The sequence below is a fragment of the Coregonus lavaretus genome, assembly GCF_964263955.1.
Source record: "Coregonus lavaretus genome assembly, contig: HAP1_SCAFFOLD_227, whole genome shotgun sequence".
NCBI lineage: Eukaryota > Metazoa > Chordata > Actinopteri > Salmoniformes > Salmonidae > Coregonus > Coregonus lavaretus.
Window position 1 is genome coordinate 632827 of NW_028157256.1, and position 71812 is coordinate 704638.

The 71812-nt window shown below is 42.6% G+C and overlaps 5 protein-coding genes across 12 annotated transcripts in view; 3 read left to right on the forward strand and 2 right to left on the reverse strand.

The window, feature by feature from the left end:
• Positions 1–3605: 3605 nt before the first annotated feature.
• On the reverse strand, positions 3606–31472 carry LOC311125620 (tetratricopeptide repeat protein 17-like). Of its 2 annotated transcripts, none has more exons than XM_084199647.1 (24): positions 31282–31472; positions 30173–30262; positions 29705–29868; positions 28617–28728; positions 28401–28532; positions 17971–18080; positions 17577–17724; positions 16457–16596; positions 15583–15743; positions 15027–15286; positions 14782–14897; positions 14095–14248; positions 13704–13775; positions 13059–13283; positions 12157–12343; positions 9069–9218; positions 8573–8835; positions 8248–8404; positions 7830–7950; positions 7007–7166; positions 5813–5896; positions 5557–5676; positions 5274–5417; positions 3606–3776 (listed from the first exon to the last, which is right to left on the reverse strand). In XM_084199647.1, the coding sequence occupies exons 1-24, from the start codon at positions 31447–31449 to the stop codon at positions 3645–3647; spliced, it is 3570 nt and encodes a 1189-aa protein (XP_084055773.1). In that variant the 5' UTR covers positions 31450–31472; the 3' UTR covers positions 3606–3644. The 2 variants fall into 2 exon arrangements, with proteins under 2 accessions (XP_084055773.1, XP_084055772.1); XM_084199646.1 differs by having other exon boundaries at positions 29705–29874.
• A 38-nt stretch (positions 31473–31510) lies between these two features.
• LOC311125626 (uncharacterized protein) lies at positions 31511–36539 on the forward strand. The gene is made up of 10 exons (XM_084199658.1): positions 31511–31670; positions 32313–32511; positions 32677–32715; positions 33111–33227; positions 33326–33361; positions 33698–33757; positions 34060–34293; positions 35410–35513; positions 35719–35887; positions 36070–36539. The coding sequence occupies exons 1-10, from the start codon at positions 31588–31590 to the stop codon at positions 36295–36297; spliced, it is 1269 nt and encodes a 422-aa protein (XP_084055784.1). The 5' UTR covers positions 31511–31587; the 3' UTR covers positions 36298–36539.
• A 3107-nt stretch (positions 36540–39646) lies between these two features.
• On the forward strand, positions 39647–45213 carry LOC311125625 (uncharacterized protein). Of its 3 annotated transcripts, XM_084199655.1 has the most exons (11): positions 39647–39754; positions 41158–41362; positions 41530–41562; positions 42510–42562; positions 42678–42774; positions 43029–43064; positions 43317–43376; positions 43482–43715; positions 43912–44015; positions 44217–44385; positions 44564–45213. In XM_084199655.1, exons 1-11 carry the CDS (start codon positions 39663–39665, stop codon positions 44789–44791), a joined length of 1311 nt encoding a protein of 436 aa, XP_084055781.1. In that variant the 5' UTR covers positions 39647–39662; the 3' UTR covers positions 44792–45213. The 3 variants fall into 3 exon arrangements, with proteins under 3 accessions (XP_084055781.1, XP_084055783.1, XP_084055782.1); XM_084199657.1 differs by lacking the exon at positions 43317–43376; XM_084199656.1 differs by lacking the exon at positions 41530–41562 and having other exon boundaries at positions 39651–39754.
• Positions 45214–45306: 93 nt separating this feature from the next.
• LOC311125623 (TNF receptor-associated factor 6-like) lies at positions 45307–58540 on the forward strand. Of its 5 annotated transcripts, none has more exons than XM_084199650.1 (11): positions 45307–45460; positions 46176–46401; positions 46561–46593; positions 46738–47189; positions 48008–48321; positions 49643–49793; positions 49905–50063; positions 52572–52643; positions 53859–53936; positions 54208–54492; positions 54608–58540. In XM_084199650.1, exons 5-11 carry the CDS (start codon positions 48008–48010, stop codon positions 55202–55204), a joined length of 1656 nt encoding a protein of 551 aa, XP_084055776.1. In that variant the 5' UTR covers positions 45307–45460; positions 46176–46401; positions 46561–46593; positions 46738–47189; the 3' UTR covers positions 55205–58540. The 5 variants fall into 5 exon arrangements, with proteins under 5 accessions (XP_084055776.1, XP_084055777.1, XP_084055778.1 ...); XM_084199651.1 differs by having other exon boundaries at positions 46741–47189; XM_084199652.1 differs by having other exon boundaries at positions 47055–47189.
• Positions 58541–63274: 4734 nt separating this feature from the next.
• Positions 63275–71812, reverse strand: part of LOC311125636 (transient receptor potential cation channel subfamily M member 5-like) — a gene marked incomplete at its 5' end in the record, with an annotated part of 17167 nt that continues 8629 nt past the window's right edge. Inside the window, 6 exons of the mRNA XM_084199669.1 lie at positions 63275–63588; positions 66303–66393; positions 66614–66686; positions 66857–66989; positions 70200–70378; positions 71035–71203. Of these exons, the coding sequence (XP_084055795.1) occupies positions 63431–63588; positions 66303–66393; positions 66614–66686; positions 66857–66989; positions 70200–70378; positions 71035–71203 (803 nt within the window). The remainder of the gene's footprint in view (positions 63589–66302; positions 66394–66613; positions 66687–66856; positions 66990–70199; positions 70379–71034; positions 71204–71812) is intronic.

The following is a 71812-nucleotide window of genomic DNA, read 5'->3' on the forward strand; positions in this document are numbered from 1 at the left end:
GGGGCGGTTCTGAAGACAGTAATATAGAGGTACCAATAATAGGCTAACAGCCGTTAGCGATGCGGTCGCTCTCCAAGGCGCTGAACCACACAAAACATGCAACTGTGCAATTTTGCCTCCTCGTCTGTGTTTACTTAATATTTATATCCGTGCCTGTGTGCCAGCCTCTCTGCGACTGACACGTTCCCACACAGGCTGCTAAAAATAGCAGGCCGCAATGTGCCTGCACTATTTCCAGCACTTGCAGACAAAACACATGGTCTCTGCAGAATTGCCGCCCCAGCCCATGCAAGCCCCAGCCCATGTAGGCCAACGGGTCGTTGATGATGACTGAACAGTATATGAGTGGGTTAACAACACCTCAGTGTGTTAGTTCCCAACCTGATATAGTTACACCACCTTCTACCCTTGATATGGCAGTGCCTTCTGCTTTCCCATTTGGGTGATGCTTGAGGCTACCAATCCTGTCATTTCTGGTCCATAAGAATGAAAATGTATGTACTCACTAACTGTAAGTGGCTCTGGATAAGAGTGTCTGCTAAATGACTAAAATGTAAATATAAATAAGATCCATTGTATCAGGAAGGTAACTGTGGAGACTGTCCTGTAAGTAATCGTGTTAGTTCTGTGAACACACTCACTGTCACTGGCGCATTTGGTTTTTAGCAACATGTCCTGGTTGGGGGAAACACCTGGACAGCACCAATCTGCACCTACTATAGTACTAAAGAACCCCTATCAATTTCCTCAGGCCAAAAGCAGGGTGAAATACGCCATTCATTTGGAATATGATCATAGAGCCACAAGTGCAGCATTTAAAAAAAAAAGGCAATTATAGGAATATGACAAAAACAGGTGTAGTGTTACGCAAGTCTAACTGAGCTATGCAATACTTTGTCTCAGTGCATCAACAGTTATCAAGTATAACATGTTCAATGGAGTTGGGGTGAGTTCAAACCAGACGAAAATATGCGTTAAAAAACACAGCAACCCAATCGTTTTCAATGGGAGTAGTGGTTTGGGGTGCACCTAGGGTTGTGCTGTACTGTCCATGAGAGGAGTTGCAAAGACGGCTCCGTCAACCATTTACGGAATTATTTCTCCCCACCACACCACTGCCTCAGGCATAGGTTTCAGTTTAAATGCACTCTGAAGCAAAGATCCCAGAAAACTCAATCCAAAACCCACCTCCATTTAACTTAAGTCTCAAGGCATCAAAACATCTCTGCTTTTTATTTCCCAAAAGAGGTCTGAAGTTTGTACGAAGACAATGGATACATTCAAATGATGAGCCGATCAACTTATACATCACACTGCCTTAATACTGTACACAACCATTTAGAGTTTGAAAGATGGTCAAAAGCCAAGCGTTTTTAAAATCTCTGACAAATAATTTTCCATAAAAGAGCAAATGTAAACAGCACATTAAAGTTTGTTTTTTGTTGCTATGCATTAACTTTCCTTTCAGAAAAATACATTTTAATTTATTCATTGTAGGTCCCCACAGAAATAGGAATGATAAAAGACATGTGCGAAACAAGACAATCTATATTAATCTTTTTAAGCAGCCATAATTGTAAAACGTTTTGAGATGGGCCATTCCACAACACGGTACACTTGCGTTTAGTTAGCAAGTTACAAACCAGCAGCAATTTATGTCTCTTTACCAAACTATTTCTTAAATCGTAAGAAATTACTGTGTGATGACAACTGTTCACCCAATTAAAACCACAAATAAAAAAACGGCACCATCTATGGGATCATATCTGTCTTGTAAATCAACTACTGCATTGTCCTTCTCGATTGCTTCCTAACAAAATAAATTATTCCCTTTGTTGTGTTTCACCACCTCATATAAATGAAAGGACCCTCAGCCCTTGAAGAAAATAAGAAAACGTAGGGGCCCAGTTCCAACACATCAAATAAAATCATCTTTCCTTCCTCCAATACTCCCCCTCATGGAGATTTCACCTATCTGACTGAATTGGGCACAAGGTTTCCAGTTACACCGTATCGTTTCAATGCAGTTCAGTGAACACCTTCAGGAATGAAGGACAGAGGGAAGGATGTTTATGAATTCATGAAATAAAACAATGCCAAGTCTGTCCTCCCTAGTCAAACTCCACTGGAGAGAGAACAAAGAACAGTAGCCTATGTTGGGCTCTATATATTGTAGTCTATGGGCCAGGGAAGCTGCGTGATGGGATATATCCCCTATGTTGGGCTCTATATATTGTAGTCTACGGGCCAGGGAAGCTGAGTGATGGGATATATCCCCTATGTTGGGCTCTATATATTGTAGTCTATGGGCCAGGGAAGCTGAGTGATGGGATATATCCCCTATGCTGGGCTCTATATATTGTAGTCTATGGGCCAGGGAAGCTGAGTGATGGGATATATCCCCTATGCTGGGCTCTATATATTGTAGTCTATGGGCCAGGGAAGCTGAGTGATGGGATATATCCCCTATGCTGGGCTCTATATATTGTAGTCTACGGGCCAGGGAAGCTGAGTGATGGGATATATCCCCTATGCTGGGCTCTATATATTGTAGTCTATGGGCCAGGGAAGCTGAGTGATGGGATATATCCCCTATGCTGGGCTCTATATATTGTAGTCTACGGGCCAGGGAAGCTGAGTGATGGGATATATCCCCTATGCTGGGCTCTATATATTGTAGTCTACGGGCCAGGGAAGCTGAGTGATGTGATATATCCCCTATGCTGGGCTCTATATATTGTAGTCTACGGGCCAGGGAAGCTGAGTGATGGGATATATCCCCTATGCTGGGCTCTATATATTGTAGTCTACGGGCCAGGGAAGCTGAGTGATGGGATATATCCCCTATGCTGGGCTCTATATATTGTAGTCTATGGGCCAGGGAAGCTGCGTGATGGGATATATCCCCTATGCTGGGCTCTATATATTGTAGTCTACGGGCCAGGGAAGCTGAGTGATGGGATATATCCCCTATGCTGGGCTCTATATATTGTAGTCTACGGGCCAGGGAAGCTGAGTGATGGGATATATCCCCTATGCTGGGCTCTATATATTGTAGTCTACGGGCCAGGGAAGCTGAGTGATGGGATATATCCCCTATGCTGGGCTCTATATATTGTAGTCTACGGGCCAGGGAAGCTGAGTGATGGGATATATCCCCTATGTTGGGCTCTATATATTGTAGTCTATGGGCCAGGGAAGCTGAGTGATGGGATATATCCCCTATGCTGGGCTCTATATATTGTAGTCTACGGGCCAGGGAAGCTGAGTGATGGGATATATCCCCTATGCTGGGCTCTATATATTGTAGTCTACGGGCCAGGGAAGCTGAGTGATGGGATATATCCCAAAGCTCCCTCATGTAATAGAATTGAGAACTGTTCAGGTGGAGGGCTTCTTCAAAAGGTAACATGGGTCATTTAGTGAATGTTTAGGGAATGAGAGAGGTTGGTTTTACACTCTGCGACCAGAGTCTGAGGTCACAGCTAACAGAATCCCTCAACTCCTTAGGACATAAATGATATGGCATTGACTTTAAACAAAACATTCAACAAACGCTTTCTTGTGCGTGACTACTGTAAGTTCTGTTTTTGTATGTGTGTGTGGTGTGTGTGTGTTCCGAGGGCTTCTCATGTGGAGTCGTCTTAGGGCAGGTGGCGGTCCTTCTTGGTTAGCAGGTAACACTGGATGGTTCTCAGGCGGTCTTTGGCAGGGGCAAACTCTGGCTGCAGCCTCAGAGTGGACTCATACCAGCGCATGGCCTTCTCAAACTCCTCCTGTATAAGGGGACACACACACACACATCAGTGAACAAAGAACAATAAATACAACTGTTCAGTATTTACACAACTCACCACAATTCATACCCATTAGCACAGCATTAGCATTCTTCAACACACCCACCTGACACGCAACCAGCAGAAGATTCCACACAACACACACACACACACACACACACAACACCAACATAAATGACCCGCTTTACAACCACTGACACTTGAAGGGAATGAAGCATTTAAACTAGACTACAGATCTAAACCAGACTACAGATCTAATCCAGACTACAGATCTAATCCAGACTACAGATCTAAACCAGACTACAGATCTAATCCAGACTACAGATCTAAACCAGACTACAGATCTAAACCAGACTACAGATCTAAACCAGACTACAAAGATCTAATCCAGACTACAGATCTAATCCAGACTACAGATCTAAACCAGACTACAGATCTAAACCAGACTACAGATCTAAACCAGACTACAGATCTAATCCAGACTACAGATCTAATCCAGACTACAGATCTAAACCAGACTACAGATCTAATCCAGACTACAGATCTAATCCAGACTACAGATCTAAACCAGACTACAGATCTAATCCAGACTACAGATCTAATCCAGACTACAGATCTAAACCAGACTACAGATCTAATCCAGACTACAGATCTAAACCAGACTACAGAACTAAACCAGACTACAGAACTAAACCAGACTACAGATCTAAACCAGACTACAGATCTAATCCAGACTACAGATCTAATCCAGACTACAGAACTAAACCAGACTACAGAACTAAACCAGACTACAGATCTAAACCAGACTACAGATCTAATCCAGACTACAGAACTAAACCAGACTACAGATCTAAACCAGACTACAGATCTAATCCAGACTACAGATCTAATCCAGACTAAAGATCTAAACCAGACTACAGATCTAATCCAGACTACAGATCTAATCCAGACTACAGATCTAAACCAGACTACAGATCTAATCCAGACTACAGATCTAATCCAGACTACAGATCTAATCCAGACTACAGATCTAAACCAGACTACAGATCTAATCCAGACTACAGAACTAATCCAGACTACAGATCTAATCCAGACTACAGATCTAAACCAGACTACAGATCTAAACCAGACTACAGATCTAATCCAGACTACAGATCTAATCCAGACTACAGATCTAAACCAGACTACAGATCTAATCCAGACTACAGATCTAAACCAGACTACAGATCTAATCCAGACTACAGATCTAATCCAGACTACAGATCTAAACCAGACTACAGATCTAATCCAGACTACAGATCTAAACCAGACTACAGATCTAATCCAGACTACAGATCTAATCCAGACTACAGATCTAAACCAGACTACAGATCTAATCCAGACTACTGATCTAAACCAGACTACTGATCTAAACCAGACTACTCATGGCCAGGACATGACAACAATGTTGGTCCGTTCCCATGGTGGCGGGCTCACCATGGCGATGTAGACGTTGGCGAGGGTGAAATGGTTGACAACGAAGTGCGGGGCGATCTCCACGGCCATGCGGGCCACGGTCAGTGCGTCGTCCCACAGCCGTGCGTTCTGGAAGATGTTGGCCAGGCTGATCAGAGGTACGTCCTGAGAGGGAGAGAGATGCTGAATTATCACGCAGACTATAGCACAGGGTCATGTTCAGCAGTGCACGCTGTAGGAAAACGTTTTGCAACGGGAAAACAAACGTTTGTGTTATTATTGGGCAGGTCTCAGTCCGTTTTACCTTCATGTGGTGCGGGGCGTAGTGTAGGGCTTGACGCAGGCAGTCGATGGCCCTCTTGCCCTGGCCCTTCACCCTCCAGTAGAGAGCAGACATGCTAGACAACACCCAGGAGGTCTGGTTCTGCTCAGGAGAGGAGAGACTTTCATTTGTCTGCATTACTTTATTGAACTTTCTACTGCCGTGAGATGCTGTGATTTGAGTGATACAGGGTTGTAGAATACCCTGACAGGCAGGTACCACCTCTACCAATACGTACCTTCTCCAAGACCTTGGCAATGCGCGTGCCCACCTGCTCAAAGGACTGAGGGGAGAACTTATCTTTGCCCAGATTCTGTAGCACCTGAATGACAAACAGAAAGCCGGTTTGAGGCTCACGGCAGAACAGTAAAATTATGCAGACGGGTTAGATGTGTGATACTCTCTGTTCCCTACCCCTCTGAGTTGACTCTCTCTGTTGACTCTCTCTGTCCCCTACCCCTCTGAGTTGACTCTCTCTGTCCCCTACCCCTCTGAGTTGACTCTCTCTGTCCCCTACCTCTCGGAGTTGACTCTCTCTGTCCCCTACCCCTCTGAGTTGACTCTCTGTCCCCTACCCCTCTGAGTTGACTCTCTCTGTCCCCTACCCCTCTGAGTTGACTCTCTCTCCCCCCTACCCCTCTGAGTTGACTCTCTCTGTTGACTCTCTCTCTGTCCCCTACCCCTCTGAGTTGACTCTCTCTGTCCCCTACCCCTCTGAGTTGACTCTCTCTGTCCCCTACCCCTCTGAGTTGACTCTCTCTGTTGACTCTCTCTCTGTCTCCTACCCCTCTGAGTTGACTCTCTCTGTCCCCTACCCCTCTGAGTTGACTCTCTCTGTCCCCTACCCCTCTGAGTTGACTCTCTCTGTCCCCTATCCCTCTGAGTTGACTCTCTCTGTCCCCTACCTCTCTGAGTTGACTCTCTCTGTTCCCTACCCCTCTGAGTTGACTCTCTCTGTTGACTCTCTCTCTGTCCCCTACCCCTCTGAGTTGACTCTCTCTGTCCCCTACCTCTCGGAGTTGACTCTCTCTGTCCCCTACCCCTCTGAGTTGACTCTCTCTGTCCCCTACCTCTCGGAGTTGACTCTCTCCGTCTCCTACCTCTCTCTGTTTACTCTCTCTCCATCTCCTAACTCTCTGAGTTGACTCTCTCCGTCTCCTAACTCTCTGAGTTGACTCTCTCCATCTCCTAACTCTCTGAGTTGACTCTCTCAGTCCCCTACCTCTCGGAGTTGACTCTCTCTGTCCCCTACCTCTCGGAGTTGACTCTCTCTGTCCCCTACCTCTCGGAGTTGACTCTCTCCATCTCCTAACTCTCTGAGTTGACTCTCTCAGTCCCCTACCTCTCGGAGTTGACTCTCTCAGTCCCCTACCTCTCGGAGTTGACTCTCTCAGTCCCCTACCTCTCGGAGTTGACTCTCTCTGTCCCCTACCTCTCGGAGTTGACTCTCTCCAGTGTAGTGGATGGCGGCGCGGTTGGCCACGCCAGACAGGTGATCCAGGGTATGCATGCTGGTAGCCAGGTTGGCATTACACAACGGCTCCACCGCAGGCTCCTGGAGTGGAGTGGCAAAGTCTATGTGTTCAGTGATGCTGTGGAGGGGGGAGGAGGGGGGAGGAGATGAGAGAAGAGAGGGAGGGAGGGGGGAATAGAACATCATACATGTTTTAAATTCAAGTATGGCTTTGGGTGTTAAGAGGATAGTTCAACATTTATACTTCCCCAGAGTCAGATGAACTCATGGTTACCGTTTTTATGTCTATGTGCGCAGTTTGAAGGAAGTTGAAGGTAGTTTCATGCTAGCTGTTCCTGTAGACTTCCAGTCATTGCGCTAGCTAGTTAGCAATGGCTCCAGAAACGACCTTCCTTCATACGGAACACAGAGACATACTAATGGTATCCATGAGTTCATCTTAACTGGGTAAATATAAAAAAGGACTTAATTGCTAAAATCCAACTATCCCTTTAATCTCCAACTATCCCTTTAAGTCCTAATAAAGTGATTCCCAACTGAATCCAGTTGCAGTCAACATTTTGTTCTTGATTAATTAGTTGAATCAGCTGTGTCAGTGCAGGGTTAGAATAAAAATATGGACTGTGCGGTGGTTTCCCCAGGGGAGGGTTGGGACACACACACCAAATTATATATGTTTATCTATGAGATAGCCAGACAGAGGTCAACGTTTAAATGTACAACACTCTCCTAACCCCTTACACAAGACAAACAGAGGTCAAAGGGGAAGGTTGGTACTGACTCGATGTTCTTGGCAGACACTGCCAGCCAGGTACTGGCCACGGTGGTGAGGTCTACCCTGCGAGTTCTCTGGCACTCCTCTGGCCCCGGCCAGCCCAGACTGGTGTAGTCCCTCCATCGCCCTGCACACACACACACACAAATCAGTACCCTGGAGACACAAACACTTTCTTAGTCTGGTTCAGTGATGATTACTTCTACATGCCTCAGAGAACTGTCTGTATGGGAGAATCTCCATTGTATTTCCTTGACTCCTGGCATCCTTCTCAGAACCCATTGGATGAGAAAGTCAGAGGTCCCTCCCAACTGGCCTTCTCCAATGGGTTTTGAGGAGGCGGCGAGAGGACACGAGGAGTCATGTAAATACAATTGAGACTCTCCCTATGAGTTTGTCTGTGAGCATGCAGGGTGTCTATTACCCGAGGGCCCGGGGGAGGGGATGGTGGGGCCGCTGATCTCCAGGACAGAGTGGCCTCCAGGGAGCAGTGTCTCCCCCTGCAGGGTGTCCTCAGCACTGCCCCAGCCGTCGGGGATGTCTGCCTTGGGCTTCCTCACACGCTTCACCTGGAACGTGATCTGTGGAGGACCAGAAACACAGAGAGGGGGGGAAGTTGGGCTGGGGCCTGGCTACTGTTTGGACAGAACTTTTTCTACATCATGGGAGTTACTCAGGACATGTACCCACTCAGCCCCTTGTCTGTCTCTATACTACATCATGGGAGTTACTCAGGACAGGACACGTACCCACTCAGCCCCCTCGTCATCCTCACAGTTCCCGAAGCAGGGCCCTCCTCCGCTCCGGCCCGCCCCCATCACCCGGTCGTTCTTCAGCACGCGGATGCCCCTCAGGTCGCCACGCTTGCCCCCCACGTCCAGAGCCCCCTCGAAGGCCCCCATCAGCTCCTCCTTCAGCTGCCATTCCTCCTCATCCCTCTCTCCTCCTCCTCCTCCTCCTCCTGGCTGCTGCTGGGCTGCCTCTCCAGAGCCGTTACTGTCCAGCACCACCTCTGTTACAAACAGAAAGGCAGGGTCCTGTTCATTAGGTACCAAACGGAAGAAAAACGGACAGAAACAGGGAGGGTTTAACTGGAGATTTTTAAGTTTTCGGGTTTCAAAACATTTCGCTACAGTGTCCTGCTGAACAGGACCCAGGCGTTGGGAGCATCTGAGTGTGCAGTATCCCATGAACAGTTTTGTTCATTTGATTTCATATAGTCAGTCCCAATCATAAGGGCCTTACTCTGAAACAGGAGAGCTTCCTCCACAGTGGAGACGGGCAGAGCCTGGGCAGCCGTGGTGGTGGGGTCCTTCTGCTGTTTCTGTCCCCTGCCAGCCTCCCATTCATCTAGCTGTAGAGTCACATCCTCCTCTCCGACACACACAGCACCCTCTGTTCACACACACACACACACACACACACACACACACACACTAAACCGATCAGCACACAGACACTTCAGTCTCCACTAAACTGGCCTTCCAACAATGTGCATGACATTCAAGCAACAAATACAGATCATGGAATTGGGACTTTATTGTCCCTTTTGTCATAGTGGAAATGAGTCTTTCTACCTTTCTAGTCACCCTGCACCCTTTCACCTCCACATAGGAAGTGTGTGTGTAGGTTATAAATACGGTGAGAGGGTTGGCCTCTGACTGTCAAATATAGAGCTTTCTAAATGCAGCAGCAGCTGAACTATTTTTAACAGCTTCAATTATTGAGTGGCAGATTTCTCCACTTCAAAACGCTTTCCCCTTCCCTCGCCATGCTAGAGAGAAACATCAGCAGGAGAGAGAGAGAGAACATGGGAGGGTTGGAGTTCAGATCAGAATGAATGGTGATTGGCTGCTGTGGGGTAAATCATAATGAATGGTGATTGGCTGCTGTGGGGTAAATCATAATGAATGGTGATTGGCTGCTGTGGGGTAAATCATAATGAATGGTGATTGGCTGCTGTGGGGTAAATCATAATGAATGGTGATTGGCTGCTGTGGGGTAAATCATAATGAATGGTGATTGGCTGCTGTGGGGTAAATCATAATGAATGGTGATTGGCTGCTGTGGGGTAAATCATAATGAATGGTGATTGGCTGCTGTGGGGTAAATCATAATGAATGGTGATTGGCTGCTGTGGGGTAAATCATAATGAATGGTGATTGGCTGCTGTGGGGTAAATCATAATGAATGGTGATTGGCTGCTGTGGGGTAAATCATAATGAATGGTGATTGGCTGCTGTGGGGTAAATCATAATGAATGGTGATTGGCTGCTGTGGGGTAAATACAGCACTTGAACAAAGAGGGAAGTAGTAATATACAGCTCTGGAAGAAATGAAGAGACCACTGCAAAATGATCCGTTTCTCTGCTTTTACTAGTTATAGGTATGTGTTTGGGTAAAAATAACGTTTTTGTTTTATTCTATAAACTACTGACAACATTTCTCCCAAATTCCAAATAAAAATATTGTCATTTAGAGCATTTATTTGCAGAAAATGACAACTGGTCAAAATAACAAAAAAGATGCAGTGTTGTCAGACCTCGAATAATGCAAAGAAAATAAGTTCATGTTCATTTTTAAACAACACAATACTAATGTTTTAACTTAGGAAGAGTTCAGAAATCAATATTTGGTGGAATAACCCAGATTTTCAATCACAGCTTTCATGCGTCTTGGCATGCTCTCCACCAGTCTTTCACATTGATGTTGGGTGACTTTATGCCACTCCTGGCGCAAAAATTCAAGCAGCTCGGCTTTGTTTGATGGCTTGTGACCATCCATCTTCCTCTTGATCACATTCCAGAAGTTTTCAATGGGGTTCAGGTCTGGAGATTGGGCTGGCCATGACAGGGTCTTGATCTGGTGGTCCTCCATCCACACCTTGATTGACCTGGCTGTGTGGCATGGCGCATTGTCCTGCTGGAAAAACCAATCCTCAGAGTTGGGGAACAATGTCAGAGCAAAAGGAAGCACATTTTCTTCCAGGACAACCTTGTACGTGGCTTGATTCATGCGTCCTTCACAAAGACAAATCTGTCCGATTCCAGCCTTGCTGAAGCACCCCCAGATCATCACCGATCCTCCACCAAATTTCACAGTGGGTGCGAGACACTGTGGCTTGTAGGCCTCTCCAGGTCTCCGTCTAACCATTAGATGACCAGGTGTTGGACAAAGCTGAAAATTGGACTCATCAGAGAAGATGACCTTACTCCAGTCCTCTACGGTCCAATCCTTATGGTCTTTTACAAACCTCAGCCTGGCTCTTCTTTGCTTCTCATTGATGAAGAGCTTTTTTCTAGCTTTGCACGACTTCAACCCTGCCCCTAGGAGCCTGTTTCGAACCGCCCTCACCATGCACTTCACCCCAGCTGCCGTTTACCATTATTTTTGTAGGTCACTTGATGTCCTCCTACGGTTGTTGAGTGACATTCGAATGAGTTGGCGGTCATCCCGGTCAGTAGAGTCGTTTTCGCCCTCTGCTGGTCTGTAGCTTTGTTGTCCCCAATGTCTGCTGCTTGACCTTGTTCTTATGAACCGCCGTCATTGACATTTTAAGGATGGAAGCAACCTGACGCTCACTGTATCCCTCTGCCAGTAAAGCCCGAATTAAACCCTTATTTTCCTCACTCAAAACTTTCCTTTTCAACTCTTTTGGCATGGTCAATAGTTATTTTTTTTATTAATATTACTTTTGAGGTACTATTAGCACTGTTTTTGCCATCCAGCTGGTCTAATTGCAAGAGGATAGTGATGATAAGATTTGGTTCAGGTGATCACCTAATCAGTACCTAATTCAGTAGAATGAGGTGTGCCTGTGTTGGAATTCAACAGACACTGGAATGGAATGGCTGTCATACATGTAGAGATGCTGATTTAAGAAACATTTGCTTGTAATTCTTTCCAGAGCTGTATGTCTAATTATTTAACTACAGACTGGAAACAGCTGTAAGTAGCAGTCAGGGTATTGTTGTCCGTTAGTTTCCTCCAATCAGGAGAGGGATGGTAGAGAAGGAGGAAGAAGTACAGAATTAAATAAAAAAATAATTAGAAATGATGCAAACAATTAAACTGATAGAACCTGGAATCTATCTGCAATATTAAAGTGGATTAATATTAAACCCTTTAGACAAGATAAGATAGTCAGACAGAAGTCAAAGTTTGAATTTACAACACTGTAACCCCTTACACAAGACAGACAGAGGTCAAAGGGGAAGGTTGGTACTGACTGTAAATAAGCCAGGTACCATTTATTGCAGGCCTCCCAAATTCATTTCCACAACAATGGACAGTAAAGTATGGCATGGCATGAGAGGTGAACCGTGGCACTCACGCGGACATGGCGAGCGCTGCAGGTTGTACAGGAAGGGGTAGAACTGTAGGCAGCGCAGAAGGGGCAGGCTGGCACGGCACTGGGCACAACTGGCAGAGAGGGCCAGGGTGTGGCGGAACAGGTCCAGGGCGCCCGTCACGTTGCCCTGGGCCAGATTCACACTCACCAGGCTCAGTAGAGTGTGGGGCTGCCAGGGGACCAGAGGAGGGCAGGGACAGAGAGTCATTAGAATGGACATCCTTATGTAACATACCATTATGCCTATACTGTGGATAAATCCTTATGTAACATACCATTATGCCCATACTGTGGATAAATCCTTATGTAACATACCATTATGCCCATACTGTGGATAAATCCTTATGTAACATACCATTATGCCCATACTGTGGACAACTTCTAAAGGTGCTGAATCAAACTTTATAGAACAAATGGCCTCCAACTGTCATTTAAAAATATGTCATGTAAGAACAGAAGTGTGTGTGTGTGTGTGTGTGTGTACCTCAAAGGTGCTGAGTACCAGGGTATCCTCCAGCAGCGTGTGTCATTTGACTGTTACATTGAGCAGACCATTGCTGACAAGCGTCTTAAATACCAGCCCGTCGTATCACGCTTTAACAGCCGCAGATATAGCTGCAAGCTGTTAGTAGCACTGATATTTGTCTCAGTCACGTACACAGCCTTAAGGGACGCAGCCTGCAGGCCTGCCTAAGACTAGAGCAAAGCAGAGGGCAAGGTGTTGCTCTGTGTCTGCTGTTATGGGCCGCCTGTCTGTTTGGAGAACAAGGTGCGTTCTGTATCCTTAAGTGTCCATGCATACAAAATACCTTTGAGATGTTTCAATCCTTCTTGAATGTAAATGTGATTTGTGGATTCAAATAAAGTATTTAAAATGTGTGTACTTCGGAGGCGTTGAGTGCCAAGGCGTCCTCCAGCAGCGTGTGTGCGTGGGCGCTGAGGCCGTGGTGCAGAAGCAGGTTGGCAGCATTGACGAGGGGCAGGTGGCGCTGAGGGGGCGGAGCCGAGGCCAGGGAGTGGCGCAGACATTGCAGTGAGCTGGTACCGTTACCCTTCGCCCGCCAGAACAAAGCCGCCTCGTTCTGGAGCAACCAGCCAGGGGCGCTAGCCTGGAGGAGAGGAGGATGTATCATTTTCTATTACTTAGAACTGTTCAAACCCTACAAGTTTAATTCACAGTATTTTAACATTCACTTTCGACTGGATCAGAGCATCTGCATGCTCTTGTTCATTAGAGGTTAGAGCGTTGGGCCAGTAAAGGAAAGGTTGCTGGTTTGAATACCTGAGCCGACAAGGTAAAAAAAGAAAAAAATGGTCGATGTGCCCTTGAGCAAGGCACTGAACCCTAATTTTCTCCAGGGGCTCCGTACTACTATGGCTGACCCTGTAGAACAACACGTTTCACTGCACCTATCCGGTGCATGTGACAATAAAAAAAGAGAACAGTCCAAAGCCATAGCATTTCTCAGGACAGGACAGTAGTGAAGTATATTTCTGATATGAAAGGATGTTTTTCTGTTCTACGGCACCTTCTTCATGGCTTGGGCTATGCTGGTACCAGCCTGCTCCAAACTCCAGCCTCTGCTGCGAGACAGCAGCACCTGCACACACACACACACACACACACAAGACCAAGATCAGCACAGTTACACACTTCAACCCTGCATCCTAACCTGCGCCAGTGGGGCTGCTCTGTGGCAGACTCAGTGGTGCTCCCAGTGGTGGAGCTGGGTACTGTGACAGAAAACACATTTCTGTTGTCTCTGTATAATAGTTCAATAAAGATGGTATTGTATTGAAACCAAAGCCCAGTCTCAAAAAGATGATGCTGTTACAGACCCCCATCCAACACACACACACACACACATACACATACACACACACACACACACACACACACACACACACACACACACTAACCTGGGTGGCATGGGGGTCTGGCAACTCCTTGTCCTCCATGGGCCAGCCCACAGAGGCAGGCAGGTCAGCTGGAGGGGGCTGGGGCAGAGGGCCGCAGTCTGGGGTGGCCAGGGAGGAGGGAGGGGGTCCGGTACCATACAGCACATTCTGAAGGCTGAACACACACCAGTGAGGTCAGCAAATGCATGAGTCATATCATACATCACATGTTAACCAAACCGTGCTGAGGAAGAGGCTCTACGAGTCAACACACTCCACCAGAACACACACACAAACACACGGCTTCAAGATATAACACACACCATGTTAGAAACAGGCCCAGAAAGGTAGCATACACAAACAACATGGCACACACACAATAACCTGAGGCCCCGTGTCTAACACGCTAACCTGAGGCCCCGTGTCTAACACGCTAACCTGAGGCCCCGTGTCTAACACGCTAACCTGATGCCCCGTGTCTAACACGCTAACCTGAGGCCCCGTGTCTAACACGCTAACCTGAGGCCCCGTGTCTAACACGCTAACCTGAGGCCCCGTGTCTAACACACTAACCTGAGGCCCCGTGTCTAACACACTAACCTGAGGCCCCGTGTCTAACACACTAACCTGAGGCCCCGTGTCTAACACACTAACCTGAGGCCCCGTGTCTAACACACTAACCTGAGGCCCTGTGTCTAACACACTAACCTGAGGCCCTGCGTGTCAGGTGGGAGGTAGAAGGTGGGTAGTAGGTGGGCGGGGGGGATGCCAGGAAACTCATGAGCACAGTCAGCCCTCCGAGGCCACAGCAGCCTCTGAATGTCCTACAGACAAAACACACGCAGTCAGGTCCACATAACCTTTAGATTGTCCTGCCAACACAGCATACAGCCCACTATCCACACACACACACTGTCTGGCTGTCAGAACACACACACAGTCCCCAGACTCACTTCGGTGGGGGAGGCCTGGTGGCCCCAGAGGGCTGCAGGCTCGGGGTCTCCGGACACAGAGGGGTGGAGGTCGGGGCTGGTGGTCTGGTTGATGCTTGGCTCCGACACCAGAGCCACGCTGCCCGCCACAGACACCTCCTCTCCAAACTGGATGTGGTGGACGTGCTCAAACAGGTCTCCACGGTGATAACGCACCGGCAGGTCGAAGGGGCAGAAGAGGCTGCTCTGTTGCTGGCCCAGATGACACATCTGGTGGTTGCCTAAACACACACCTAATTATTGTTGCACTATTTTCTGTTTACATCTCTAAATGGACATATGAATTTATATAAAACTGTGTAATTGTGTGTGTGTATGTATGCGTCTGTGTGTGTGTGTATCTGTGTGTGTATCTGTGAGTGTGTGTGTGTATTGCGCTTGTGTGTACTACGTGTGTGTATGGAGTGTGTGTGTATGTATTGCATGCGAGTGTGTGTGTGTGTATATGTATTGCATGCGAGTGTGTGTGTGTGTATTGTGTGCGTGTGTGTGTGTGTGTGTGTGTGTAGCATCTCACCCAGCTGTGCCTCCTTGGCCATCTGGGTCTCATGGATGATGTTGCGGAGGATCTGCTCTTCCTGAAGCAGCTTGTATTTGTCCAGGGCCTCCTGCTGATGGAGGTAGTTGTCATGCTGTTTCTGGTATTCCTTCAGCTCGTTCAGCGTGCGCTGCAGAGACCTGGGGGGTGGACGGGGTGTGGCAGATCACAAATAGCTAGCCCTAGGCCTACTAAGTGTCGGAAGCCTTCCACAGGGACGCTGGCCCATGTTGACTCCAACGCTTCCCACAGTTGTGTCAAGTTGGCTGGATGTCCTTTGGGTGGTGGACCCATATTGATACACATGGGAAACTGTTGAGTGTGAAAAACCCAGCAGCATTGCAGTTCTTGACACACTCAAACCGGTGCGCCTGGCACCTACTACCATACCCCGTTCAAAGGCATTTATATATTTTGTCTTGCCCATTCACCCTCTGAATGGCACACATACACAATCCATGTTGTAATTGTCTCAAGGCTTAAGAATCCTTCTTTAACCGGTCTCCTCCCCTTCATCTACACTGATTGAAGTGGATTTAACAAGTGACATAAATAAGGGGTCATAGATTTCACCTGGATTCACCTGGTCAGTCTGTAATGGAAAAAGCATAATAATGTTTTGTCCACTCAGTGTATATTCTGCATTGTAACCTGTGCCATATAAAGAGGAAGTCTGTGCCACAACAATGCTTCCCTTCCCATTAAATCCCCTTCAAAATGGTTCCTCACGTTTTTCTCCTACTGAACACAACCCTGGTTCCAGCTACTCCCCCCCCTTCCTTTTGTAATAAAGCCACTCTCCTGCCACTATTAACCTAACTACGCCCTGAGCAGTGAGGCGCTGTGCCTTTACCTGTGTTGGGCCTCCAGGCGCTGCTCCAGTTTCTGCTGACAGAGGACGGCGTGCTTCCTCCTCAGGGCCTGCTCAAAGCCCTGCTGGGCCTGGAGGGCCTGCTCATAGCACAGCACTGAGTGGTTGTACTCCCCCAGCATCTACACACACAGATGAAGAGGAGAGAGGGGAGGAGGTGGAGAGACAGGGAGGGGGGATGACAGACAGACACAGAGAGAGAGAGAGAGAGAGAGAGAGAGAGAGAGAGAGAGAGAGAGAGAGAGAGAGAGAGAGAGAGAGAGAGAGAGAGAGAGAGAGAGAGAGAGAGAGAGAGAGAGAGAGAGAGAGAGAGAGAGAGAGAGAAATAATATATCAGCGATGATTCACTCTTCTAGAATAACTGGAGAGAAAGATACTGAAGGTCAGGGCCGGTAACATTAACAATATACCAACAGGAATACACTTCCTGAGCACCTGGAGAATGCCTTGCCAACAAGCATTGCAGTAACATCCAACATCCATATCCACTGCATAACTGTTGGAGAGATTATTGCTATACTCCAATAAAAAATACTACTGTAAGTGTAACATCCCACTGTAAGTGTAACATCCCACTGTAAGTGTAACATCCCACTGTAAGTGTAGGTTCAGTGAAAATATTAAAAGCAGACAGTAGGTGAACATAAACCAACACAACCCTATGTCAGCGTCCCTCCAGAAATGTTAAAACGTAGTGCCAACAAATGTTACAGAACCACATGTTCTATTTAAAGGCTACATTTTGTTTAAATTCACCTAATGTCTGCTTTCTTTGTTGTCATTAGACATCCCTAAAAACTGACTTTGGTGTTCCTCAAGGGTCAGTGCTTGGAACCCTGCTGTTCTCTTGATACAAGTTTGTACTATTTCACTATACATGATGTAGAACGTCTCTGCAATGGGAATCATAGAGCTGCAATTGTTGATAAAACCAGATGATGACGTCGTACAGCTAGCTTTCTTTTATTTTGTCTCATGTGTATTCCATCGGGAACCACCTTGGAAACAAGCGGAATCGCTTTAACGCATTATCCCCTGGGTTGTATTCAGTGCATCTTTCCCCCCCCCAATATATTAATCTACTAGTGGTGCTGTAACTCACTGCGTAGATGTTGCCCAGGGTGTAGTGGCTGGTGAGAAGGTCAGAGGTCAGGTCCAGGGCAGCGTGAGCCAGGATGGCAGCGTCAGCAGAGAAGTGGGCCCGGTGCAGGATGTTGGCCATGTTCACCAGTGCCAAGTCCTTGTGCAGCCTGGATACACAACAGACAACGAGCATGGGACTCAAAACTCTTATATGGTCCACTGTTTGAATGCTGAATAACCGTAGCTGGGACGTGTTCATTGAGCACCAAAGGGCAGACAACATACTGAAACATTAGGGAATACCTAGACTTGTCCAATAAGAAAGGCTCACTTAGTTTTCCATTGCAAACTTTTTTACATGGTGTGCCCTAATGAACATGACAAACTGAAGCTGCGTTTTGCTTTGGTTGTACCTGGGTGAGAAGTGCAGGGCACGGACCACACAGTCCACCGCCTGCCTGGGCTCGTTCTTTATCCGCCAGTAGAACGACGCCAGGTCATACAGCACCCAGGACGACGAGTTCTGGACAACACAACAAACACATCATTAGAAGGGAACTATATGACCGTCAGACCAGAACACTATCATTAGAAGGGAACTATATGACAGTCAGACCAGAACACTATCATTAGAAGGGAACTATATGACAGTCAGACCAGAACACTATCATTAGAAGGGAACTATATGACAGTCAGACCAGAACACTATCATTAGAAGGGAACTATATGACAGTCAGACCAGAACACTATCATTAGAAGGGAACTATATGACCGTCAGACCAGAACACTATCATTAGAAGGGAACTATATGACAGTCAGACCAGAACACTATCATTAGAAGGGAACTATATGACAGTCAGACCAGAACACTATCATTAGAAGGGAACTATATGACAGTCAGACCAGAACACTATCATTAGAAGGGAACTATATGACAGTCAGACCAGAACACTATCATTAGAAGGGAACTATATGACCGTCAGACCAGAACACTATCATTAGAAGGGAACTATATGACAGTCAGACCAGAACACTATCATTAGAAGGGAACTGTATGACAGTCAGACCAGAACACTATCATTAGAAGGAAACTATATGACCGTCAGACCAGAACACTATCATTAGAAGGAAACTATATGACAGTCAGACCAGAACACTATCATTAGAAGGAAACTATATGACAGTCAGACCAGAACACTATCATTAGAAGGAAACTATATGACCGTCAGACCAGAACACTATCATTAGAAGGGAACTATATGACAGTCAGACCAGAACACTATCATTAGAAGGGAACTATATGACAGTCAGACCAGAACACTATCATTAGAAGGGAACTATATGACAGTCAGACCAGAACACTATCATTAGAAGGGAACTATATGACAGTCAGACCAGAACACTATCATTAGAAGGGAACTATATGACAGTCATACCAGAACACTATCATTAGAAGGGAACTATATGACAGTCAGACCAGAACACTATCATTAGAAGGGAACTATATGACAGTCAGACCAGAACACTATCATTAGAAGGAAACTATATGACAGTCAGACCAGAACACTATCATTAGAAGGGAACTATATGACAGTCAGACCAGAACACTATCATTAGAAGGAAACTATATGACAGTCAGACCAGAACACTATCATTAGAAGGAAACTATATGACAGTCAGACCAGAACACTATCATTAGAAGGGAACTATATGACAGTCAGACCAGAACACTATCATTAGAAGGGAACTATATGACAGTCAGACCAGAACACTATCATTAGAAGGGAACTATATGACAGTCAGACCAGAACACTATCATTAGAAGGAAACTATATGACTGTCAGACCAGAACACTATCATTAGAAGGAAACTATATGACAGTCAGACCAGAACACTATCATTAGAAGGAAACTATATGACAGTCAGACCAGAACACTATCATTAGAAGGAAACTATATGACAGTCAGACCAGAACACTATCATTAGAAGGAAACTATATGACAGTCAGACCAGAACACTATCATTAGAAGGGAACTATATGACAGTCAGACCAGAACACTATCATTAGAAGGGAACTATATGACAGTCAGACCAGAACACTATCATTAGAAGGAAACTATATGACAGTCAGACCAGAACACTATCATTAGAAGGGAACTATATGACAGTCAGACCAGAACACTATCATTAGAAGGGAACTATATGACAGTCAGACCAGAACACTATCATTAGAAGGAAACTATATGACAGTCAGACCAGAACACTATCATTAGAAGGGAACTATATGACAGTCAGACCAGAACACTATCATTAGAAGGAAACTATATGACCGTCAGACCAGAACACTATCATTAGAAGGGAACTATATGACCGTCAGACCAGAACACTATCATTAGAAGGAAACTATATGACCGTCAGACCAGAACACTATCATTAGAAGGGAACTATATGACAGTCAGACCAGAACACTATCATTAGAAGGGAACTATATGACAGTCAGACCAGAAAACTATCATTAGAAGGGAACTATATGACAGTCAGACCAGAACACTATCATTAGAAGGGAACTATATGACAGTCAGACCAGAACACTATCATTAGAAGGGAACTATATGACAGTCAGACCAGAACACTATCATTAGAAGGAAACTATATGACAGTCAGACCAGAACACTATCATTAGAAGGGAACTATATGACAGTCAGACCAGAACACTATCATTAGAAGGAAACTATATGACCGTCAGACCAGAACACTATCATTAGAAGGGAACTACATGACAGTCAGACCAGAACACTATCATTAGAAGGGAACTATATGACAGTCAGACCAGAACACTATCATTAGAAGGAAACTATATGACAGTCAGACCAGAACACTATCATTAGAAGGGAACTATATGACAGTCAGACCAGAACACTATCATTAGAAGGGAACTATATGACAGTCAGACCAGAACACTACCATTAGAAGGGAACTATATGACAGTCAGACCAGAACACTATCATTAGAAGGGAACTATATGACAGTCAGACCAGAACACTATCATTAGAAGGGAACTATATGACAGTCAGACCAGAACACTATCATTAGAAGGGAACTGTATGACAGTCAGACCAGAACACTATCATTAGAAGGGAACTATATGACCGTCAGACCAGAACACTATCATTAGAAGGGAACTATATGACAGTCAGACCAGAACACTATCATTAGAAGGGAACTATATGACCGTCAGACCAGAACACTATCATTAGAAGGGAACTATATGACAGTCAGACCAGAACACTATCATTAGAAGGAAACTATATGACAGTCAGACCAGAACACTATCATTAGAAGGAAACTATATGACAGTCAGACCAGAACACTATCATTAGAAGGAAACTATATGACAGTCAGACCAGAACACTATCATTAGAAGGGAACTATATGACAGTCAGACCAGAACACTATCATTAGAAGGAAACTATATGACAGTCAGACCAGAACACTATCATTAGAAGGGAACTATATGACAGTCAGACCAGAACACTATCATTAGAAGGGAACTATATGACAGTCAGACCAGAACACTATCATTAGAAGGGAACTATATGACAGTCAGACCAGAACACTATCATTAGAAGGAAACTATATGACAGTCAGACCAGAACACTATCATTAGAAGGGAACTGTATGACAGTCAGACCAGAACACTATCATTAGAAGGGAACTATATGACAGTCAGACCAGAACACTATCATTAGAAGGAAACTATATGACAGTCAGACCAGAACACTATCATTAGAAGGGAACTATATGACAGTCAGACCAGAACACTATCATTAGAAGGGAACTACATGACAGTCAGACCAGAACACTATCATTAGAAGGGAACTACATGACAGTCAGACCAGAACACTATCATTAGAAGGGAACTATATGACAGTCAGACCAGAACAATATCATTAGAAGGGAACTATATGACAGTCAGACCGGAACACTATCATTAGAAGGAAACTATATGACAGTCAGACCAGAACACTATCATTAGAAGGGAACTGTATGACAGTCAGACCAGAACACTATCATTAGAAGGGAACTGTATGACAGTCAGACCAGAACACTATCATTAGAAGGGAACTATATGACAGTCAGACCAGAACACTATCATTAGAAGGGAACTATATGACAGTCAGACCAGAACACTATCATTAGAAGGAAACTATATGACAGTCAGACCAGAACACTATCATTAGAAGGGAACTATATGACAGTCAGACCAGAACACTATCATTAGAAGGGAACTATATGACAGTCAGACCAGAACACTACCATTAGAAGGGAACTATATGACAGTCTGACCAGAACACTATCATTAGAAGGGAACTATATGACAGTCAGACCAGAACACTATCATTAGAAGGGAACTATATGACAGTCAGACCAGAACACTATCATTAGAAGGGAACTATATGACAGTCAGACCAGAACACTATCATTAGAAGGGAACTATATGACAGTCATACCAGAACACTATCATTAGAAGGGAACTATATGACAGTCAGACCAGAACACTATCATTAGAAGGGAACTATATGACAGTCAGACCAGAACACTATCATTAGAAGGAAACTATATGACAGTCAGACCAGAACACTATCATTAGAAGGGAACTATATGACAGTCAGACCAGAACACTATCATTAGAAGGAAACTATATGACAGTCAGACCAGAACACTATCATTAGAAGGAAACTATATGACAGTCAGACCAGAACACTATCATTAGAAGGGAACTATATGACAGTCAGACCAGAACACTATCATTAGAAGGGAACTATATGACAGTCAGACCAGAACACTATCATTAGAAGGGAACTATATGACAGTCAGACCAGAACACTATCATTAGAAGGAAACTATATGACTGTCAGACCAGAACACTATCATTAGAAGGAAACTATATGACAGTCAGACCAGAACACTATCATTAGAAGGAAACTATATGACAGTCAGACCAGAACACTATCATTAGAAGGAAACTATATGACAGTCAGACCAGAACACTATCATTAGAAGGAAACTATATGACAGTCAGACCAGAACACTATCATTAGAAGGGAACTATATGACAGTCAGACCAGAACACTATCATTAGAAGGGAACTATATGACAGTCAGACCAGAACACTATCATTAGAAGGAAACTATATGACAGTCAGACCAGAACACTATCATTAGAAGGGAACTATATGACAGTCAGACCAGAACACTATCATTAGAAGGGAACTATATGACAGTCAGACCAGAACACTATCATTAGAAGGAAACTATATGACAGTCAGACCAGAACACTATCATTAGAAGGGAACTATATGACAGTCAGACCAGAACACTATCATTAGAAGGAAACTATATGACCGTCAGACCAGAACACTATCATTAGAAGGGAACTATATGACCGTCAGACCAGAACACTATCATTAGAAGGAAACTATATGACCGTCAGACCAGAACACTATCATTAGAAGGGAACTATATGACAGTCAGACCAGAACACTATCATTAGAAGGGAACTATATGACAGTCAGACCAGAACACTATCATTAGAAGGGAACTATATGACAGTCAGACCAGAACACTATCATTAGAAGGGAACTATATGACAGTCAGACCAGAACACTATCATTAGAAGGGAACTATATGACAGTCAGACCAGAACACTATCATTAGAAGGAAACTATATGACAGTCAGACCAGAACACTATCATTAGAAGGGAACTATATGACAGTCAGACCAGAACACTATCATTAGAAGGAAACTATATGACCGTCAGACCAGAACACTATCATTAGAAGGGAACTACATGACAGTCAGACCAGAACACTATCATTAGAAGGGAACTATATGACAGTCAGACCAGAACACTATCATTAGAAGGAAACTATATGACAGTCAGACCAGAACACTATCATTAGAAGGGAACTATATGACAGTCAGACCAGAACACTATCATTAGAAGGGAACTATATGACAGTCAGACCAGAACACTACCATTAGAAGGGAACTATATGACAGTCAGACCAGAACACTATCATTAGAAGGGAACTATATGACAGTCAGACCAGAACACTATCATTAGAAGGGAACTATATGACAGTCAGACCAGAACACTATCATTAGAAGGGAACTGTATGACAGTCAGACCAGAACACTATCATTAGAAGGGAACTATATGACCGTCAGACCAGAACACTATCATTAGAAGGGAACTATATGACAGTCAGACCAGAACACTATCATTAGAAGGGAACTATATGACAGTCATACCAGAACACTATCATTAGAAGGGAACTATATGACAGTCAGACCAGAACACTATCATTAGAAGGGAACTATATGACAGTCAGACCAGAACACTATCATTAGAAGGAAACTATATGACAGTCAGACCAGAACACTATCATTAGAAGGGAACTATATGACAGTCAGACCAGAACACTATCATTAGAAGGAAACTATATGACAGTCAGACCAGAACACTATCATTAGAAGGAAACTATATGACAGTCAGACCAGAACACTATCATTAGAAGGGAACTATATGACAGTCAGACCAGAACACTATCATTAGAAGGGAACTATATGACAGTCAGACCAGAACACTATCATTAGAAGGGAACTATATGACAGTCAGACCAGAACACTATCATTAGAAGGAAACTATATGACTGTCAGACCAGAACACTATCATTAGAAGGAAACTATATGACAGTCAGACCAGAACACTATCATTAGAAGGAAACTATATGACAGTCAGACCAGAACACTATCATTAGAAGGAAACTATATGACAGTCAGACCAGAACACTATCATTAGAAGGGAACTATATGACAGTCAGACCAGAACACTATCATTAGAAGGGAACTACATGACAGTCAGACCAGAACACTATCATTAGAAGGGAACTACATGACAGTCAGACCAGAACACTATCATTAGAAGGGAACTATATGACAGTCAGACCAGAACACTATCATTAGAAGGGAACTATATGACAGTCAGACCGGAACACTATCATTAGAAGGAAACTATATGACAGTCAGACCAGAACACTATCATTAGAAGGGAACTGTATGACAGTCAGACCAGAACACTATCATTAGAAGGGAACTGTATGACAGTCAGACCAGAACACTATCATTAGAAGGGAACTATATGACAGTCAGACCAGAACACTATCATTAGAAGGGAACTATATGACAGTCAGACCAGAACACTATCATTAGAAGGGAACTATATGACAGTCAGACCAGAACAATATCATTAGAAGGGAACTATATGACAGTCAGACCAGAACACTATCATTAGAAGGAAACTATATGACAGTCAGACCAGAACACTATCATTAGAAGGGAACTGTATGACAGTCAGACCAGAACACTATCATTAGAAGGGAACTATATGACAGTCAGACCAGAACACTATCATTAGAAGGGAACTACATGACAGTCAGACCAGAACACTATAATTAGAAGGAAACTATATGACAGTCAGACCAGAACACTATCATTAGAAGGGAACTACATGACAGTCAGACCAGAACACTATCATTAGAAGGGAACTATATGACAGTCAGACCAGAACACTATCATTAGAAGGGAACTACATGACAGTCAGACCAGAACACTATCATTAGAAGGAAACTATATGACAGTCAGACCAGAACACTATCATTAGAAGGGAACTATATGACAGTCAGACCAGAACACTATCATTAGAAGGGAACTATATGACAGTCAGACCAGAACACTATCATTAGAAGGAAACTATATGACAGTCAGACCAGAACACTATCATTAGAAGGGAACTATATGACAGTCAGACCAGAACACTATCATTAGAAGGGAACTATATGACAGTCAGACCAGAACACTATCATTAGAAGGGAACTATATGACAGTCAGACCAGAACACTATCATTAGAAGGGAACTATATGACAGTCAGACCAGAACACTATTATTAGAAGGGAACTATATGACAGTCAGACCAGAACACTATCATTAGAAGGAAACTATATGACAGTCAGACCAGAACACTATCATTAGAAGGGAACTATATGACAGTCAGACCAGAACACTATCATTAGAAGGGAACTATATGACAGTCAGACCAGAACACTATCATTAGAAGGGAACTATATGACAGTCAGACCAGAACACTATCATTAGAAGGAAACTATATGACAGTCAGACCAGAACACTATCATTAGAAGGGAACTGTATGACAGTCAGACCAGAACACTATCATTAGAAGGGAACTATATGACAGTCAGACCAGAACACTATCATTAGAAGTGAACTACATGACAGTCAGACCAGAACACTATCATTAGAAGGAAACTATATGACAGTCAGACCAGAACACTATCATTAGAAGGAAACTATATGACAGTCAGACCAGAACACTATCATTAGAAGGGAACTACATGACAGTCAGACCAGAACACTATCATTAGAAGGAAACTATATGACAGTCAGACCAGAACACTATCATTAGAAGGAAACTATATGACAGTCAGACCAGAACACTATCATTAGAAGGGAACTATATGACAGTCAGACCAGAACACTATCATTAGAAGGGAACTACATGACAGTCAGACCAGAACACTATCATTAGAAGGAAACTATATGACAGTCAGACCAGAACACTATCATTAGAAGGAAACTATATGACAGTCAGACCAGAACACTATCATTAGAAGGGAACTATATGACAGTCAGACCAGAACACTATCATTAGAAGGGAACTATATGACAGTCAGACCAGAACACTATCATTAGAAGGGAACTATATGACAGTCAGACCAGAACACTATCATTAGAAGGGAACTATATGACAGTCAGACCAGAACACTATCATTAGAAGGGAACTATATGACAGTCAGACCGGAACACTATCATTAGAAGGGAACTATATGACAGTCAGACCAGAACACTATCATTAGAAGGAAACTATATGACAGTCAGACCAGAACACTATCATTAGAAGGGAACTATATGACAGTCAGACCGGAACACTATCATTAGAAGGGAACTATATGACAGTCAGACCAGAACACTATCATTAGAAGGGAACTATATGACAGTCAGACCAGAACACTATCATTAGAAGGAAACTATATGACAGTCAGACCAGAACACTATCATTAGAAGGGAACTATATGACAGTCAGACCAGAACACTATCATTAGAAGGGAACTATATGACCGTCAGACCAGAACACTATCATTAGAAGGGAACTACATGACAGTCAGACCAGAACACTATCATTAGAAGGGAACTATATGACAGTCAGACCAGAACACTATCATTAGAAGGGAACTATATGACAGTCAGACCAGAACACTATCATTAGAAGGGAACTATATGACCGTCAGACCAGAACACTATCATTAGAAGGGAACTATATGACAGTCAGACCAGAACACTATCATTAGAAGGGAACTATATGACAGTCAGACCAGAACACTATCATTAGAAGGGAACTATATGACAGTCAGACCAGAACACTATCATTAGAAGGGAACTATATGACAGTCAGACCAGAACACTATCATTAGAAGGAAACTATATGACAGTCAGACCAGAACACTATCATTAGAAGGGAACTATATGACCGTCAGACCAGAACACTATCATTAGAAGGGAACTATATGACAGTCAGACCAGAACACTATCATTAGAAGGGAACTATATGACCGTCAGACCAGAACACTATCATTAGAAGGGAACTATATGACAGTCAGACCAGAACACTATCATTAGAAGGGAACTATATGACAGTCAGACCAGAACACTATCATTAGAAGGGAACTATATGACAGTCAGACCAGAACACTATCATTAGAAGGGAACTATATGACAGTCAGACCAGAACACTATCATTAGAAGGGAACTATATGACAGTCAGATCAGAACACTATCATTAGAAGGAAACTATATGACAGTCAGACCAGAACACTATCATTAGAAGGAAACTATATGACCGTCAGACCAGAACACTATCATTAGAAGGAAACTATATGACAGTCAGACCAGAACACTATCATTAGAAGGAAACTATATGACCGTCAGACCAGAACACTATCATTAGAAGGAAACTATATGACAGTCAGACCAGAACACTATCATTAGAAGGAAACTATATGACCGTCAGACCAGAACACTATCATTAGAAGGGAACTATATGACAGTCAGACCAGAACACTATCATTAGAAGGGAACTATATGACAGTCAGACCAGAACACTATCATTAGAAGGGAACTACATGACAGTCAGACCAGAACACTATCATTAGAAGGGAACTATATGACAGTCAGACCAGAACACTATCATTAGAAGGAAACTATATGACAGTCAGACCAGAACACTATCATTAGAAGGAAACTATATGACAGTCAGACCAGAACACTATCATTAGAAGGAAACTATATGACAGTCAGACCAGAAGACTATCATTAGAAGGGAACTATATGACAGTCAGACCAGAACACTATCATTAGAAGGGAACTATATGACAGTCAGACCAGAACACTATCATTAGAAGGGAACTATATGACAGTCAGACCGGAACACTATCATTAGAAGGGAACTATATGACAGTCAGACCGGAACACTATCATTAGAAGGGAACTATATGACAGTCAGACCAGAACACTTAAAACAGTGACTGTCCATTTATAAAAATGAATAAATCAGTGCATCACAGTTAAAGTAATCCCCTTCAGCTATATGTAAACCGATAAAAAACAGACCAGACAGTGTTGGTGAGGCGGTAGAGAGAAACGCACCCTCAGCAGGCCCTGCTGGATTCGATGGCCCACCTCGTCAATGCTGCGGCCCAGTTTGTGGGACAGGGAGCCAAAAATGGGGTCCTCTTTAGAGAGCAGAGGAGATGTGAGGTTCACCCGCTCTTGCACGCCCTGGATAAAGATAGACACATGGCACAGGTCCAGACAGGCATGTGCATTGCATTAACAAGTGGGTTTGCTTTTCCCTCAACTCACCCGGAGATGCTGGAAACCGTGGATACTATACGGGAGCTCAAATACTCTGGCACAGTCAGGCTTCTCCAGATCCGGGGGTAGAGGGGACCTCAAATCTACGTAATCCTCAGGGCTGAAAGAAACATCCATAGTCAAGGTCCAGGGAGCATTAGTGTTGTGTCCAGCAGAACAGGGGGAACAAGGGGAGAAAAGGTAACCAGTTCTTGACTTGCATCATGTGGCTGTTTAAAAATGCCTGATGATGAAGATGTAGGACAGGCCGGTCTAGATTTGAAAGACAAGCCATCATGGTTTTTCTATCAGAAAGTGATTAACATTTCTTGTCAACAGGATGCCATCAAGAATACTTGTCCTCTTGTGAACTCCCTACTTTCTCCCTGTACGAATACCACCTTGTGTGTTCTAATAATTATGACTTCTGTCAGTATGTAAATACTTCCATTGTTTATTTGTTTGTATAAAAGTGTATTTTGTTTTTGTTTTGTTTGTGCTGTAGTGTCATGACCTCTAATATATGTGACGTGATCATCCAATGTGTGTACACTGTATGTTGTTGAAAATAAAAATGTTGATCACCCAAAAAATTTAAAATGACTCATGTCATCGGTCAATGTCAACGATAAGATGAAGCCGTTTTGGAGCACGACCAATGGATTCATTACACGCCCTGATGACATATGTCAACATCCCTTATCAGTGCTTCCCCCTGAGTGGCGCAGTGGTCTAAGGCACTGCATCGCAGTGCAAAACTGTGCCACTAGATCCTGGTTCGAATCCAGGCTCTGTCGCAGCCGGCCGCGACCGGGAGACTCATGGGCGGCGCGCAATTGGCCCAGCGTCGTCCAGGGTAGGGGAGGGAATGGCTGGCAGGGATGTAGCTCAGTTGATAGAGCATGGCGTTTGCAACGCCAGGGTTGTGGGTTCGATTCCCACAGGGGGCCAGTATAAAAAAAAAATTATATGTAAGTCGCTCTGGATAAGAGCGTCTGCTAAATGACTAAAATGTAAATGTAAATGTATAATGAGTTAGGTGAGGGCAAATTAGTAATAACTAAATGATTGGTCAAGAGTGCCCAGCCTGGGCTTACCTGATGTCTTTACTCTCCAGAGAGATGTAGGTACCATCGTAGAGATCCAAGTCTCCCAGGGGAACTTTAGCCGTGACACAGTCGGCATCCTCTTTATAGTGCCTCTGCTCCAAGCCAGTGTCCCTGTCCTCATTCTCCTCAATGTGAATCTTCTGAGCGACAAGCTGCTTCTGCACAAAGCAGAGGTCAGAGACATGAGATTCAGACCTTTCAGTGTGGCTTGATTTGAAAGCAATGCTATATCTTACTGGAGGAAAAAGAAAGGAAGACAGGTTTCCCATCTGATGTGATCTAATATGTTCTTCAATAATCTATGAGTATTAAATGACCATTGAACAGATGTGAATATTGTAGATATTGCATCTTTCAAGTAAGGGAGAGCACAGCAGTATACATGTTTAACACTGGGGAGGCCTTGGACTAACATTGTAAAACCAGGAAGTAGAGCAATGGGCTATGAGTCATCACCTCTAACTTCTTCAGGTAGTTGACACGGGTCTCCTGTCGCATGAAGATGACAAGGTCATGTGGATGTTTAAGATTCAAAGGAGAGTCAACCTGCAAAAAAACAGAAAATGTTTGTCTCAAAATAAACAGTGACAGTACTTGTTTTCACTCCATGACTTGACCCAAAAGCCTAAACACCTCTGAGTTCGCTGACCACAGTACACATGAAGTGAGACAACACCAAAACAAAATTGAGGCAGAGCAACCTGGCTGACTTGACATCGAAATGACGTAGTAGTAACTAGGTCATCTTTGGTTTTTCCCCAAACCATCTGTGTTAGATAGTTTGGCCACGGCTGACATAATGTCAATCCCTAAATAGTCTGAACATTTGATGCCCTTCTAAACGTTAAGTGTAAGTGGATACTTTAGATTAGTTGTATATAGATACAAAGGTTACATCAGATATACTTTTTTCTAAACCCCTTTTATTTGTGCGCTTACATCAAGCCGAAGCACAGTTTTCCATTCAATTCACCTAGCTAGCTAGCTTCGATGCAACCAAGAGAGTTTTGACATTGTGCTGGATGTCAAAACTCCTGGTTGCATTGAAGTTAATAACTAGCTGGCTGTGCCGATGCTGGGTCTGTCAGGTCAGTTATGCCCATTATCTTTGACCCCAGTAGCTAATTAGCTAGCTTGCCAACTTGCTACCTACCAATCATCTATCACTAGTTGGCTTTATTTCAGTTTTTCTAGGATGGTTGGATGCCTTTAGTTAGTTAGAGTTAGCTAACATGTAAGTTAGCTAGCTTACCCAGAGACCCCGTTCTCTAGCGAACTACTTTAACGTTAGTTCAAGTTAAAGGCAGGTCAGTACCCTTAGGGGGTCAGCATTGCATTACTGTGCTAGCGAAAGTCCCAGAGAGGGACTTAAGTAGCTAATTAGCAATCAATGATTGGCAAGCTAGTATGAGCCTGCAGCCGTGTAAGCAAATCCTAGGAAGAGCAAACTAAAGTCAAAGATACTGGTTCTAGCTATCTGTGATAAAGTAGTTAGCTTGCTAGCAGAGAAGCTAACGGCTAGCTAGTTAGCAAAATACGGATATAAACACGGGCCATTAACGTACTTGCTGTTGAATCTTTCCATCTTCAGTGACAACCCAGTGGGTGGTAGCTCCTCCGGGTTCGGCCAATATTATACATAGGAGGATAAAAACTTTCCCTTGAACAGACACTTTTCGCGAAACGTTAACATAGGGCAGAGACCCAGGACTGATTTTCCTGAAGTCAGCCATTTTTATGTCTTCTTTACAGATGTGTTGTGGCAGAAGAGGTAGAAGCCGAAAAAAGTTAACTTCCTGTGCGTCACTTCCTTGTTTTTTTTACATTCCTTGGTGTAGTAGTTGTTAGCTAATGCTAGCTAGCTATCAAAAATGCCAGGGCGTTGTTCAGCTTTCAACTGTAGGAATACATTTAAAAATGTTAAACATAAAACAAACAAGGTTACATTTCACAGGTAAGACTAACGTCGACATTTGGATTAGCTAATTTAGCTAGTAACTAGCCAACTAGCTAGTCAGTTTACGTTAGCTTGTGTAGCTAGCTAAGATTTCCAGTAATAAAATAGCTAACCAGCTATACCTTGATTTTGACGAATGTGACTTATATCTTAGCTACCGTATCATAAAAAAAAACGTGGAACTTCTAAACAAACGAACAACCCGTATTAGCCCGGCCTTAGTGGTCGCTGTTTCATCACTGTTTTTAGCAATCTGCAGTTCAAACAGTAACAAAGCGGAGCTTCGCCACTGATTTGGTAAATAGCTGAGGGATGGGGCTGGAGAAATGTAACCACTGTCAAATTCATAGACAGAGCTATGAATGCAAGGACTGACCAGAGGCAGTGACCATCCATGATGTCAGAATTATAGTTTTAACAATGTTATGAGGCTATAAAGTGTTTGTTTACAATTACAAACTAATATTTTGGGTTCTGATGGGTATGACAGTTGAACTAAGCTCATGAGGCATTTATAAGTTATATTCTTCAAGAATCAATAGTTATATACATTTAAAAGTCCAAAAATGTATGTTACAATCACAGATTTCCCCGTTGATGTTTACATTTCGTTTTTTTAACCTTTTCTTATGCCAACAGCTTTCCAAAGCGTGATCCTAAACGAATAAAAGAGTGGGTGGGTCAGATGAAATGGAAAGACTGGCAGCCAACCCCCCATTCCCTACTGTGCTCAGAGCATTTCGAGGAGAGGTGCATGGATAGAACTGGGCAGACAGTGCGTTTACGTGATGATGCCATACCAACTATCTTTACCTTTCCTAGTCACCTACAAAAAAAGGTATTTTGTCAAATGAGGCAGGTGTGTTGTTTTCATTTAAGCTATTAGACCTAACTGAGTCTGGTGGTTGTGAATGTAACATATGAGGAATTCTTGAAACGTGCTTTGGCTTTGTTGGTTGAGTTGAACTTTTGAATGGTCTGTTTTATTGTTGAGTTCTTGTAGTTTCAGAAAACAGCTGGAAGGAGGAAAAGAGTAACCTTGGTGAGAAATGCTAAATGTTCCAAACAAATCAAATTTTATTTGTCACATGGGCCGAATACAACAGGTGTAGTAGACCTTACAGTGAAATGCTTACTTACAAGCCCTTAACCAACAATACATTTTTAAGAAGGAATACCTAAAAAATCAATTAAAAAAAAGTAACAAATAATTAAAGAGCAGCAGTAAAATAAAATAACAGTAGCGAGGCTATATACAGGGGGCACCGGCACAGAGTCAATGTGCGGCGGCACCAGTTAGTCGAGGTCATTGAGGTTACTGTACAACCAGTTTTCCATTCGTATTGCTGTTTACTCTTAAGTATATGGCAGATTTGGATTTCCCTTTTGATTTCACAAATAAAATGAACTGTGTTTGGCCTGTACTCGTGATTCCAGTTTCCAGAGGATCCTGTTCCTGAGGAGTCGACACAACGGGAGAAGTCTCCACCAAGTTACTTAAACCACAGTATATGGCACCCAAGTCGTTTCCATGATGACTACTGTGTTCCACAGGTACAAAGTACATATCATTCTTATCTAGAATTTTTTTTAAAGATTTTTTGACAAATATTTAATTCATGCTTATTTATTTTGTATTTATTTTTTTGCAGAGTATTGACTGGGCTGTAAAAGACATGCCTAAAGGAGTAAGTTGTGAGTTAGCCCTTATGAAGCTGATTGAGCTCATCAAAATTGTTTGATTGGGAAGGGTTCCCGTAATTCCTTACAGAACAACCATGTTTGTATCTTTTGCCAAATATTCCAAATGTTTTCATCCAAACAGCTTAGTTCACGGTACCTGCTCAAAAATCCCAGGGAGGAGCGTGTTGAAAAGTAGTGTCACTGTTACTCCCAACGATCTTGATGAGGCCCAAACCTCTAGGGCTAGTTGCATGTATGATTACAAAATCCTATAAAGGTCTTCTATAACCCTAAACCTTTCCATACACGTGCTTTAATAACTGAACTCCTGACAATTTCAGATCCCATCTGCAACTTTAGAAAAGCAAGGTCTGATCTTTATCCCCAAGCACGCAATCAAGGTAAGGTTTCTGACAGACGATTGTATTCTGGACAGCGGGCAACAATATTATTTTTCACCTGGGTCCTGTTCATTAGGGCAAACAGTGCTGAAGGAATACAAAACATGTATACAGATAGTGCAGCGCTACCTTGCTTCACTCAGGTTCTGAGGGTTTCCTTCTGTTTTATGCCTACTAACTGAACACGACCCTGGTCAACTTAAAGGATTACTGTTGTGTGTATTCCCCAGTTATTACCTCATGTTAATTGATATGCATATCGACTACACATCATAACTACAGATTATTTTTGTTTGAACCAGATCAAGGAGAAATGGCAATGGCTGACAATGGATGTGAAGGGACCATTTCCAGAGACCAGAAGTAGACACAAGTTTGTACTAACTGTAATGGACTACTACTCAAAATGGATGGAAGCCTACCCCATGAAAACCAACAACAGTAAAGAGATTGCCAAAATAATTTCTGACCTCATCTCTCGCTTTGGCTTCCCTGTTGGAATCCTGTCTTGTTTGACTCGAGCACACATTTTAGAGGTAAGAGATGCATGCATGTATCGATGTAAGTGTTACTGTACTGCCCTAAATAAAAATGTTTTGGGGTAAATGAAGTGTTGCACTAAATTATCTCATGAATATTAAGTACCAGGGGTTGGAACCAAAATTATTTTCCAGTCGTTTTGTTCTGAAGAAAACCATATTTGTTTTTGTTCCATTCCACTGTTCACAGCAGAATAAAGATCTGAACCAGTTCCACCCCAAACAATCCTGCTTTATGTCGTTCCTTTCTCTTCCTTTTTTAAACCACTGAAATCGAAAATGTTTTACATTTAGCTGCGGATAGAGCGGCTTACTATGGAAAGGGCAAGCTTTTTACATTCAATGGACAGACAAGGGTAGGGCGCGAGATGGGACTGAAATGTTGCTGTTGGGGAGAGAGGGAGGAGGCTTGGCTTGAAGCGCTGGGCATCTTGTTATGACCTGCATTATCTGAAATAGGCCCACAGGATTATACCAACAGAGGAGCGGCTTGAAGGAACGTTGAATGTCTTGGAACTTCAGAGAGTTGGTTTAACGTTGGACCAGAGCCAGCTAGCTAACAAGTTTGTGTTAGCAGAGCGGCACCAGAACTAAAATAAAAACGTGTTACCTTTTTTGTAGTTAATCAAAACAATGTGAAACGTGATAACTATCATATCCTTAACTAGCATTGAAAAAGTTAATCCATTCGTCTCTAATTAAAAATCGCTCTTCTAATTTCTGAATCCCTCTTTGAACGTCAGTAGGGTACAATAGACGGTGCTTCGGATGGGGAGGGGCAGGTAGCCTATGCACGCACACACTGGCAAAGATTTTCAGCTGGCAGGCAGAAACTAGAATATGTTTCTGAGTGACGGGGTGAGGGCTTTGCATAGATGCTTTGTTGCATTTTTTTGTGGGACTGGAAAAAGAATGCCCGGAACGTAAAATAACATTATTAACCGGTTCACATCCTTTTCAAACAACGGTTCTGTTCCGGAACAGTATAGATTACTTTCGTTCCCGGTTCTGATTCTGTTCCTCTAAAAAGTGCATTATTTTCCAGTTTTCTGGTCCTGTTCCCTGAACCGGTTCCAACACCTGTTAAGTACCCCTCCTCTTTTGATTTTACAGATCAACTCGGCTTTGGGTGATCTGAAGAAACTGACAGGCCAACTCATATTCTACCGCCCTCTGGGAGTGTCACTGGATCCAGTAACAAAGTCCCTCATAGACCGGTTTGTTCTCCACTGTACCTTGCTACACAGCCACCTGATTCTAAAAGCTTATACTATGGATAGTAGTGTACTAAATAGAACTGGGTAATGATTGCAAGAATCTTTTGGCAGTTTACTGAATCCAATCACATGACATGCTAGCCCAGCTGACTTATAAAATATGCATTTGTTTTGTTTAATCCATTTTCATCATATAACTGGACAGGTTGGTGTCAGATCTGGTGAAAGACCATCCTGATCGCTGGGATGTTTACCTGGCTGCCAGTGTGTTCAGCTTCTGCTGCAAGGAGCACCCCACCACTAGACAAATACCCCTCTCTCTGCTGCGCTGCGGAGGGACTCAGTCCGTCTCCACCTCACCAAGAAAGCTGCCTGTAAGTTGGAGGCTGACAGTGTTTAGACTCACAAGTTCCTACTCCTACATCAAAACATACTCATATCATTGATTCCCATTGAATGAATGAAGAAATGCACATAGAAATAGGTTTGAATTATGTAATATTTTTGTTCAGCTTTTATACTGACTTGTGCTTTGACCACCCTGTTTGCATTGCAGGACAATGGGATAAAAGGAAGGACCTTTGTCATACTAGAGGCCCAACCACCTCAAAGGGAAGTCCGCGTGGAGTGCAGTCAGTGCAGTCAGTGGAGCACGGTCAGCCAGGACTCCGAGCTGAAGAGATATGAGGACATGAAACTTGGGGATGAGGACTACACCCACACCTGTGTGAGCTGCAGGGTGGCCATGAGCTGCAGGGTGGCCCTGGAGGTCATGAGGGGTTAGCAGACAAGGACATGAACAACTGGATGTAAATGACAAAGGAGCTTTTCAAACAAGGACTGAAAAGATGGAGGATATAATATGCATGTTGGAAACAAAGTGGTGGTGAAGGAAGAGATCGATGTTGGAGTCATAAAAGAGGCCTAGGGGAAGAAGTTTGAATAATATAAGTTTATCATGTATACACTTTAAAGTTGCTCAGTCATTGAAGTTTTCGGAATGAAATATAAACAGATTGTTGTAGAGTTTTGTTTTCAAGTTGTTGTGTGTGCTCAAACAGTGGAGTTTTTCTATTTTTTTCAAATGCATTTGGGCAAACATCTATATACTGCTTCAAACATCTATATACTGCTTCAAACATCTATATACTGCTTCAAACATCTATATACTGCTTCAAACATCTATATACTGCTTCAAACATCTATATATTGCTTCAGTGCTTCGCCTATTCCTCTCTGATTTGGGGTATTTTAGAGAATGCGGTAGCTGCAGTCCAATATGGCTACCGGAAAGTGGGTGTGTCGAAAGGAAAGGAGTGGGTGTGTCGAAAGGAAAGGAGTGGGTGTGTCGAAAGGAAAGGAGTGGGCGTGTGGAAAGGAGTAGGTGTGTGGAAGGCGCTCTGCTATAGGTTACTTAGACGGTTGCTTACTGTGACTGTCACCCTGATATTGGTTACTAGGCAGCTACTTCCCACTCCGTTGGGGGTCAATGGACAGTAGACCGTGGACAGATTGGATTATGCTGAGCAGCGGGGCAACGGTCTATGACCCGTGACCTGAAAGGGCAAAAACCAGGAGGGAGGAGCGCTCTTCTCAAATGGAACAGTAATCTGTGCCGCTGGGTCATGTTGTCAACAAGGCAGCATGGTGCATCGTCCAGAAACATACAACATCTCTTTTCTATAAAATATATGTTTGAATTTTCAAACTAATTTCCCTTGGGAAGGCAGATCTGGTCCTCCATATCTCAGTTGGTGGAACATGGTGCTTGTAACACTAGAATTTGGGTTTGATTCCCGCTGGGACCACCCCTACATAAAATGTATGCACACATGACTACAATATTACATTTTTGTCCTTTAGCAGACGCTCTTATCCAGAGTGACTTATATCTAATGTCACTTTTGTTTTGAGCCGACTTTGCTGTGGGCTTTGAACGGGGCACCTGGCTCATGCCCACGAGGCAGCCCCATTCCAAAACGAATGAAATCAACTTTCATCCGGTACAAATCACGCCTACCCGTGTGCCTGGGACAGATGAATAGAATCTCCTCAGTGCTTGGCAAGCAGGAGCCGTGATCACGGCTGGGCTACTGCATTTTGTGCCCCGGAAAACAGCTAATTTACTGCATTTCAACACATTTTGGCAGGGTGCAGAGAGAAAAATGTGGCCAATCCGGCCCTGACTGTGATACAGCTATCCAGTGTGAAGGTCAGCAGCATATATGCCTCAGTGGTTGGCAGGCACCTTGATACAACAGCGGTGCAATGGTCGCCAGGCTTATCAACTTGTCATGCAGCCCAACCAGCCACGCGAAGCGGTCTTGAGTGGCAACAAATCTGCCCAATTTAGGTTATTTGCTTTCCATACACACACTCATTTCGACACACCCACTCTCTCATACTCTGGTCACCATATTGGGCTGCAGCTACCCCCTACTTGGGATTTTACATGGTGTTATTTTCCTTTTTTCCACCCCGTCCAGTTGGTGGTGGTGTTGCACTACCTTTTTGTTTTCTACACGCCATAAAACCACCAGCGAGGAAGAAGAAATGAACAAGCCCTATCTGTCTTGTTGAGCTTTGACACAGTTTCTACCTGATAGCAGTGGAGGCTCCTCAGGGGAGAAAGGGGAGGACCATCCTCAGTGAATTTCATAAAACTAGTGAAACATTAAAAGAGTTTTCCTTTTTAGATAAAACTATACAAAATATATTCACGTCACCAAATAATTGATTAAAGCACACTGTTTTGCAATGAAGGTCTACAGTAGCCTCAACAGCACTCTGTAGGGTAGCACCATTGTGTAGCCGGAGGACAGCTAGCTTCCGTCCTCCTCTGGGTACATTGACTTCAATACAAAACCTAGGAGGCTCATGGTTCTGACCCCCTTCCATAGACTTACACAGTAATTATGACAACTTCCGGAGGACATCCTCCAACCTATCAGAGCTTCTGCTGCATGAACTGACATGTTGACCACCCAATCAAAGGATCAGAGAATGAATCTAGTACTGAAAGCATAAGCTACAGCTAGCTAGCACTGCAGTGCATAAAATGTGGTGAGTAGTTGACTCAAAGAGAGAGAAAGACAATAGATGAACAGTTTTGAACAAATTAATTTCTTCAAAAATGAAGGAGGATCAAGAGAGAGAGCTATATTTAGTATATATATATATATATATATATATATATATATATATATATATATATATTACTTTCACTTACTTAGCTAGCAAATGCAGCTAGCTAGCCTACTCAAACACCCAGCTCAAACAGAAGGATGCTGTGTTAGCTAGCTGGCTATGGCTATCCAACACTGGAACTCTTCCAAGTCAAGGTAAGCTTTTGGTTATACTAATGTATTGCCACCGGGGCCTGCCGGTGTTATTGCTAAACCGCTAACTGACTGTACACAAATGTTACTGCATGATTGTAGTGGGTTTACTTATAGTTATGTTATATTTGCTATTCTGTGAGGGCCTATATTCCCGCTATGGTGCTTTAAGTGCCAAGGATTTGAACAAGTTGCAGCAGTGTGTAGAAGGGAGATCCCACAATGTGAGAAATGTGCAGGAGGGCATAGTCAGAGGGAGTGTACAGTTGGGATAGAGAAAGCACTGAGTCAACTGTGGAGGTGCCCATGCAGCTGGGAAACTGAAGTGCCCTGTGAAAGAGAGACAGGTTTAGATTGCCAGAGTTTGAGATGGGCAGAAAGTTTCAGGCCTATACCCCCAGTGAGTATAGGCCTGAAGAGAGGGATCCAGAGAAGATTAGTTTTAGTAAGGTTGGATTTCTTACCTTTATAACCATGGTGATGAACTGCACTGCACTGATGGAGCTGAAATCACAGAACATAGATGTGGTAGGTGCAGCAGCAGATAAATATTTGGGTGTGAGTGATTTTAGTGCAGAAGCTCTACAGGAAGTTTTGAGAGAAGGGGTTCCATCCTCCCAGGCCGACAGCCTGGTGTAGGATCGCTTAGGACCAAAGTAGTGGGATGGGGTGGTGGGTTTTTGGGGATAGTGTATAGGTGCAGGGTTAGATGATGGGGACCAAATGTGCAATACGCACTCCGACCTGCGAAAGGCAGCAATAAATAACACAGTGTCTAAGTTCTGCCGGAAATTCACACGAAGAATAAAAAATGTCATGTTCAGCTTACAGCTGTAAGAATAGAGGACATGATACATATGATAAAAATAATCAGTTGCGTGCCAAAAAAGTTAGGCTTCACAGGTAAGGCTTGCAGCATTTGACTAACAACACGTTCTTTGCTAACCACGTAGTGTAAGCGATTGGGTAGCCAACATGTTAGATAGCAGCTAGTGAAGCTAACATTATCATGTGAGGCTAGCTGAGAGATTTCTGGTCATTTCGTGCCGTATTATACCTTAGCATAACTAGTTAGCTAGCTGTTTTTGTTGAAGCTAAATTAACAAGTCCTGATGTGAAGGGATCTGGGAATCTGTCCAATGTAATGGTATTTTCAATTAGGCTATTGTCGATATTTATGCTAGCCACAGCTGATTTTCTATATCATAACCAAAATATAAGGTTTTATTACTCCATTGTTTACATATAACAATGATGTAAACAAACAACACATAGCTTTAAAATATGTTTAAAACTGTCATGGGGTGTATTCACTTGGAACCAAACATAAGCTAACGAAACAGAGCGGGACAACCTGAATTTGGCCAATAGAAACTGTTTTCGTTACAAACACGTTTTCCGTTTGAAGTAAACGGTTTCCGTTGCAAAACATTTGACTAAAGATTACAGGCCTGGGGTGTATTCATTATGCAGATTCTGTTGCAAAAGTTATTTAAACTGAAGTGAACTAAATGGGGAGGGACCTACCAGAACTTGTCAAATAGAAACTCAATTTAGTTGCAAAACGAAATGTCTATTGATGTCCCTGATGAAATGGTCTGTCATGAAATTCCCTAAAAACATGCCACTTCGAAAACAGCTATGACTTTGTAATAGCAGGTTTGAAGAATTAACATAGGAAGTTAGGAGAATTAGGTTAAGGTTAGGAAAAGGGTTAGCGAAAATGCTTTCCTAACCTGCTACGATAAGTCACATGTAATGAAGTGGCGTGTTTTTAGGGAGTCCTGGACTGTCAACCTTTGCATCTGCAGCACTATGGGGTTACATTTCCTTATAGCCCATCCCTAAGCAGGATACTAAAACAAGTGGCAAGGACCCCCATCTTCTCTGAATTAGCTTTAAAAGTCCAGTGCCATCAAAAACGTGATTTTCCTGTGTTTATATATATATATATATATATATTTCCACACTGAGGTTGGAATAATACTGTGAAAATGATGATAATGCCATTTTAGTGTAAGAGCTGTTTGAAGACTGCCTGAAATGTTTTGCCTGTTTTGGTGGGATGGCGTTTTGGTCTGGGTAAATTAGTTGATAGACCAATAAGAAAGAGTTCCAAACCTCTTTTGGACCATTTTTTAAAATTAAAAACAATCACAGTAAGGTACTTAATTGTTACCCAGAAATTATTTTGATATTGAGATAAAAACGGCTGCATTAGACCTTAAAAAAAAAGCTAATGTTGTTTCTCTCATCTATGTTGATGTATATTAGCTAAGTTGTTACTTTTTACTTTTAAAAATTAGATTTCCGCTGAGCGACCCCAAAAGACTAAAAAAGTGGATCCATCAGATGAGATGGAAAGGCTGGAAGCCAAACAGAAACTCCAGACTGTGTTCAGAGCATTTTGAGGAGAAGTACCTGACAACACCCTCAACTGGGCCTGGTGTTCGTTTACGTCCTGATGCCATTCCAACTATATTTTCCTTTCCTAGTCAGTTCCAAAAAAAGGTAATTTGTGAATTGATGCAGGTTTGTTTTTTTGTTAAGCTATTGACTGTTTTTTTTCTTCAAAATGGTTATTATTTTGATACAAGTGAGAAATTCTTGAATCATGCTTTGGAATTGTTGTTTTGAACTTTCGAGCAGCGTGTTTAATTGTTGAGTTCCTGTTTCAGAAAACAGCCGTAACGAGGAAAAGAGTAACCCTGGTGAGACATTTAAAAACGTAATTGTCCTACTAGTTTTCAATTTGTATTGTTTTTGATATGGCTAGGAGTCACACTTTTATTCTCAATCTTTCACAAATGAAATGAACTACACGACCAAAAGTATGTGGACACCTGTTCGTCAAACATGTCATTCCAAAATCATGGGCATTAATATGGAGTTGTTCCCCCCTTTGCTGCTATAACAGCCTCCGCTCTTCTGGGAAGGCTTTCCACTAGATGTTGGAGCATTGCTGCGGGGACTTGCTTCCATTCAGTCACAAGAGCATTAGTGAGGTCGGGCACTGATTTTGTGCGATTAGGCCTGGCTCGCAGTCGGCATTCCAATTCATCCCAAAGGTGTTCAATGAGGTTGAGGTCAGGGCTCTGTGCAGGCCAGTCAAGTTCTTGCACATCGATCTCGACAAACCATTTTGTATGGACCTCGCTTTGTGCACAGGGCATTGTCATGCTGAAACAGGAAAGGGCCTTCCGCAAACTGTTGCCACAAAGTTGGAAGTACAGAATTGTCTAGAATGTAATTGTATGCTGTAGCGTTAAGATTTCCCTTCACTGGAACTAAGGGGCCTAGCCCGAACCATTAAAAACATTCCCAGACTATTATTCCTCCTCCACCAAACTTTACAGTTGGCAATATGCATTTGGACAAGTAGCATTCTCCTGGCATCCGCCAAACCCAGATTTGTCCGTCGTACTGCCAGATGGTGAAGCGTGATTCATCAAAAAATTACAATATAAAATAATACAAAATAAAAGTAACAAATAATTGCTGCCAATGTTTGTCTATGGAGATTGCATGGCTGTGCTCTCGATTTTATACACCTGTCAGCAACGGGTGTGGCTGAAATAGCCGAATCCACTAATTTGAAGGGGTGTCCACATACTTTTGTATATATTGTGTATGTATTAACCTCTACTTGTGATTTCAGTTTCCAGAGGATCGTGTTCCTGAGGATATGCCATCAGTACCAGCTGAGCCAAGGTGGTTCTCAAAACCAATACAGTTTGTATGAGCTATAGGTTATGGGCCGACGTTGTGAAGAAATGAAGCAATTCATAGTTTCCCTCTCTTGTTTCCTCTTGTAATGAAACACTAGCTCTGCAGCGTCAACACGGTTGAAGAGGACTCCCAGTTACTTTAACCACAGTATATGGCACCCAAGTCGTTTCCATGATGACTACTGTGTTCCACAGGTACGAAGAACATATCACTCTTATCCAGACCTCCAATCGTCAAACACATGTTGTGTTAAATACTTGAGGTGCGCTTGATTTAGCTCGCTCCAGTACAATAACCAATGGAACACTCAGTCTTCCCAGCCTGCACACCGGTAAGCTAAATCAAGCGCACCTCTAGTGTTTGAGTATTTGGCCCAGGTCTGCTCTTATCTGAGGTTTTTACATTTATGGAGATATTTCATGTATCCCTTTTATTTTTATTTTTGCAGAGTATTGACTGGGCTGAGAAAGATAGACCAAATGAAGTAAGTGTTAGCTCTTATGAGGCTGATTGGGCCAAACAGAATCGATCTATTGTGCTCCACTCAACCAAACAATCCTGATGGGCCCAAACGAGGGCTACATTGAAACTCATATAAGGACTAGTTGTGTGTATACAGTGTGTAAGGGCTTAGACGACTAGTTGTGTGTATGATCAACAACATTGTATAAAGGCTTTCTATACCCCCAAACCTTTATTTCCTGCTTTAATCACTGAACTCTCCTGACAATTTCAGGTCCCACCTTCAGCTTTACAAAAGCAAGGGCTGATCTTTATCCCCAAGCTCGCAATCAGGGTAAGGTTTCTGACAGACAGGCTTATTCTGGACAACAGACAACAATATTCTTACATTTATTATTTGTATATCTATATATATATCATTTTCTTTTATTTGAACCAGATCAAGGAGAAATGGGAATGGCTGACAATGGAAGTGAAGGGGCCATTTCCAGAGACCCAAATTGGACACAGATTTATAGTAACTGTAGTGGACTACTACTCAAAATGGGTGGAAGCCTACCCCATAAAAACCTGCAGCAGTAAAGAGATTGCTGAAATAATTTCTGACCTCATCTCTCGCTTTGGCTTCCCTGTTGGAATCCTGTGTTGTTTGAGTGTAGCGCTGACTGTAGAGGTAAGAGATACTGTGGTTAGATTGTAGAGATGGTATTGTGTAGTTTCTTATGCAGTATTTGCAGCATTTATCTATGTTAGCGTTACTGTACCTCCACCTGAAAACAGAACCAGTTGTATTGGTTGTGATGGCCGAATGTATGTTGCACCAAATGATCTCATGAATATTAAGTACCCCTCCTCTTTTGATTTTACAGATCAACTCGGCTTTGGGTGATCTGAAGAAACTGACAGGCCAACTCGTATTCTACCGTCCTCTGGGAGTGTCACTGGATCCAGTAACAAAGTCCCTCATAGACCGGTATGTTCTCCACTCCAACGTTCGTTAACGTAACTTTAATATAACTTTTCAAGAAGCGCATCGGTACTAAATTGAACTGGGTAATGATTGCAAGAATCTTTTGGCAGTTTCCTGAATCCAATCACATGACATGCTAGCCCAGCTGACTTATAAAATATGCATTTGTTTTGTTTAATCCATTTTCATCATATAACTGGACAGGTTGGTGTCAGATCTGGTGAAAGACCATCCTGATCACTGGGATGTTTACCTGGCTGCCAGTGTGTTCAGCTTCTGCTGCAAGGAGCACCCCACCACTAGACAAATACCCCTCTCTCTGCTGCGCTGCGGAGGGACTCAGTCCGTCTCCACCTCACCAAGAAAGCTGCCTGTAAGTTGGAAGCTGACATTAGTGTTAAGCCTCACAGGTCACAACTCAAATCACCAATGAATGAAGTAATATACATCAAATATCATAGGAATAGGTCTTTAAAGACTGAATAATATTGTTATATTTCTGTTCAGCTTTTATACTGACTTGTGCTTTGACCACCCTGTTTGCATTGCAGTACAATGGGATAAAAGGAAGGACCTTTGTCATACTAGAGGCCCAACCACCTACAAAGGAAGTCTGTGTGCAGTGCAGTCAGTGCTTGGAATGGATCTTGGTCAGCCAGGACTCCGAGCTGAAGAGATATGAGGACATGAAACTTGGGGATGAGGACTACACCCACACCTGTGTGAGCTGCAGGGTGGCCATGAGCTGCAGGGTGGCCCTGGAGGTCATGAGGGGTTAGCAGACAAGGAGGTTTTCAAACAAGGGCAGTGGAATGAAAACATGGATATATATAATAAGGACGTTGGAAGCGCAAAGTAGTAGTGAAGATAGACAAGGATGGAGTGAAGAAAAAAAAGGGGGGGGGGAATTAGTTCACATAATGTATATATTTGTAAAAGTCAGGGTTGGGGTCAATTCAGGAAATACACTGAAATTCCAATTCCAATACTCTTCACTGCTTTTCAATGAGGAAGATTTGGAATTTGGTTTACTTACAAATTGACTTGAATTTAAATGGAATTGACCATTGTTCCCAGCCTGAAGTTGATCCTTTGTCATAAAAAAAAATACTGTATGAATAAATCTTTTACGTTTTTTAAAGTAAAATAAAAACAGATTGTTGTACGCAGTTGTGTGTGAGCGCACTGTGTATTAAAAATGTATTCTGTTCCTTTGTTCACCCTGTCCAGTCGGTGGCAGTATTGCACTACCTTTTCGTTTGCCACTAGCCATAAAACCAGCAAGGAAGGAGGAAGAAAAAAATAAACAACTTGTAACCAAAGATTGTCTATAAACGTCCTCTCTGTTGTAACAAAATAATGGCACGTTGTTCAGCTCTTAACTGTAAGAATAGCACAGATAGATATGAGAAGGGTAAACTTAAAACCCAAAAATTTACGTTTCACAGGTAAGGCTTGCAGCATTTGACTACTACCAACACTAACAACGTAGCTAGCTAAGCGTAAGAAACCATAGCCAACAAGTTAGCTATGTTGAGCTACGCTAAGAGATTTCCAGTCATTTCGATTTTTATAGAATGTGGCATATTATACCTTAATATACCAAACTAGCTAAACGTTATTACTCAATTGTTTATTTAACTAACGTTAGCAATGTGTTTTGTCTTAACAGGCTAACGTTAGTAAAACAAGCGTATCGTAATGTCAAAGTTACGTTAGTCTGGGAATCTGTTCAATGATGGTATTTTCAATTGGGCTATTGTTATTAAGGCTACAACAACTGTCTTTCTCTCTATCTTAACCTAAATCTAAGGTTGTATTACTCCATTGTTTACATATAACGATGTAAACAACACACAGCTTCAAAATACAGTATGTTTAAAACTATCATCTGATGTCATGGACTGTCAGCCCTTGGATCTAGGCTGGATTCTAGACAGAGCCCTGTCTAAGGCTGGGTTACATTTCCCCTATAGCCCCAGCTCTCAGCTGTATACCAAAACAAGTGGCAAGGACCCCGTTTTTTTATTAATTTTTTAATCTCTGAATTAGCTTTAAAAAAAATAGCTAATGTTCTTCCTCTGTAGTTTATATTGATGTTTATTAGCTAAATTGTTACTTTTTGCTCAATTTCTGTCTTTCAACTTTTTCTCATGCCAACAGTTTTCCACTGGGTGACCCCAAAAGACTAAAAGAGTGGGTGCATCAAATGAGATGGAAAGCCTGGAAGCCAACCAGAAACTCCAAACTGTGTTTAGAGCATTTCGAAGAGAAATACCTGACAACATCCAAAACTGGGCGTGGTGTTCGTTTACGTCCTGATGCCATTCCATCTATATTTTCCTTTCCTAGTCAGTTCCAAAAAAATGTATTTTGTGAATTGATGCAGGTGTGTTTTTTTCTGTTAAGCTATTGACTGGGTCTTTTTCAAAATGGTTATTATTTTGATACATATGAGAAATTATTGAATCATGCTTTGGAATTGTTGGTTTGAACTGGTTTGAACTTTTCAGCAACGCGTTTTATTGTTGAGTTCTTGTTGTTTCAGAAAACAGCTGGAACTAGGAAAAGCGTAACCCTGGTGAGACATTTAAAAACCTAATTGTCCTACTGTCCTACTTTTCCTGTAAACTGTACTACTAGTTTATTTGGATTGTTTTTAAATATATGACTAGGATGCAAATCTTTCACAAATGAAATGAACTATGTATTAACCTCTACTTAGCAGGGGTTAGCAGACAAGGACATGAACAACTGGATGTAAATGAGAAAGGAACTTTTCAAATAAGGACTGAAAAGATGGAGGATATAATATGGATGTTGGAAACAAAGTGGTGGTGAAGGAAGATATTGATGTTGGAGTTTAAAAAAGGGTCCTAGGGGAAGAAGTACATGTTGTATTTGTATTTGCTCTGATGACCCTTGTCCTAAAAAACGGAATAAAGTGTATAAAGGATTTTTTGTGTGTTTCTCAATTGAATAAAAACTGTTCCTGTGTTTCTGAATAAAATTAAAACAGTTTTTGTTTTCCCCCTCGTCCAGGCGGCGGAGTTAATACTTATTCGTTTGCCTCCCACCACCAATGAGGCAGAGAAGAAGAATATGACGAAAGTGCAGGAAGTGGTTAGCTAGCTAAGAAGAGTCAGTCAAGAAAACCGATGTACTTTCAAAGCTAAGGTAAGCATTAACACGCATATTGTCAAATATTCCAACCCCATCGACTAATACATGAATCATGCATAAATGTGGTTGTTGCAGTGTTTAGTTTTGTTAGCTTTTTGAAATGTAATCTCAAGATCTTCGTAGGGTTACAGTTCCGTGTCAGCATCGTCGCTAACGTAACGATGGCCAGCTAACTTGTGCCATGACTGTGATTATGACTTGCTTTTGAACTTGTCTTCTCATATTTGAGCTTCTGATATTAAACAGCTAGCCACTTATGTTACCACGAGGTCAGACGGGTTTTGTTTACAGATGTTGACATACTGTCTGAAATATTGCCTATCCATCTACTTTGCTTGAAATGCATGAGGAACTTAGATTGCCCCGCCCATAACGGACCTGACGAGCTAGCAGCTCGCTAGGTAATTTATAGCCCTATATAGGTAAATTACTGTAGTTTCAGACTGTATCCACCATGTCAACTGGCTAACGCAAAGGCATTGAATTGAAGATGTTAGCTTGGTGTTGTCTCCTTTGTGGCTTTTCCCTACCTGTGGTCCCCTGAGTCATGTACAGTCATTATGAAGTTTCTCATCTCGGGCTGATCTCAGAACAGAGCTCAGGAGACAGTTGAGGCCAAGTGGAACTGATGACACACATTTCAAGAAGAAGGAAACATTCAATCGTCTGAGAGAGAAACATAGCCCAGTGATTTCCACAGAAGGCATATTGTTCTGTGTAATAAAACCATTTGTGAAGAATTGTGGAGGGGTAATGGTCATTGCTCTCGCTCGTATCTCATTTTTCTCCACTTTTCTCTCCTCCTTGTGTAGATGTCCTGCTTCGAGAGCGAGAAGAGCAGCCTGGAGAATGATGAAGCGTGTTGTGGTGGGGCGGCCGCGTCACAGCTGTCCAACTGTGCGCTGGCCATGCTGGAGAAAGAGGGCAGCGACTCGGCGCTGAGCCCCACGGAGAGTACACCCACCAGCCTACAGGGCGGCGCCCCACTGCAAGGCTACGACGTGGAGTTCGACCCTCCGCTGGAGAGCAAGTACGAGTGCCCCATCTGCCTCATGGCCCTGAGGGCGGCCGTGCAGACGCCGTGCGGTCATCGCTTCTGCCGCAGCTGCATCGAGAAGTCCATCCGGTAAGCCTGACTGGTACCCGTACTTCCATGATAATGATATATTTAAATGTTAGTTGTCTAACTTGCTGATCCTACTTTGGAAAATACCCTCCAGGATTTCAAAACAATGTTTGCTTAGTCCTTTACCCCTGCACACGGTTATCTCTGCATGTTTGTCAACATTTCGGTTGTTTAGGACAATGAGGACAGAGAACTGAACTATGGGGCTTTTTACTCCCAGCTCCACAAATGAGAGACGCAGGGGTTAAAGTTTATTTATTTAATTAATCAACATCAATATTACAGCAGTGCAACATCCATGTAAATGTGCCGGGGTTAGCCAAGAGCTATCAGTCGCGGAGCCAGATTTCCGTCATATGGATGACGCATTATGTTTATTTTCGCTTTAAAAACCCTCCAGGCCACAGTTGAACATCTAAAACTAGATAGAACGTATGTAGAAATGACAATGGACCTATATCTTCATATAAATTGCCTTTTTTTGGCCCGCAAATCGATTTTGACAAACAAATTGGTCATAAAAAGATCTGTGCAGTTTTCCCGCCGGTCAGAGATCGACTCAAGTTTCACTGAAGATTTTGCTTTAACTCCTGGAGACGTCATAGTCGTGTGCTTGTCAATATTCAACTCTCAAATGATTTTATGTCTGCCACCAGATAAGATGGGCAATGAAGGTGATTGTATAATGCAGAACATCTCTATACATCATGTAGCTATGCAGTTCAATAGCCACAACAGCTGGGATTATCGATGACTGTCAATCATTCAGTGATGGGTGGGCAATGAGCCTCTTGAGATGTTGACTTACTGGGTAAATGATTGGCCATATTCTGGAGGATTTGGAGGCCATACTTCCCTCCATCACTACCTCCACTTCCCCACCATTACAGTACCAAGGTAACATGTTTGTTGCTGCACTGTTGTGATGTTTGGAATCTGTTTATCCTTGGCGCTCGTTACTGAATTTGCTGAATGACGCGTATTTCTATGTCCCTTTTGACAAGATGATGATGATGACTACATGTACAGAGTACAGTTTCTTCAAATAGTCTGAATAGTCCTCAAAGAAGAATAATGGTAGTAAGTGATCTCAAAAAGGAGCCTTCTCATTGGACAAGTTAAGGTAGTAGGGCCTACCTCCATTTTAAAATAGTTTAACCTGTTGATTAATGAACGCAACCCTGCTCCCAAGAACCATACTGATCTCTCTCTCTATTTTTTCTTTTTCCTTTTCACTTTACATTTCTTTTATTTTCTATTCTTTCCTTTTTATTTCTTTTCTTTTATCTTTTCTTTTCTTTTCTTTTTCTTTTCCCCCTAGTGATACAGGGCAGAGGTGTCCAGTGGATAACGAGGTACTACGGGAAGACCAGCTGTTCCCAGATAACTTTGCCAAGCGGGAGATACTCTCCCTAACGGTCCGCTGCACCAACGTAGGCTGCACTGACAAAATGGAGCTTCGCCGCCTGGATGTACGCCTCATTCCCCACAGACAATGGCTGACACCTTAGTTCACATCAGTTCAACCGCGTTGCGATGTTGAAACCAAATGATTAACTCACTCTGCCATCTCACCCTGCCAGGGCCATGTTACGAAGTGTGAGTTTGCCACCGTGCCGTGCCCGCTGTGCCAGGACGCGGTGTGGAAGAGCAAGCTGGAGGAGCACCAAAGCCAACACTGCCAGCGGAGACCTGTGTCCTGTCCCGACTGTGTGGAGAGCTTTGTTTACGAGGACAGCAAGGTAAGCATCACTAACTCATTCATGCTGAGTGCACTATCCTGAATAAGTAAATATTAATTGTATTTGTATTTATTATGGATCCCCATTAGTTCCTGCCAAGGCAGCAGCTACTCTTCCTGGGGTCCAGCAACATTAAGGCAGTTATGCATTTAAAAAACATTACAATACATTCCTAACAGATTTCACAACATATTAAGTGTGTGTCCTCAGGCCACTACTCTACTACCACATATCTATAACACAAAATCCATGTGTACATGTGTGTATAGTGCGTATGTTAGCGTGTGTTTGTATGCATGTGTCTATGTTTGTGTTGCTTCACAGTCCCCACTGTTCCATAAGGTGTATTTTTATTTGTTTTTTAAATCAAATTTTACTGCTTGCATGTGTTACTTGATGTGGAATAGCGTTCCATGTAGTCATGGCTCTATGTAGTACTGTGCGCCTCCCATAGTCTGTTCTTGACTTGAGGACTGTGAAGAGACCTCTAGTGGCATGTCTTGTGGGGTATGCATGGGTGTCCGAGCTGTGTGCCAGTAGTTCAAACAGACAGCTCGGTGCATTCAACATGTCAATACCTCTCATAAATACAAGTAGTGATGAAGTCAATCTCTCCTCCACTTTGAGCCAGGAAGATTGACATGCATATTATTAATGTTAGCTCTCTGTGTACATCCAAGGGCCAGCCGTGCTGCCCTGTTCTGAGCCAATTGCAATTTTCCTAAGTCCCTCTTTGTGGCACCTGACCACACGACTGAACAGTAGTCCAGGTGTGACAAAACTGTAGGACCTGCCTTGTTGGTAGTGCTGTTAAGAATGCATAGCAGCGCTTTATTATAGACAGACTTCTCCCCATCCTAGGTACTGTTGTATCAATATGCTTTGACCATGACAGTTTACAATCCAGGGTTACTCCAAGCAATTTAGTCTCCTCAACTTGCTCAATTTCCACATTATTCATTACAAGATTTAGTTGAGGTTTAGGGTTTAGTAAATGATTTGTCCCAAATACAATGCTTTTAGATTTTTTAAAAATATTTAGGACTAACTTATTCCTTGCCACCCATTCTGAAACTAACTGCAGCTCTTTGTTAAGTGTTGCAGTCATTTCAGTCGCTGTAGTAGCTGACATGTATAGTGTTGAGTCATCCGCATACATAGACACACTGGCTTTACTCAAAGCCAGTGGCATGTTGTTAGTAAAGATTGAAAAAAGTAAGGGGCCTAGACAGCTACCCTGGGGAATTCCTGATTCTACCTGGATTGTGTTTGAGAGGCTTCCATTAAAGAACACCCTCTGTGTTCTGTTAGACAGGTAACTCTTTATCCACAATATAGCAGGGGGTGTAAAGCCATAAAACATACGTTTTTCCAGCAACAGACTATGATCGATAATGTCAAAAGCCGCACTGAAGTCTAACAAAACAGCCCCCACAATCTTTTTATAATTTATCTCAGCCAATCATCAGTCATTTGTGTCAGTGCTGTGCTTGTTGAATGTCTTTCCCTGTAAGCGTGCTGAAAGTCTATAAAATAGCATTTTATCTGGTCAAACACAATTCTTCCCAAAGGTTTACTAAGGGTGGATAACAGGCTGATTGGTCGGCTATTTGAGCCAGATAAGGGGACTTTACTATTCTTAGGTAGGGGAATACCTTTTGCTTCCCTCCAGGCCTGAGGGCACACACTTTCTAGTAGGCTTAAATTGAATATATGGCAAATAGGAGTGGCAATATCGTCCGCTATTATCCTCAGTAATTTTCCATCCAAGTTGTCAGACCCCAGTGGTTTGTCATTGTTGCACGACAATAAAACTTTTTTCACCTCTTCCACACTTACTTTACGGAATTCAAAATTACAATGTTTGTCTTTCATAATTTGGTCAGATATACTTGGCTGTGTAGTGTCAGCGTTTTGTTGCTGGCATGTCATGCCTAAGTTTGCTAATCTTGCCAATTAAATCATCATTAAAGTAGTGGGCAATATCAGTTGGTTTTGTGATGAATGAGCCATCTGATTCAATGAATGATGGAGCTGAGTTTGCCTTCTTGCCCAACATTTCATTTAAGGTGCTCCAAAGCTTTTTACTATCATTCTTTGTCATTTATCTTTGTTTCATAGCGTAGTTTCTTATTTTTATTCAGTTTAGTCACATGATTTGTCAATTTGCAGTACGTTTGCCAATCGGTTGAACAGCCAGACATATTTGCCATCTCTTTTGCCTCATCCCTCTCAACCATACAATTCTTCAATTCCTCATCAACCCATGGGGATTTAACTGTTTTTACAGGTTTGAATAACGGTTGCACCGCCTCAGTTAGCTTAGCTAGCAGCACTTTAAAAGAAAATGTGTGTAAAGTGTCCATGTTCTCAGTCAGTAAGAAACTGTATTCATTCTCCATTTGAGCTCCCCTTTAATGTTCACTGAAAATAGTGGATAGACTGTCATTGCTGAAGGCGGTCATGTGACAGCTTTTTTGAACATGTTTGTTTTTGTTGTGTCCTCAGCTTCATGAGTCGCTGTGTCCCTTTGCCAACGTGGTTTGTCAGTACTGCGGTATGGAGCTCATCAGAGACCAGGTGGGTGTGGTGACCTGACGGCTGCCATTTAGATTTAGCTAATGACCAAACCTATGATATGATGGTGGTGTAAAGCAGGAGTCCTGATTACTAAACCTATGATATGATGGTGTAAAGCAGGAGTCCTGATGACTAAACCTATGATGGTGGTGTAGAGCAGGAGTCCTGATGACTAAACCTATGATGGTGGTGTAAAGCAGGAGTCCTGATGACTAAACCTATGATGGTGGTGTAAAGCAGGAGTCCTGATGACTAAACCTATGATATGATGGTGTAAAGCAGGAGTCCTGATGACTAAACCTATGATGGTGGTGTAGAGCAGGAGTCCTGATGACTAAACCTATGATATGATGGTGGTGTAGAGCAGGACTCCTTATTACTAAATCTATGATATGATGGTGGTGTAGAGCAGGAGTCCTGATTACTAAACCTATGATGGTGGTGTAAAGCAGGAGTCCTGATGACTAAACCTATGATATGATGGTGGTGTAGAGCAGGAGTCCTGATGACTAAACCTATGATATGATGGTGGTGTAGAGCAGGAGTCCTTATTACTAAATCAATGAGATGATGGTGGTGTAGAGCAGGAGTCCTGATTACTAAACCTATGATGGTGGTGTAAAGCAGGAGTCCTGATTACTAAACCTATGATGGTGGTGTAAAGCAGGAGTCCTGATTACTAAACCTATGGTGGTGGTGTAAAGCAGGAGTCCTGATTACTAAACCTATGGTGGTGTAAAGCAGGAGTCCTGATTACTAAACCTATTGTGGTGTAAAGCAGGAGTCCTGATTACTAAACCTATGGTGGTGTAAAGCAGGAGTCCTGATTACTAAACCTATGGTGGTGGTGTAAAGCAGGAGTCCTGATTACTAAACATAGTGGTGGTGTAAAGCAGGAGTCCTGATAACTAAACCTATGGTGGTGGTGTAAAGCAGGAGTCCTGATTACTAAACCTATGTTGGTGGTGTAGAGCAGGAGTCTACAACGTGTGGCTCATGGGCAAATTTTTGGTCCAATTCACAACCGCTTGCGGCCTACACAAACCTATGTTTAACTCAATCGTTTGTGAATGGTTGTGGACTGCAAAACTTTGCTGGGCGGCAATGCCTACCTTTCCTCTGAAAAAGTATCTCTTTGTAACAAGCTTCTACACAGGGCAAGCGATGTAGGATCTGACTTAGTGGTGGAGTAACTTTGGCCTGCTTTTGTTTCAGTTGGAGTCTCACTATGACACAGAGTGTCCAAAGGCTCCGATCGCCTGTACCTTCAGCACTTTTGGATGTCGAGAGATGGTAGGTCACTGAGGTTGAGTAAACTTCAACACTTTCTGAGTAATTTACCTCCGATGTTTTGTGACTACTTTGCCTTGTCCAAAAGAGATACCCAAGATCCACTTTTCGTGGCCTCTGGCAGGACTAGGTAGAGTTTCCACGACATTGTCTACTCCCATTCATCTGATACTTTCAGATCTAACAAAAGAGGGTTTTTAGACCGGACAAGGCTACCATTTCCAACTTTGGTTCAACACAGTGGCTCTTTAAAGTATTTTATGTGCTATTTCAGATGCAACGCAATGACTTGGCCCAGCACATGCAGGAGTTCACTCAGATGCACATGCGCTGCATGGCTGAGTACCTGCACAGCCACAGTCTTACCGGGTACACCCAGCCACCTTCTTCTGAGGACAGAGGGGCTGCCGCTGCGGAGCTGGGGGCACGCGTTGGCGCTAGCGGCGGTGGCGCCCCCTGCCAGTGCTGCGGGGAACTGCAGACCATGCGGGAGACCACCCAGCAGCTGGAGGGCCGACTGGTGCGGCAGGACCACCAGCTACGTGAGCTGAGCGTTCAGGTGGAACAGAGATACAAATTAATTATTTCTCATTGATGACGTTGAATTCCCTTGTTTTGGGTAAATGCGTCTACAACTAAAGGACCATTTGTTTTGTATGACCATTATCCCCCAGGCAGGCCTGGTGGCGGAGCTGCGTCGTAAGGTCACCTCGCTGGAGGAGAACCTAAAGGAGCTGGAGGCCAAGCAGTGCCAAGGCGTGTACGTGTGGCCCCTGGAGGGCTTCTCGGCCTACCTGCGCACCCAGGCTGCCGGACAGCCCGTTGTGGTGCACAGCCCAGGCTTCTACACGGGCCGGCCGGGCTACAAGCTGTGCCTGCGCCTCCACCTCCAAACGCCCTCGGCCCAACGCTGCTCCAACTACATCTCACTTTTTGTTCACACCATGCAGGGTGAATTTGATGGGCAGCTGCCGTGGCCCTTCCAAGGCACCATCCGGCTGGCCGTGCTGGACCAGGGGCCTGAGGCCCAGCACCATGTGGAGGTGATGGAGACCAAGCCCGACCTGCAGGCCTTCCAGAGGCCCACCATCCAGAGGAACCCCAAGGGCTTTGGCTACGTCACTTTTCTGCACTTGGTCCAGCTGCAGCAGCGGGGGTTTGTGCACGATGACACGCTGCTGGTGCGCTGCGAGGTGACGCCGCGCTTCGACAGCGCCCTAAGGCGCGAGGGGGCGGCCATGCAGCCCAGAGGGCCCGAGGCCTCGCTGTGAGGACCCTTTATTTAACGTTCAAGCGACGAGGTCAATCGCCACCAACATTATCAGTACAAAGTATCAGTTTGCCATTTTCTTGAGTTCTTGTATCGCACAGACTCATTGCATTGGGTTCAGTCATGACCAACATCATGGGAAAGTGTACTGCTCTGTTGTGGGTTTCATTTCCAACTCCAAAAGGCTTTTCTTTGCTGTAGTTTTTGAGAGTGATGGACTGGATGTTGGTGCAACAAGTCGAGAGCTTGGGACTATAAGGTTCTATCTGCATTTCTGTCAAAATGTAGTTATTGACATAGCCTTGTTCTGCTCAATGTTCTCTCCCTGTATAGTACTCTAAATACCCCCAATTCATGTTGTTGACTTCAAAAGAATACAAGATAAAAATGTCTGACACCATTCAAACCAATGAGGGTTCAGAACTTTAAAGCCAATGATCTCACAATCATATATTTGCAGATAAGAACCTTCTAGTCCGAAGCTGTCAGTGTTCCATTACTTATCCAGCAATGCGTCGCAGGCTACTGTACTGCTCAAAATAGATAGGATTTCAAAATGGGTTATGATGCCTCCAAAATGGGTTATGATGCCTACATGGTGTCAGTGCATCATGCTTTGTAGCGGAGACCGGCAAAGTAAACTGTAATAACATGTTATGTCAAGCTCAAAGTCATGTTTATGACAATTTTATGTTGGCATTATAGAAGCCAATTCAAATAAGATGTTACCAGAAGTGTATCTCTTTTGTGGGAGATTAGGAAGGGGACAGAGAGATGTATGACAGAGAGATACTCAATCAATCCCTTTAGCGCTTTTTACAAAATACAGCGAGGACTTGGGGCAGGACCATCTGTAAGCAGGAGATGACCAGAAGCAGAACTACCCATCAACTTATTGTTGTATGGATGACGAGAGTCTGGATCATTGGCTTTTCACTGGTCATCTGGTTGGAGGACCATACAAGGAAGTTGGGGCAACATCCCAACATGTGCCTTAATGCACAGCTCTTTTGTCTAGGAAGATGTGGGAAGATGTGGCATCCCTTAAGACCTCTTCTGGAGGAGAGTTTTCCTGAACAATGGCTGTGAGTTAGGACATACAATAAGCAGTTACATATGAATGAGTTGTTATACACAGTGGTGGAAAGTACTTATGTAAGAGTACTTGAAAGTACTACTGAAGTAGTGTTTGGGGAGTATCTGTACTTGACTATTTATATTTTTAACAACTTTTTACTTTTACTCCACTACATTCCTAAAGAAAACAATGTACTTTTTACTCCATACATTTCCCCTGACACCCAAACGTACTCCCTACATTTGGAATGCTCAGGCAGGACAGCAATATGGTCCAATCATGCACCTATCATTTTTTTAAACCTTTATTTTAACAGGGAAAATATTGAGACCTAGATCTCTTTTCCAAATGTGCCCTGTATAATACAATACAAATATACACATTATATTAAAATACAAAACACAGTCATGTTAAGCACTAATAAAACATTACAAATCACCCAGAAAAACTGTTACCTTCCTCAACAAGTAAGTCCCCAATCAATACGTTAAATGTATTTGCAGTCGCTAGAGCGCGATGAGCCAAACAAAGCCCCCCTGGCTGTAACCCAGACGACACTGGGCCGATTGTGTCACCTGGGATCGAACCCAGGTCTGTGGTGACGCCTCAAGCACTGTGACGCAGCGCCTCAGACCGCTGCGCCACTCGGGAGGCCCTGGCAATGATCCGTTTCAGTTAATACTAGAATATCCGGATTCGCCTGCATAGCCCAGATCTTTGATGTAATCCAGTTTAGGAACTAAGCTCCTAACGTTCAGATGCATCAACCCAAGTCCTTTGCGATTTTTTTTAAGTCACACGGATACTCAAACTCAAATAAGCTACATTCAATTGGCGGTTGCAGGCCCTGTCTGATGGTTGGTATTGATATAGTTGGTATGGCTGTAAGACTGCATAGAACTGCACCATTTTGTCTATCCCTATTAGTAATCGAGGAAGGAGTAGAAATTGGATGTAACGCGTTGTCATCCCTACTGCCTCTGATCTGGTGGACTCACTAAACACAAATACTTTGTTTGTAAATTATGTCTGAGTGTTGGAGTGTGCCCGTCTGTCTGTAAATGAAAAAAAAAAAACATGAAAATGGTGCCGTCTGCTTTGCTTAATATAAGACATTTGATGTATAGCATTTACTTTTTTATTTTTACTCAAGTATCACAGTTGAGTACTTTTTCCACCACTGTATTTAAGTACATTTAAAACCAGATACTTTTAGACTTTAACTCAAGTTGTATTGTACTTGTTGACTTCCACTTTTACTTGAGTCATTTTCTATTAAGCTATCTTTACTTTTACTCAAGTATGACAATTGAGTACTTTTTCCACCACTGGGTATACATGAGGCCTTCATAACACATTTATGAAACCAGTCATGACACCTTCATGAATGTTGCAGTATCATTTATAACACATTTCTTCAACGTCATTCATAAGGGGCCTACGGTGTATCCCCCACTTAGCATACTCTTTCCATAGGATACTGAACCAATGGAACCAAAGTCACTGGTACCGAGGAATAACTATGCTTTGCTTTGTGTATTGCTCAGCAGGAAAAAAGTTACTTTTGTCAACAAGTGGCCTGATTCCATTCCTAATAATTAACATCCATCCAGTCCATTCATACCCAAAAATGGAAGTCAACCAGTGCCCAGAGAGAGGACGGAGGGAGTTATCCGTTTGGAATCAGACCAATGCCTTCTGTTGCCAAGCAAGACTCAAGACTGTCTAGCAGAGTCATAATAAGAAATGTTCTTCCTGTGTCTGTGGCGTTCTTAGCAGAGCAGTGGAGATAGGAAATGTTCTTCCTGTGTCTGTGGCGTTCTTAGCAGAGCAGTGGAGATAAGAAATGTTCTTCCTGTGTCTGTGGCGTTCTTAGCAGAGCAGTGGAGATAAGAAATGTTCTTCCTGTGTCTGTGGCGTTCTTAGCAGAGCAGTGGAGATAAGAAATGTTCTTCCTGTGTCTGTGGCGTTCTTAGCAGAGCAGTGGAGATAAATGTTCTTCCTGTGTCTGTGGCTTTATTTTGTGGCCTTACATCACTGGATGAAGATTGTTGACTGTACCGCATCATAGCTACAATTGACAATCGGATGAGGCTATGGAGACATCCTCACTCACCAGAATGGATAACTTACTCTCAAATGTTAAATCCCACTGGACTTTTGATTGTTTCTTGTGGAATAAGTAGAATATATTTGTGTGGACATATATGCCTTACTGTATTGTTTTGTTTGAAATCAATTAAAAAAGCTGCAAATCCGTCTCTGCAGTCTGCATAGATCTATCATCTACAGTGCCTTCAGAAAGTATTCATACCCCTTGACTTCTTCCACATTTTGTTGTGTTACATCCTGAATTCAAAATGGATTAAGTAGATTTTTTATCTCACACACAATACCACATAATGAAAAAGTTTTTTCCAAATGTATTGCAAATTAAATACAGAAATATCTCATTTACATAAGTAGTCACACCCCTGAGTCAATACTTTATAGAAGCACCTTTGGCAGTGATTACAGCTGAGTCTTTCTGGGTAAGTCTCTAAGATCTTTCCACTCCTGGATTGTGCAACATTTGCCCATGTATTATTTTCAACATTCTTCAAGCTCTGTCAAATTGATTGATCATTGCTAGACAAACATTTTCAGGTCTTGCCATAGATTTTCAAGTAGATTTAAGTCAAAACTGTAACTTGGCCACTCAGGAACATTCAATGTCTTCTTGGTAAGCAACTCCAGTGTAGATTTTGCCTTGTGTTTTAGGTTATTGTCCTGATGAAAGAGGAATTCATCTCCCAGTATCTGATGGAAAGCAGACTGAACCAGGTTTTCCTCTAGGATTTTGCCTGTGCTTACTTCAATTCCATTTATTTTTATCCTGAAAAACTCCCCAGTCCTTAACGATTACAAGCATACCCATAACATGATGCAGCCACCACTGTGCTTGAAAATATGGAGAGTGGTACTCAGTAATGTGTTGTATTGGATTTGCCCAAAACATAACACTTTGTATTCAGGAAAAAAAAAGTTAATTGCTTTGCCACAATTATTTGCAGTATTACATTGGTGCCTTGTTGCAAACAGGATGTATGTTTTGGAATATTTTTATTCTGTACAGGCTTCCTTTTTTTTCGCTCTGTCAATTAGGTTAGTATTGTGGAGTAACTACAATGTTGTTGATCCATCCTCAGTTTTCTCCTATCAAAGCCATTAAACTCTGTAACTGTTTTAAAGTCAGCATTGGCCCCCTGGTGAAATCCCAGAGGGGTTTCGTTGCTATGCGGCAACTGAGTTAGGAAGGACGCCTGTATCATCGCGGTGACTGGGTGTATTTATACACCATCCAAAGTGTAATTAATAACTTCACCATGCTCAAAGGGATATTCAATCAGCTTTTTTTATTTTTTTTACCCATCTACCAATAGGTGCCCTTCTATGTGAGGCCTTGGAAAACCTCCCTGGTCTTTGTGGTTGAATCTGTGTTTGAAGGACCTTACAGATAATTGTATGTGTGGGGTACAGAGATGAGGTTGTCATTCAAAGATAAAACACTATTATTGCACACAGTCCATGCAACTTATGTGACTTGTTAAGCACATTTTTACTCCTGAACTTCTTTAGGTTTGCCATAACAGAGGGGTTGAATACTCAAGACATTTCATCTTTTCATTTTTAATGAATTTGTAAAAATTTCGAAAAACATAATCCCACTTTGACATTATGGGGTATTGTGTGTAGGCCAGTGACAAAACAATCTCATTGTGATCCATTTTAAATGCAGGCTGTAACACAGCAACATGTGGAAAAAGTCAAGGGGTATGAATACTTTCTGAAGGCACTGTGTATTGTCCTGTTTGAAATATGTTAGGCTGCAGCAGGATCTATGGGTGCCTTTCTCTGAGCAGGAATAACTGTCCAACATCTAGCAAATGAGATTCGTACTGAGCTGCAATGCACTAACCAAATCAAATTGTATTTGTCACATGCTTTGTAAACAACAGGTGTAGACTAGCAGTGAAATGCTTATTTACGGGTCCTTTTCCAACAATGCAGAGTTAAAGAGAACGATACAAAACAATATTAAATAGAAATAGTGACACAAGGAATAAATACACAGTGAATAACGAATAAAAATCATGAGTAAACAATAACATGGCTATATACAGGAAGTAGAAACTAACATGGCTATATACAGGAAGTAGAAACTAACATAAAAAAAAAAAAATGTTTAGTCATTTAGCAGACGCTCTTATCCAGAGCGACTTACAGTTATTGAGTGCATACATTTTCATACTGGCCCCCCGTGGGAAACGAACCCACAACCCTGGCATTGCAAGTGCCATGCTCTACCAACTGAGCTACAGGGGCTATGTACAGGAAGTAGAAACTAACATGGTTATATACAGGAAGTAGAAACTAACATGGCTATATACAGGAAGTAGAAAATAACATGGTTATAAAACAGGGATTACCAGTACCGAGTTGATGTGCAGTCGTATGAGGTAGCTATGTACATATAGGTACTAGGTAGGGGTATAGTGACCAGGCAACAGGATAGATAATAGACTGAGCTGTAGAAGCAGCGTATGTAGTGAGTGTGAAAGTGTGTGGCGTCAGTATGCATGTGTGTGAGTGTGTGGGTAGAGACCAGTGTGTGTGCATAGAGTCAGTGCAAGAGAGTAAAACAGAAAGGGTCAATGCAGTCCGTTACTTGTAAAATCGTCTTATTTCCTCCAATATGCTGCCTTTCAGAACACAGTTGACTGAACAATCAGGAGCTTTTATTTTGCAGTGGTTACAACCATGTTTAACAATTTTGCAGACTTTTGCCAGTTGTTTACCTCCAACTGTTTATCCAAAATGCCTGCTAGCTGTAGAGATCAGAGGACATGAAAAAAAAAAAGATGGACGATTTAATAGCTTTATGACCTGAGTGATATAATCGTGTGTGTGTAGAGAACACTTTGCAGTCACATTTCTCCGAAGTTGGCCTCTTCAAATTGAAAATCACATTTAAAGATGTCGTTTTATCCACGATGACCACATTTCCTACTGAAGGTGTGGGTAGTTGTTCTACTACCCAGACAGACCACCAGTTTATGTAGCCTGACCATTACCATGTGACAAACCAGCTCATGCTGCATTAGATATTCATTACCTACATCGCTGTTTGTGTATGACAAGCCAAAAACAATTTGTGTTAATTATAAAATTGCAAAATCTATGAAAACCGTGCTGTCAGAACACTGTTCTTGCTTAGCCGAAGATCGTTTTAAATTATTAAATAATTGACTCATATATTTCATTGTCAGTTCAAGAATGGAATGTGGGAGTCATCACTACTGGTCTTTTTGAAGGGTCTACTTTTTAATAATGTACCATGCTTATTACCACGCCACCTTCCATTGAACCTAGTGTTTTCTGACAGCTGTGTATAAATCCACCATTTTAGACAGATCTACTTCATTGCTCATGGACTGGAGAGCTGTTTGTTTGATACTTTTCGTCGTTTGTTGCGTAACTGTACCGATGCTCTTGTTCACTTCATCTTGAAATGCTTTTTGGTTCACTAAAGATTATGAAAATAAATGTTGTTTGTCATTGATTAAGCATCTGCTTTTACAAAACCTTTTTGCAGGGTTCTTAAAGGTGCTTAAAAACCTTGAAAATGCTTTAATGCTTTGAATGGGACCATTTCAAGGTGTGAAAGTGCTTGAATTTCAGAGTAACATGGACATTGCCCATACTGTCACAGAATCCATCATAGCAAAGATAGGTGATCTCTCTATATTCCATCTCCATGACTACAGAGGAAGCAGTAGCTGACAACAAAATGTCCGGTCGAGAAATGATGTTGACTGCGATTTTTTTTCATTTGCCATGATAAAGTTGTTAGCCTACATTATTAGCTAGATGAATTAGAAAGAGAGAAGACAATAGGATACTACAGGTCAGACATCCATAATCAACCCTTTACAGGACAAAAGTGATTGATATGAGCTCGTATTCTTCCTACAATGACTTGTAAATAGGATCCCTGATGTCATCAATGTTCCTTATCTTATAAGAGGCTTCTCTCTAGTGGTCAGATAGAGGTACTGACAGCCAAATTACATGCAATTCACATTATACTTTTGTGTTTCTGTTCATTTTCAAGTAATGACAAAAATATATATATATATAATTTTTTACATTTTTAGTCATTTAGCAGACGCTCTTATCCAGAGTGCATACATTTCCTTTTCATACTGGTCCCCCGTGGGAATCGAACCCACAACCCTGGCGTTGCAAACGCCATGCTCTACCAACTGACCTACACATGACTACATAATGCATGCAAACTTTATTTAAAGTCTCAGCTATATCTTTCCATTACTTACCCCTTTTTTCTTATGGTAAGAGCAAAGAGAGAACTGCTTGGGGCCCCCCTCATGGAAAACACCAGTGGGGTGGATCAAAGCCGGAAGTGTTTGAATCTGATTGGTGCAAGCTCAGTTGATGCTGTTAACCAGATAGATGTCCTCTGTAGCTCAGCTGGTAGAGCACGGCGCTTGTGACGCCAAGGTAGTGGGTTCGATCCCCGGGACCACCCATACACAAAAATGTATGCACGCATGACTGTAAGTCGCTTTGGATAAAAGCGTCTGCTAAATGGCATATTATTATATTATTATTATTGAACGCAGCACCGGCTGAGTTTCCCGCCTGAACTGGCTTCACTTAATAAATATCTAAGGCTGCATTTACACAGGCAGCCCAATTCTGATCTTTTCACATCAGATATTGTTCAGATCTGATTGGTGAAAAAAATATCCTTTCCTTGTCTCCTTTAAATAAGTGGTTGCACAGGGTCTTAACATTAAATTCAGATAAAATACAATTGTATTTGTCACATGTAAATTATTCTTGGTACTGAGATATTTCGGAATGTATTGGTGGTGGCACTCTTGAGTAGAAACATGGTACATCACAAATCACAGTCAGACACATTTGGATCAAGGCTATTCATTTTAATAAGGCACTTTGGATTCAGATTCAGTCATGTCTCAGCCAGCACACAAGCTAATTTTACACTAAAAACATTCAGAAAATTAGTGGTTTGATTTCCAGGCTGGGATTCATATTACAAAAACACTACTTTTGATATGGATGTTATTTGTCGATGTAAGGAAACCTCTTGTTTGCTCCGTATCCCGAGGGGCCTGGTTTAGCCTCTCTCCTCTCTGGCTTGACCTCCTTGTCTGACACATTCTGATGGGGATCTCTGGAAGTGCTGGCCTTCACACCTGTGAAACCAGTAGCCTTGACAGCTATAAGAAATATTGACATTTAGACTATGCTGTTGTAACAGAGAGTTCCTCCCTGTACAACCCACCCAGGACACAAACCCACTTTGTCAACAATGCTTCATACCTGCAAATCAGAGTTAAAACCACTAGGTACAACTTTTTTATTGTAGCCACTAGCATCTACTGCATATTGTTGTAAATAAAAAACTATAGTATGATCACCTCTATCATCATCACTATTAGCATCATTATCATCATCACTAGCATCATCACTAGTATCATCACTAGCATCACCACTAGTACCATCGATAGCATCATCACTAGTATCATCACTAGTATCATCACTAGCATCACCACTAGTACCATCGATAGCATCATCACTAGTATCATCATGATCATCATTAGCATCATCACTAGTATCATCACTAGTACCATCACTAGTTTCACTAGTACCATCACTAGTTTCACTAGTACCATCACTAGTATCATCACTAGCATCATCAGTAGTATCACTAGTATCATCACTAGTATCACTAGTACCATCAATAGTACCATCACTAGTATCACTAGTACCATCACTAGTGTCATCACTAGTATCATCACTAGCATCATCACCAGTATCATCACTAGCATCATCACTAGCATCATCACTAGCATCATCACTAGCATCATCACTAGTATCATCACCAGTATCATCACCAGTATCATCACTAGCATCATCACCAGTATCATCACTAGCATCATCACCAGTATCATCACTAGCATCATCACCAGTATCATCACTAGCATCATCACTAGCATCATCACCAGTATCATCATTAGCATCATCACCAGTATCATCATTAGCATCATCACTAGCATCATCACTAGTACCATCACTAGTACCATCACTAGTATCATCACTAGTATCATTACTAGCATCATCACCAGTATCATCACTAGCATCATCACTAGCATCATCACTAGCATCATCACTAGTATAATCACTAGCATCATCACCAGTATCATCACTAGCATCATCACTAGCATCATCACCAGTATCATCACTAGCATCATCACCAGTATCATCACTAGCATCATCACTAGCATCATCACTAGCATTATCACTAGCATCATCACTAGCATCATCACCAGTATCATCACTAGCATCATCACTAGCATCATCACTAGTATAATCACTAGTATAATCACTAGCATCATCACCAGTATCATCACTAGCATCATCACCAGTATAATCACTAGTATCATCACTAGTATCACTAGTACCATCACTAGCATCATCACTAGCATCATCACTAGCATCATCACTAGCATCACTAGTATCATCACTAGTATCATCACTAGCATCATCACTAGTACCATCACTAGCATCATCACTAGCATCATCACTAGCATCACTAGCATCATCACTAGCATCATCAGTAGTATAATCACCAGTATCATTACATTTACATTTTAGTCATTTAGCAGACGCTCTTATCCAGAGCGACTTACAGTTAGCACATACATTATTTTATCGAACCCACAACCCTGGCGTTGCAAACGCCATGCTCTACCAACTGAGCTACATCACTAGCATCATCACCAGTATCAACACTAGCATCATCACCAGTATCATCACTAGCATCATCACTAGCATCATCACTAGTATAATCACTAGTACCATCACTAGTACCATCACTAGTATCATCCCTAGCATCATCACTAGCATCATCACCAGTATCATCACTAGCATCATCACCAGTATCATCACTAGCATAATCACCAGTATCATCACTAGCATCATCACTAGCATCATCACCAGTAGCATCATCACCAGTATCATCACTAGCATCATCACCAGTACCATCACCAGTACCATCACTAGCATCATCACCAGTATCATCACTAGCATCATCACTAGCATCATCACTAGTATAATCACTAGCATCATCACCAGTATCATCACTAGTATCATCACTAGTATCATCACTAGCATCATCACTAGCATCATCACTAGCATCATTAGTATCATCACTAGTATCATCACTAGTATCATCACTAGTATCACTAGCATCATCACTAGCATCATCACTAGCATCATCACTAGTATCTTCACTAGCATCATCACTAGCATCATCACTAGCATCATCACCAGTATCATCACTAGCATCATCACTAGTATCATCACTAGCATCATCACTAGTATAATCACTAGTATCATCACTAGTATCATCACTAGCATCATCACTAGCATCATCACTAGCATCATCACTAGCATCATCACAAGCATCATCACTAGTATAATCACTAGTATAATCACTAGTATCATCACTAGCATCATCACTAGCATCATCACAAGCATCATCACTAGTATAATCACTAGTATAATCACTAGCATCATCACCAGTATCATCACTAGCATCATCACTAGTATCATCACTAGCATCCTCACTAGCATCATCACTAGTATCATCACTAGTATCATCACTAGTATCATCACTAGTATCACTAGTACCATCACTAGCATAATCACTAGCATCACTAGTATCATCACCAGCATCATCACTAGCATAATCACTAGTATCATCACTAGTATCACTAGTACCATCACTAGTATAATCACTAGCATCATCACTAGCATCATCACTAGTACCATCACTAGTATCATCACTAGTATTATCACTAGCATCATCACTAGTATCACTAGCATCATCACTAGTATCATCATGATCATCATTAGCATCATCACTCACATGGAACTCTGGGGGCCTCTCTCTCACACTTGAGTGTACTCAGGGAAAGGCACTCAGCGATCCAGGACAGCACCTCCCCACTGTACTTCACCTGGGGTTGGGACAGACAGAGGCATACCTATTACACACATTTACACACATTTACGTCATTTAGCAGACGCTCTTATCCAGAGCGACTTACAAATTGACACACCTTTGATAATACACACACATGCACCATCACTGGTGTTGTCTGGCCGAGTTTGCACTTTTGGGACTACTCTATTGGTTCTATTATGCCGGGCAAGATAAATAAATAGCTATTTTTGTACCTGAGCTTCCATGGATGACATCCGCTTCTCTTGCTCCTTGAATCCTCCAACAATCTTCAATAAGCTCTGAACCCTTTTGTCACAAAGAAAAACATTTGAAAAACACATTGAATATCACTGACACAAATGAAGGGTACAGACTGACTTAAAGGTAGTTCATAAGAATTACAAATATACAGCACACATAACGTGGTGGGAATGGATCAATACCATTTACAAAACAAAACACTGTGTAAGGGTTACTTGGAAGAGGTGCTCTTCAGTCTCTCCTCGCTGCTCTCCAGGTGCTGGTGTTCCAGTTTGGCCAGGTAGTTCTCCTTCTGTACAGTCTCCCAGGTGATCAACCTCTGGTCCAGACCTGCAGGCAGCTCCCTCTCTGAACACACAGCACCAACACCACTCTGTAAGATTCTATATACTAGCACCAACGCCACTCTGTAAGATTCTATATACTAGTGCCAACACCACTCTGTAAGATTCTATATACTAGCACCAACACCACTCTGTAAGATTCTATATACTAGCACCAACACCACTCTGTAAGATTCTATATACTAGCACCAACACCACTCTGTAAGATTCTATATACTAGCACCAACACCACTCTGTAAGATTCTATATACTAGCACCAACACCACTCTGTAAGATTCTATATACTAGCACCAACACCACTCTGTAAGATTCTATATACTATCACCAACACCACTCTGTAAGATTCTATATACTAGCACCAACACCACTCTGTAAGATTCTATATACTATCACCAACACCACTCTAAGAGTCTATATACTAGCACCAACACCACTCTGTAAGATTCTATATACTATCACCAACACCACTCTGTAAGATTCTATATACTATCACCAACACCACTCTGTAAGATTCTATATACTAGCACCAACACCACTCTGTAAGATTCTATATACTAGCACCAACACCACTCTAAGATTCTATATACTAGCACCAACACCACTCTGTAAGATTCTATATACTAGCACCAACACCACTCTGTAAGATTCTATATACTAGCACCAACACCACTCTGTAAGATTCTATATACTAGCACCAACACCACTCTGTAAGATTCTATATACTAGCACCAACACCACTCTGTAAGATTCTATATACTAGCACCAACACCACTCTGTAAGATTCTATATACTAGCACCAACACCACTCTGTAAGATTCTATATACTAGCACCAACACCACTCTGTAAGATTCTATATACTAGCACCAACACCACTCTGTAAGATTCTATATACTAGCACCAACACCACTCTGTAAGATTCTATATACTAGCACCAACACCACTCTGTAAGATTCTATATACTAGCACCAACACCACTCTGTAAGATTCTATATACTAGCACCAACACCACTCTGTAAGATTCTATATACTATCACCAACACCACTCTAAGATTCTATATACTAGCACCAACACCACTCTGTAAGATTCTATATACTAGCACCAACACCACTCTGTAAGATTCTATATACTAGCACCAACACCACTCTGTAAGATTCTATATACTAGCACCAACACCACTCTGTAAGATTCTATATACTATCACCAACACCACTCTAAGATTCTATATACTAGCACCAACACCACTCTGTAAGATTCTATATACTAGCACCAACACCACTCTGTAAGATTCTATATACTAGCACCAACACCACTCTGTAAGATTCTATATACTAGCACCAACATCACTCTGTAAGATTCTACATACTAGCACCAACACCACGGTCTAAGGACCTGTACACTGTCCATGTGAGTTCTTTTTCATTTTAAACTTAATTACATTGTGTACGTTCACTCTACGATGTGCAGTAGGGCTGTTGCAACCGACAACATATAAAAACACATGTACTGTATATGAACGTGTGAATGCGTGTGTGTAAGTATTCACCTGCAGTACCTAAGTATACATGTACAGTGGGGAAAACAAGTATTTGATACACTGCCGATTTTGCAGGTTTTCTTACTTACAAAGCATGTAGAGGTCTGTAATTTTTATCATAGGTACACTTCAACTGTGAGAGACGGAATCTAAAACAAAAATCCAGAAAATCATATTGTATGATTTTTAAGTAATGAATATGCATTTTATTGCATGACATAAGTATTTGATACATCAGAAAAGCAGAACTTAATATTTGTACAGAAACCTTTGTTTGCAATTACAGAGATCATACGTTTCCTGTAGGTCTTGACCAGGTTTGCACACACTGCAGCAGGGATTTTGGCCCACTCCTCCATACAGACCTTCTCCAGATCCTTCAGGTTTCGGGGCTGTCACTGGGCAATACGGACTTTCAGCTCCCTCCAAAGATTTTCTATTAGGTTCAGGTCTGGAGACTGGCTAGGCCACTCCAGGACCTTGAGATGCTTCTTACGGAGCCACTCCTTAGTTGCCCTGGCTGTGTGTTTCGGGTTGTTGTCATGCTGGAAGACCCAGCCACGATCCATCTTTAATGCTCTTACTGAGGGAAGGAGGTTGTTGGCCAAGATCTCGCGATACATGGCCCCATCCATCCTCCCCTCAATACGGTGCAGTCATCCTGTCCCCTTTGCAGAAAAGCATCCCCAAAGAATGATGTTTCCACCTCCATGCTTCAAGGTTGGGATGGTGTTCTTGGGGTTGTACTCATCCTTCTTCTTCCTCCAAACAAGGCGAGTGGAGTTTAGACCAAAAAGCTCAATTTTTGTCTCATCAGACCACATGACCTTCTCCCATTCCTCCTCTGGATCATCCAGATGGTCATTGGCAAACTTCAGACGGGCCTGGACATGCGCTGGCTTGAGCAGGGGGACCTTGCGTGCACTGCAGGATTTTAATCCATTACGGCGTAGTGTGTTACTAATGGTTTTCTTTGAGACTGTGGTCCCAGCTCTCTTCAGGTCATTGACCAGGTCCTGCCGTGTAGTTCTGGGCTGATCCCTCACCTTCCTCATGATCATTGATGCCCCACGAGGTGAGATCTTGCATGGAGCCCCAGACCGAGGGTGATTGACCGTCATCTTGAACTTCTTCCATTTTCTAATAATTGCGCCAACAGTTGTTGCCTTCTCACCAAGCTGCTTGCCTATTGTCCTGTAGCCCATCCCAGCCTTGTGCAGATCTACAATTTTATCCCTGATGTCCTTACACAGCTCTCTGGTCTTGGCCATTGTGGAGAGGTTGGAGTCTGTTTGATTGAGTGTGTGGACAGGTGTCTTTTATACAGGTAACGAGTTCAAACAGGTGCAGTTAATACAGGTAATGAGTGGAGAACAGGAGGGCTTCTTAAAGAAAAACTAACAGGTCTGTGAGAGCCGGAATTCTTACTGGTTGGTAGGTGATCAAATACTTATGTCATGCAATAAAATGCAAATTAATTACTTAAAAATCATACAATGTGATTTTCTGGATTTTTGTTTTAGATTCCGTCTCTCACAGTTGAAGTGTACCTATGATAAAAAATTACAGACCTCTACATGCTTTGTAAGTAGGAAAACCTGCAAAATCGGCAGTGTATCAAATACTTGTTCTCCCCACTGTATGTATGCGATGTCAATACGTATGTCTATGGCCCTACCCAGTTGCTCCAGTTTGGGCTCAGGCCTCTTGACGAGGCTGAGGAGGAGCTGGGAGCAGTGGCTGATTATGATGAAGGGCGGAGCTAAGGCTGGCCGGCTGTGGTACTCCACGATCAGGTTGTACCTCTGGAACTTCCAGAAGATGTCCGTGTTGCCCTGCACCACCTGGAACGTGTAGCTGTAAGCACGGAGGTGGACGAAAGATCACAGTGAGAATACAGTGCATGAGATACTGTTAAGTAAGTATTCATCTTTTTCTGTGGAAAATCCAAGGCAGAGAGACAGTTGAATTGTGTACGCCCATGAAATACACAACCCTAATAATTAATATTATTAATAATCATGTCAGATGGTTAGTGGTTAAGAGCGTTGTGCCAGTAACCGAAAGGTCGCTGGTTCTAATCCCCGAGCTGACTAGGTGAAAAATCTGTCAATGTGCCCTTGAGCAAGGCACTTAACCCTAATTGCTCCTGTAAGTCGCTCTGGATAAGAGCGTCTGCTAAATGACTGAAAAAAAAAAATGCCAGACTTCCTTTAAATCATTAAAAACACTGTAGGTCTAGGGGCTTTACTCAAACAAAACGTTTTACCAGGTGTTCTGGGTCAGTGAAAAACCAACAAAAGTATGTTTGAATGATTGTGCCTGAGAGTTTCTTTTGGTTTCACACTGTGGATGTCAATGAATACATCCAAACCTCTCTTCTTGGAGCACATGACAATTGAATTTGGCCCTGAATTGGGACATGTTTTGAAGTCAAGCTCCCTCATCAGAGTGAACTATTCTTTCCTGGGCGATGACTGTGACCAGAGTGCCGCGTGTGTTGAGTTTTAGACCTGAACATAGCGATGAGGAGGTTGAGCAGCAGAACGTTGGTAACCAGTAAGAAGATGACCAGCAGCAGGATGACCAGCCAGTTGGCGTAGATGTTGGGGCAGGGGGGCAGAGTTCCCATGATGATCTCCTCTATCTCTGTGGTGCAGTTGGTGTCGGGCATCCGTGCCTCTGGGAAGATTAGATTAAGATAGTTCTTCATTATCTGTCGTTCACAGATATTTGCTTTTTACGAACAAGAAAATGCACTGCTTAACACAGACGCAGGTTGCCCGCTGAGCAGTGCCCGGCAGTGTGGTCAAGCATGGAGAAATACTTTGTTTTACACCAAGGGCCCTTATAGTCACTAACAATTCAAGAGATACATTGAATGACAAGAAGATGTCGCACCGAACGAAACTGAACTACATGTAAACTACATGTTAACTGAACTACAAACAGCACCAGTCAAAAGTTTGGACACACCTACTCCAGGGCTTTTCTTTATTTTTACTATTTTCTACATTGTAGAATAATACTGAAGACATCGAAACTATGAAATAACACATTTTGAATCATGTAGTCATGTGTCTGTTACTTGAACTCTGTGAAGCATTTATTTGGGCTGCAATCTGAGGTGCAGTTAACTCTAATGAACTGAGTTGGTTTTTGCGACTGCACTTGAAGAAACGTTCAAGGTTCTTGACATTTTCCTGATTGACTGACCTTTATGTCTTGAAGTAATGATAGACTGTCGTTTCTCTTTGCTTATTTGAGCTGTTTTTGCCATAATATGGACTT

Coding starts and splice junctions, on each gene's coding strand:
- LOC311125620 (XM_084199646.1), bottom strand. CDS start 31,449: ATGGCTGACTTCAGGAAAATCAGTCCTGGGTCTCTGCCCTATGTTAAC. Junction 16,597..17,576: donor CCCTGGGCAACATCTACGCA/GTGAGTTACAGC, acceptor CTGTGTGTGTAG/ATGCTGGGGGAGTACAACCA. Junction 14,249..14,781: donor CCTGACACGCAGGGCCTCAG/GTTAGTGTGTTA, acceptor GTGTGTGTTCAG/CCTTCAGAATGTGCTGTATG.
- LOC311125626 (XM_084199658.1), top strand. CDS start 31,588: ATGCCAGGGCGTTGTTCAGCTTTCAACTGTAGGAATACATTTAAAAAT. Junction 33,362..33,697: donor TAAAAGACATGCCTAAAGGA/GTAAGTTGTGAG, acceptor TGACAATTTCAG/ATCCCATCTGCAACTTTAGA. Junction 34,294..35,409: donor CTCGAGCACACATTTTAGAG/GTAAGAGATGCA, acceptor TTGATTTTACAG/ATCAACTCGGCTTTGGGTGA.
- LOC311125625 (XM_084199655.1), top strand. CDS start 39,663: ATGTCATGTTCAGCTTACAGCTGTAAGAATAGAGGACATGATACATAT. Junction 41,563..42,509: donor CGAGGAAAAGAGTAACCCTG/GTGAGACATTTA, acceptor TTGTGATTTCAG/TTTCCAGAGGATCGTGTTCC. Junction 44,016..44,216: donor ACAAAGTCCCTCATAGACCG/GTATGTTCTCCA, acceptor ATAACTGGACAG/GTTGGTGTCAGATCTGGTGA.
- LOC311125623 (XM_084199650.1), top strand. CDS start 48,008: ATGTCCTGCTTCGAGAGCGAGAAGAGCAGCCTGGAGAATGATGAAGCG. Junction 48,322..49,642: donor TGCATCGAGAAGTCCATCCG/GTAAGCCTGACT, acceptor TTTTCCCCCTAG/TGATACAGGGCAGAGGTGTC. Junction 50,064..52,571: donor TTGTTTACGAGGACAGCAAG/GTAAGCATCACT, acceptor TTGTGTCCTCAG/CTTCATGAGTCGCTGTGTCC.